We start from the raw sequence: 62,677 nt of genomic DNA on the forward strand, positions 1-62,677 counted from the left end.
CCCATAAAAGTGCGTCGGGCTTTCAAAGCCGCGCTCCGGGTTTACGGGGAGCCTGGGGCTTTTACAGGCCATTTCCAGTCTCCCTTCCCCTGCCCTAGGGATGCAGCTTGGTCCCCAGCTATGATGTGGGCATTTGTCACAGCCCCTGGATGGGGCCGGAGCCCGAGAGACCTGTGGACCCCGGGAGGCAAGGAGGACCCGGCAAAGCCAGGCTGAGAGCCACCCACCCTCTGTGGGCCCCCGGCAGTCTGCTAGGGCCCCCTCTGCTTTGCTCCTGTCCTTCAGGTGGGCACAGAACAGGCCCACCTATTTTTACTTGTCAACCTCTTGCTATGCAGCCACATAAACTAGAAGTCAGTCTTGGAAGGGGCCCAGCAACCACTTCTAAAGGGGTCGGAGAGTCCTGTCATAAGAGGTATGCAGGAGATGCAGATGTGGCTCAAGCAGCTGGGCACCTGCCCACCACATGGGAGGTCTCAGGCTCGGTTCCTGGTGCCTCCTAAAGAAGGTGAGCACGACACCAAGCTGATGCGACAAGCTCGCGCAGTGAGATGAGTCCATAAGATGACGCAACAAGGAGACACAATAAGCAGGGAACAGATGTGGCTACACAATAAGCAGGGAGCGGATGTGGCTCAAGCAGATGGGAACACCCCTCCTACATGGGAGGTCCTGGGTGTGGTTCCTGGTGCCTCCTAAAAAGAAGATGAACAGACACAGAGGGCACGCAGTGACCAGACACAGAGAGGAGACAGCACAAACAAGGGAAGCTGGGGAGAAATAAATAAAAGAAATCTTTGGTTAAAAAAAAAAAAAAGAGAAGTACGCAGGCCCATTCTGGAGGTGGCCAGGCAAGCAAGCTGTCTAGACTAGGAATCAAACAATGGGTCTTTAAAATTTAGCGCCCAAAGTCAATGAAGTCCTAGACTGCTACAGGTTTGGAGAAAAGAATTGTTAGGCTTCTCTTCCACGTAGGACTGGGACTTCCTGGGCCAGTAGCGCCCAGGGCGGCGCTCTGCCACTGGTGCTCTGAGCCCACCTGTCTGGACGCCTTGCCCAGGTCTGGACTGGAGGAGGGAGGGTGGCACAGCGCAGGCCTCCCCGCCTGGGAGCTGACGCGCCTTCCAGGGAGGGGGAGGGAGCGGGCAGGACCCCCCGCTGCTCGCCGCCGCCTCCCCCTGCAGCCCACTGCCAGGGAGAAGTCCAAGCCCACCTCCCGAGGCAGACGCCGAGGGCCCTCGCCAGGGTCCACCCGCTGCCCCTCTCTCCAGGCCCCTTCCTCACCTGGCCTCCTTGACTCTCCTCTCTGCTGCAGCTCTGTCGGGCTTTTGTTTTAAGTTTTCTCTCATCCTCATTCTTCCCTTTCCTACTCATTCTTTAGCCTCTTTCTTAGCCTCTGGTGTCCCCTTTCTGTCTCCCCTCTTCCCGTTCTTTTTATCTGATCTAATCATCTTCCCGCCACTCTTATGTTTTCTTTAGACAATGAAATCACACAGTTTTGTGTTTGGTTTTGGTTTTGAGGTACCAGAACTGGGGATTGAACGTGGGGCCTCATGTGAGAGAGGCTGGCACTCAACCACTGAGCCACATCGGCTCCCCCAAGTTGGCTCCCTCACCTGTCTGCTCGTTGTTTTGCTCGTTTGTTTTCACTTGGTGTCTGCTCATTGTTTGTTTTCCTTCAGGAGGCACTGGGAACCCAATCTGGGACCTCCCGCGTGGGAGGCAGGTGCTCAACCGCTCGAGCCACATCCATTCCCCCAAATCACACAGTTTTAGGATCCAATAAACTCACGCCGCACACAGTGGGAGAAGCCTCCGTGTTTAGTATTATATTTAAACCTCACAACCATGCTTTGTTTAAAAATTGAAATAATTTTTAAAAATGAACCATTCCGTGAGGTTGGGCTTGGTCCCATCCTACAAGCGCAGAAACGGAAGCCCAGAGAACAAGCAGGGTTTGCTTAAAAACCACACAGCTTTTGCACGATGGATCTCAGATTACCTCCATCGCCTTCAGTAATAACACTAACAATCGAGGCTCCCTAGGGCAGTAACATGGCTCAAGGTTGAGCACCAGCCTCCCACATATGAGGTTCTGGTACCTAAAAAAAAAATTTATTTCCGTGGCATTGTTGGTGAAAGTATCCTGGTGTTGACGTGGATTCATATTAAAGGTGAACTTTAAAAAATTTTTAAAAAACGATGCCGTATAAACTATGCCACACACACCAAAGAGAGAAAGAATATCTGGTACAGAACGCGGTCTAGTGCCACGTCCCCTTCTTTTTTTTTTTAAAGATTTATTTATTTATTTAGTTCCCCCCCTCCCCCGGTTGTCTGTTCTCTGTGTCTATTTGCTGCGTCTTGTTTCTTTGTCCGCTTCTGTTGTCGTCAGCAGCACAGGAAGTGCACGGGAAGTGTGGGCGGCGCCATTCCTGGGCAGGCTGCACTTTCTTTCGCACTGGGCGGCTTTCCTCACGGGCACACTCCTTGCGCGTGGGGCTCTCCTACGCGGGGACACCCCTGCGTGGCAGGGCACTCCTTGCGCGCATCAGCACTGCACATGGGCCAGCTCCACACGGGTCAAGGAGGCCCGGGGTTTGAACCGCGGACCTCCCATGTGGTAGATGGACGCCCTAACCACTGGGCCAAGGCGGTTCCCATGTCCCCTTCTTGGTATTTGTGTTCTAAGCACACAAATCTCCACACCGATTGCATGAGGTAGGGACCACCACGATACCCATTTCACAGATGACAAAACCGAGGTACCAAGAGATGGAGTGACTCACCCCCGGTAAGGGGCAGAGCCTGACTCTGGCCAGGCGCTCGGCCTCCGGCGTCCCCAGGCGCCACCGCTGGACTTGCCCCGTCCTCCGCACGCTGCGCCAGGCGGTCCTTTCCTTGGGAACTTCGGGGTGACGGAGGCACAGCCCCCGGTTCATGCGGTCATGGAGTTCTCAGGGGCGTGAGAGGCTGGCCCTCGAGAGGAGAAGGCGTCCACGGCGGGGGGCAGCGCCTGGGGGGCCCCCCGAGGCCAAGACTGAGAAGGGGTGTCACGGGAAGGGGCCAGCTGAGACAAGAAGATCCTGTCTGGCTTCCAGGCCAGAGAGAATGAAGGCCTGTATTGGGAGCCCCCCCGGCCGGCTGCCGCAGGACGGGCCGCTGCCTCCCCTTCCAGCAGGCCCTGGCAGCAGCCGAGGGTCCCCGGGGAGGGCCGCGTCCAGCCCGGGCAGACGGCGCCCCGCCCGGGAGAGCGCAGCGGCACCGGCTCTGTCCTTTCCCCCAGCCACGGCCGGGAATGTGCCTCTGTCATCCTATCCTCCCTCCCCAAGCCTGGCCAGCGCAGAATTGGATTAAGAACGAAAATAGGCGCTGTGTTTGTTTTAATCAGCTTCAAGACATGGGGGCTTTTCCAGGGAAGGCGCGCAGAGGGGAGCGGGGCCCCGGGGCAGGAGGCCGGGTGGGGAGGCCGGGTGGGGTGGCGGCTCGCTGGGCCAGGGGTGCATCTGCAGGTCAGATCCCCGGGCAGATAAGGGCTGCTGCGGAGTGGCTGGAGCGGCCGGGGCTGGAGCGCTGGTGCAGGGAAAGGGGGGGAGGCCCGAGCGGCCCCAATGAGGGAAGGGCCCTGCCGGGTGGCCACAGGGCCCGAGCGGAGCGCTCCGGGCTGGGACTGCAAACCCATGGGCGCCGGCACCTGGGGGACAGCTGCTGGCATGAAGGGCAACGGGCAGCACCCCATGGAAAAGGGAGGGGTCGGGGCGAGGACCAGGAGACAAATGACAGCCCTGGGCAGACGTCAGGCTCAGGGCAGGCCCTGAGGCTCTGGGGTGTGGAGGAAGGACTCGCAGCGCCAGCTGTGCCAGCTCACTGTGTGACCCCAGAGGCCACTGGGGACCTCCATCTCCTCGTCTGTAGGATGGCATGATGGGATGTGATCCGGGTGTTCTGGAATCCCGAGATTTAGCAACTACTTAAGGAGAAGATTCTGTGGCCGTACAACGGTGCGCTTGCTCTCTTAATGGCCATGCTCATTTTAGTCCTGGGAGCCAAGGAAGGGGGCTCAGAGAGGTGCCGGGACCCGGGCAAGCTCACACAGGCAATGAGCGAAGACGCTGGCGCAGGCGCCTGAGCGTCAGGAGCTCCAACCCTAACCCCAGCCTTGGGGGGGTCCAACAGCCTCAGGCTAGTTCTCAAGTTAAAGCAGCCAGACTGATGGAACCAACGATGCGGGAAAGTTGAGGCAGGGCTCGCAGAGGCGCCCTTCCCGGGACCCTCCTGCTTGGGTCCCAGGCACCAGGAGAAGGGCCTGAGTTGGCTCAGCTCATGCTGCAACCGGACTCCACCGCGGTGGGCCCCCTGTCCCACGGGAGACTGATGGCGGAAGTTCTGGGTCAGCCCCTGACCCACTTAGTCAAAGGGTGGGCTCCTTCGGGGCAGCTCGGGGGCCTCCAGTCCAGGTTCCCAGAGGGGCTCTGGCCCCTGATGACGCTTTGAGTAAAGCATCTGAGTAAAGGAGAAAGAGGGAATTCTTTATATGGTTACACTTCATATTAAAATCTGAGAAGATACCACTCCTTTTCTGGTTTAAGACGTTCTAGCTTGTTATGAAACATAAAAGCAAGACTTCTAGAAAATCTATTCTTGGCAAAATAGGAAACATCAAACCTGTGGCCATTCCTTCAATTGAAAGCAATTTTTGATTGGCCCACAAGTCTGGGAACAACTGTATTATTGTATTTGGAGCTTGAGGCACAGTCTGGGGCTTTGCGTGATATAAATATTTAATAAATGCTTACCCTAGATAATAGGGGGGCAGGGACTTAGAGTGGGAGATCTGGACCTCAAACTGCCGGGCATTTCTGAGCCAACTGCTCCATCTTCAGCTGTAGTTTCTTCTGCTGCTTAAGGAGAGGGGCCGGGCTACCTGGGACCACGGAGATGAATTCCAACAGCAGCAGCCACCGCTGGAAGGGCAACTCCGAAAACCAAGGCGCCGGCCTCAAGCGCAGAGCACACAACAGTGCCCAGGCATACGCAGCCAGCCCTTTGGAGGCAGGTTCCTACAACGACACGGCAACAAACGAGTGCGGCTTGATTGTGACGGGGAGGGTATTTCATAGATGGAATTGGAGCTAGAGGCAGTTGATTCCACCTTGCCTGACTGCATCTACAATCAACAAAGGAGATTACTCTCAGCAAGGCACTGGCCTCACCCAGCCAGGGGAGGTCTTAAAGTCAGAACTGAGGATTGCAGCAGGCAGAAAGGAGAATTTCTAGCTCCACCTCAGCCAGGCAGCTTCTCCCAGGGAATTCAACTTCACCTTGGTCAGAGTGTCCAGCTTGCCACCTGCCCTTCAATTTAGACTCTCCAAGCCCCAAAGTCTTGCAAGCCAATTCCTGTAACAAATATCGTTTTATATATACATATATATATTGGGAAGGGGATTGGGCTCAACGGATAGAGCATCCACCTGCCACACGGGAGGTCCAGGGTTCAAACCCAGGGCCTCCTGACCCATGTGATGAGCTGGCCCACGCGCAGTGCTGATGCGCGCAAGGAGTGCCGTGCCACGCAGGGGTGTCCCCGCGCAGGGAAGCCCCACGCGCAAGGAGTGCGCCCCGTAAGGAGAGCCGCCCTGCACCATGAAAATGCAGCCTGCCCGGAGTTGTGCTGCATACACATAGAGATGACGCAGCAAGATGACACAACAAAGAGAGACGCAGATTCCCGGTGCCACTGACAAGAATCCAAGCAGACACAGGAAAACACATAGCAAATGGACACAGAAAGCAGACAACAGGGCGGGGGGAGAGAAATAAATAAAAAATAAAAAATAAGTCTTCAAAAAAAACCAAATATATATATGCATATATATATCATATACATTATGTTAATGATGTAAGATATATTATTGTATTATAGAAATGTGAAATAAATTATGCATGTATATGTACTGCTAGTTGTTTCTCTGGAGAACCCTGACTTACAAACCTCCTCTCCAACCATGAGATCTCCCCATCTCTCCATCACGCTCTCTTTTTTACTGTGGTAACATATAAATAATACAAAATTGGTCATTTTAACCATTTTCATATGTACAATTCAGCGCATTCACAATGTTGTGCTACCATCACCACCATCCGTTCTCAACACATATTCACGACCTTAAATAGAAACTACACCCAGTGAGCAACAACGCCCCTTTCTCCTGGCCCCCTGGCCCCTGATAAGCTCGAATCTACTTTCCGTCTCACTGGCTTTGCTTATTCTAGTTATCTCACCTAAGCGGAGTCCTACATGCCTGTCCTTTTGAATCTGGCTTGTTCTAGGCATCGTGTCGTCTTCCAGGTTCATCCATGCAGTTGCACGGATCAGAGCCCCACTCTATTTTCACAGCTGAGTAAGATCCCATTGTATGGGTGTATGACATTTTTTTATCCGTTCACCGCTGATGGACACGTGGGTTGTCTGCCTTTGGGCCATTGTGAATCACGCAGCCATGAACGCTGATGCTCAGGTGTGGGTTCGAGTCCCTGCTTTCAGGTCTTTGGGGTGCAGCCCGGGAAGTAGGATTGCTGGATCATATTTAACTTCCTGAGCACCAGCCAAATGGTTTCCCACAGAGGCCGCAGCATTTTGCATTCCGGTAGCAGTGCACAGGGTTCCGATTTCTCCACACCTCACCAACATGTGCTATTTATTTATGTTTTTTAGACGGTCTCAGAGATCGAACCCAGGACCTCGTGCATGCGAAGCAGGTGCTCAGCCACGGAGTGCCAACTGCCCCAACGTGGGCTGTTTTCCATTTTTAATGAATAGCCGTCCTGGTGGGTAGGAGGCCACTCATCTTGTGGTCAAACGTCTAATGCCGTGCAGCAAGCCTTGGCTTAGCACCTGCTCTGTGCCAAGTGATTGAAACACTCACGTTGTCCGGGAAAACGTGCCTATGCAAATAATGCATAACTAAATTTAGAATATATATATTCGTAAGTGTCCACTGCCGCCTAGCCTGTTAAGAGGCAATCAGATTCATGCACCCTGCTAAGTGTGCCACTGGCAGATCTGCCAGGCTCTTGGCGCACGACCACGGGGTGAATGCTTGACCCAAAGCCCGCGTTCCCACCACTGCAGCCTGTACCTCCCTCTACAAGCTGTCTTCTCCTTTCTGTTCTGCTCACCACACTCTGGGTCCTCTGAGAACAGAGACGGTGCCCAGCATCCAGCACAGCGGGGGCCCGGGGTGCACCGTCAGCTGCCAAAGCAAAGAAAGGTGTTGGGAGGCGGAGGGCAGCAGAGCATGCCGGCGCCCAGTGCCCCCCCCCCCAAGCACCACGCCGTCCTTGGGAAGCAGCCCTGCTGCCCTGAAGCGGTACAGAGGCCACTGGAGGCCAGTCCTCCCCCTGGGGCGTTCTGGCCAGCGGAGAAGGTGGGTGCCCTCCACCCCAACAGCAGGTGAAGCCAGACACAGAGGTGTGACCCGCTGGCCGCTGGGGGGCCTGGGATGAAGATGCTTCCAAGCGCTGCAGCCAGAGTGGGGGGGGGGGCTAGGCTGTCATGCCCCTCCCCAAGGCAGGGCCCTCACACCGCTGTGGGGAGGGGCAGCTGTGCCTGAGTGGGAGCCCACGGGTCTCGCGGGCGTGGGTGACGTTTTCCAGGCTTGGACGCTTTGCCAGGGTTCTTGGGTGCAGGCGGAGTGGGCAGAGCAGCCTGGGTCTCGTGTGGACACGAGGGCGCGGTGGGGACGGGCCCCTCGGGCGCTTGGCTCTGCACAGTCTCAGCCCCGTCCCCGGGCCCCACGGGACACCCTCTGCTGACACCAGGGGTTGAGTTTCCCCTGGGCCGGCTCGGGGTCCTGTCACCAGGCCTGCCAGGAAATTGCTGCTGACACCTGGGGAAGGGCCCTGGAAGTCGGGCGGCCGGGGGATGTGCGTCGGTGAGTTCTGAGCGGGTTGTAGACGGGAGCGGGAGGCCGCTGCGGCGGCGAGGGCATCCTGGCCGTGCAGAGCGGGGCCCCTGAGTCTCCAAGCCGGGGAGCGGTGAGGCCCTTGGCTGCGGGGGGCGTGGTGGAGGGGAGTGGGCAGCACAGCCGAGGGTCGCACGTCCCCGCCACGGCCCACCCTCGGGCTGTACACATCTGCCCCTCCGCATCCCCCCCGGAGTAAAGCCAGGGCTGCCCCGAATCGCCTGGCCGTGCGCCCCCAGGAGCCTCCACCTGGAGAGGAGCACGGCCCCCTCCTCTGAGCCTTTCCCCGGCCCCTCTCTGTTCCACCCAGTGCTGGACAGCCAACGCCGCCTCCTCAAACTGTCCTCTCCCTCTCCCTCGCTCGCTCTCTCTCCCCTCCTATCTCTCTCTTCTATGCTGTAGTTATTAAAACAAAAACATGCCTTGGCCTCCAGGTGCTCCTGAGCATTTCAAAGGCTTGGGGAGGAGCTGGGGAGGGGGCTGGGGACTGTGGCAGGAGGGGGCTGGGCACTGAGATCCTCTCGGCTGTTACCGCCCCCTCCCAGGTCTCCGCTGGGAAGTGGTGAGTGATTCTGTGTCTGTGTGTGCAGAAGGTGAGAGGTGGACTGACCGGGGCCACGGAGCTCTCGGTCCTCAAGGTGGGACCCAGCCCGCTTGCCAAGAGTCCCCTGCGGCTTTCTCCCTCCCCCTCCCTGCGCCCTGCCCTGCCCGATGAACCGCCCGGCCCTGGAGTGCCACATCCTGGACCGGCCCACCCCAGTGCCACGGAGGAGGAGGAAGGTCAGAGGGACAGGCGGGCCAGAAAGAGGGGACACGTGGGGTGGGAGCAGGGAAGGCGGCCAGGCCTGGGCCTCAGGGTGAGGGTGGGGGTGGAGATGGGGTCATGGAGGGCGGTGAGCATCCATGGGAGTCGAGGTGGGTGCAGGGCGGGCCCAGCCCGGGACCCCCCGAAGGCGGTGGGCGGGTCCTGGCATCAGGCTGGCAGCAGGGGCACCTGCCTGACCGGCCAGCAGCTTGGCGTCTCTGCCCCGCACGGAGGAAGGCTTCTCTGCAGGTTCAAGGGCAGCTCGGCCTCCGCAGAGGTCCAGTCCATCACCCCGTGGGCCCACCAGCAGGTGCGCTAAACGCCGGCCAGGCCCAGCACTGTGACAAACATGCAGGATTGCCCCCAAGCAGCTCACTGTCCCCTCAGTCCAGAGGCTCGGGACGGCACTTCCGAGTGGGGTGGGGTAGAGCACGCTAAACTGCTGATTCCCAGATTTGTATTAGCAGACTCTGAAATTCTATTTCAGTGTCTTACTTTTCACCACGCAAGGGTATTAAAAAAAAAAAAATGAAAGTCCTTTTAATATGAAAAAGAAGAAGAAGAGATTAAAATAAAAGACAGTCCTTCCCCCAATCAACTGAGAGTGACAGAGGTGAGGAAAGGGTTCGCTTTGGGGGAACTAAGGACGGCACAAGGAGACCTGGGGGTGCTGCTCAAGTTCTAGTTCCAGATCGGGGCGTGTCAGGACATAGCAATCCCCTGAGCTGCACACTTGGGATTAGCTCTCCTTGCTTATGTAAATTATACCTCAATGGAAAAATAAATAGAGGCAGAACAGCCTGAAATTAAACCCATGAACTTGGGGCCACACGTCATGGATTCTAAAATGTGGATAATAATTATACTTATCTCAGTGAGCACTTGTGAGGATTAAGTGAGCTAATAGGTGCAAAGCCCACCAAACTGTATTTGGCATGGAGTCTTTACTCGATAAATGGTATTCATTATTGTTACTTGGAAGTTCAGCTGCCAATTTAATACTGACAGATAAGAAGAGATTAAATAACTTCAAAGAAAGAAAATAAAATTATATTTTATAGTATAGCTTCCATTGTTGTGCTACTGTTTTCTCAGACAAACTTATTATTCAGAGGCTCTATATTTTCCCATTCATTATTCAGTAATATTTATTGACTGCCACTTATTCCCAAGACTATTCTAGACTGTGGGAATAAGGTAATGGGGCCAAGTTAGACAAGGCCCCCATTCTTGTGAATTTACATTCTCATGCAGGGGACGGTCAGTGAACAAATAAGCAAACAAATATATAATAGAATGTCAATAGTGATGAGTGCTATGAAGAGAAATACAGCCGGGTGAGGGGCTAGAGAAGGACAGGGAAAGGGGTCTGTCCCAGGTAGGGAGGACACCTCTCTAAGGAGAGACCTGAATAAAGTGAAGGAGTGAGGATCAGGGGAGGGAGTGCTCCAGGTGGAGGGAGCAGCAGGTGCAAAGGCCCTGAGGCGGGATGCAGCGCTGGGGCAATAGAGAAGCCCCTGGGGCTGGAGCTCACCGGCAGAGTGTTTGCGAGGTAAAGGACAGGCGAGCGGGACCCAGGGAAGGCGTTTGGATTTTATTCTGAGTGTCGTGAGAAGCAATTAGAGGATTGGAGGGAAGGGGCAATCGGATCCGATGACAGCTGTAAATGGATACTGCGGCTTTGGTGGGTAGGATAACGGGACAGCGCACGGGGACCAGCCAGGGGGCGTTCGCGGTGGTCCAGACAGGTGCCCGCAGAGGTAGGGAGAAGTCCCTGGACTCTGGATGGCTTTGGGGGGTGCGGCCAAGGGTACTGACAGATGGACGGGACCTGGGCTGTGGGGAAAGGAGCCAAGTGGGCTTTCCCCCTGAGACCTGGAGCAAGGCGGGCCCTTACCGCGGGGAAACGTGGGAGAGAAGCGGCGCTGGGGGGAGATCAGGCGGGCTGCTCTGCTAGGACGCGTCAGGGCCGAGACGCGGTGAGACCCGCAGGCGGGAGGACCCACGGACAGCTGGACAGGCCACAACTGGGCGGTGCGCGCTGAGCGGAAGCCAGAGCCGGAGGAGCGGCGGCAGCAGGCGGGCAGCTCGGGCCTTCTCACGTCCTCGCGGACCACGCCCCGCCGCTCTGCTGAGGGAAGGGGGACGGATCCTTCCACGGTGATGCCTTGGGAGTCCGGCTCTTCTGGGCACATCCCAGAAGACGTGACGCCTCGTCTCCAGCCATTGGGTCTGTCTTCTCCCGGCAAGGCCGACGGATGCAGCCGCAGCAGGACATGCCTCCAGAAAGGCCCAGGAGGAAAGTGGGAAGGATGCGCTGGCCGGCGTCCTCCTGGACAGACCTCGGGCCCTCGGGGCTCCTGGTGGAGCCGAGAGATCAAATCAGGCGGGGCCACGACCCAGCCGAGAGAAATCGCTCCCCCCCCCATTCCCCCCTTTTTTTTTTTAAAGATTTATTTTTTAAAATTTATTTCTCTCCCCTTCCATCCCGCCCCCTCCCCCACCCCAGCTGTCTGTTCTCTGTGTCTATTTGCTGCATCTTCTTTGTCCGCTTCTGTTGTTGTCAGCGGCACGGGAATCTATGTTTCTCTTTGTTGCGTCATCTTGCTGTGTCAGCTCTCTGTGTGTGCGGTGCCATTCCTGGGCAGGCTGCACTTTCTTTCACGCTGGGTGGCTCTCCTTATAGGGTGCACTCCTTACGCGTGGGGCTCCCCTACGCGGGGGCCACCCCCGCGTGGCAGGGCCCTCCTTGCGCGCATCAGCACTGCGCATGGGCCAGCTCCACACGGGTCAAGGAGGCCCGGGGTTTGAACCGTGGACCTCCCATGTGGTAGACGGACGCCCGAACCACTGGGCCAAGTCCGCTTCCCTGAAACGCCTTCCTTGATGAGCAAAAAGATCACAGCGAGCGCTCAAAATAACAGCGGGGACCGACCACAATCTCACTCGTGGGGACGGAAGTTCTGGTCGGTGACTTGCTCGACGCCGAGGGGTGGGTCTGGGCTCCGCCTGGGGCAGCAGGTGGCGTGGGCCGACCCCAGAGTCTGCGAATATTAGGAGTGGGGGAAGCAGGTGGGCGTGGGGGCCACAGCTAGAGGAGGGAGGAGCGAGGGCAGAAGCAATTCAGGTGCGAGTCCGGGTGGCCTGCTCGGCAGAAGCCACCACGCCCCTTCTCTGGAGACCCTTTGGCCCCGGTGTTCGCCCCTGAGTAGGAAGTGTGGCCCCCGGTTCTCAGCACCCCCAGCTGCAGCTGGGCCGAGGGAGGCACAGCTGCCTGGCCCGGGGCTGTGTCTCTCGGGAAGGAGAAACATCCGGCCAATTCCATCAAGAGTGTCAGTCAAATTCCAGGGGAGGACACGGTCAGCCCGCGCAGCCCCAGGACAGGGGACCCAGGACCCGCGGCCCAGGAGGCCCATCTCCCCAGGCACGCTCTGTCCCCATGCCTCTCCCTCCTCAGACTGGTGGCCCACAGTCCGGGGGAGGCGCAGGGCTCTCAGGATGTGACCCAGGATGCGGGGACCCGCGGGCTCCGCGGAGAGATATGCGGGGGTGAAAGGGCAAACCTGTTTCGAGTCTCCTTATCAGGACCGGCCGGGCGAAAGGGAAGTGGGCAGCCCCGAAGGTCGGGCTGGGGGGGTCACGGCTGGGGCAGGGCTGGACCCCAGAGACCTGAGAGGAGGCCCTGCTGGCGGGGGAGAAAGAGAAGGGAGGAGGGCCGGGAGGGGAGGGCCCTGGAGGAACCAACTGCGCGGCCCTTCCCAGGGAGAGGAGCAGCCGGGTGACCCAGTTTGCCCGGGGCAGAGGGGCTTCCCAGGACTAGGGACTTTCTGCTTGAAACCTGGGCTGGGTGGTCTCCCTGGGGGCAGCCCCTACTAGAGGATGCCAGAGCCCACCCCCTCCACCCACCACCTCATCTTACCTCTCCTGCTGCCTTTATTCATCCCACAGATATTAACAGAACGTGGCCAAGACCAGGGAGTCAGCGGGGAAAGGCCAGCCGTGCCCCCCGCTGTCCCCGATGGCTCATCCTGCAAATCCCAGGTCAGAGCCCGCCTGCCCTGCCACCTGCCCACCCTGCGGGCCCCTGGGGCCGGCTGCTGGGGCCGCCCCGCCCAGGGTGGGGAGCGTGTCCACTCCACTGCCTTACCCGAGCAGGGCAGGTGCTTTAGACGAGTCTTTGCATTGAAGGGCTGGGGCACCCACGGCAGGCTGGAGGTGGGGGGCGCCCCTCGCCCACCCCACCACCCCACCCGCACACACACCTGCACGCGGGGACACGCCAGGTCCCTGAGTGCAGTCGCCCTGCCCTCTCAGCTAGGGAGTGGGAGTGGGGAGCACGGCAGACCCCAGCCCAGGCTGGGGCGAGATGGTCCCTGGGGAGGAAGCAGGAGCGGGCTTGTTCCCCCAGCTGAGGGGTCTTGGCCTGGCCCTTCGGCATCCTGTCCCCGCAGGGAGCCTGCAATGGCCAAGGAGCCCGTGTGTGCTGTTTCGGGGCATCTCGGGGAGGCAGGGCCAAGCCTGGGATCCTGGGGTGCTGAGCTGGAGAAGCCAGCGGGGGCTGGGGGGCTAGAAACACAGCGAGTGGTGGGCACAGGAAGGGGCTGGGGGCTCCAGCCATGACTCCGACAGACTCCTCTGCCCCCTGAAGGAGTGGCGATTATATCACCCTTGTGACCATGGGACTGTAAGCTTCCTGAAGGCAGGAGCTGTGTCTGCTTATCCCCGCACACCCGGCAGAGCGGCGCTCAGCGTGGATTCTCAGCTCATCCCCGGGCGGACAGCACAGTCCAGCCCCGGTCCGGGAGCGGAGCCCCGCGTCTCGGTCCTGCCCCCTGGTGGCGTTGCGTCACATTGCAGCTCAAGGAGTATAGCCGCGGTGGCGGAGGGATTCCGGACTGTGGCTCACTCAGCCCTCGGGACACCCATCTTTGGAAGATGGTTTTGGGGAACCACTAGGATGGGACCCTGAGTCTTCTGGGGATAGTGGAATACAGCCACTCCGAAAGCACTGGGTGGGGGAAGATGATGCCAGGGCAAACGGTGGCAGCCTGAGTGACCAGGCGGGAGCAGTGGCCTCAGCCTGCCCCACGTGGCCTGATGACACAGACAGACAGGGGAGCACAGCAGGGAACTTGGGATCCTTGAGGCCTGGGATGGTAAAAAAAAAAAAAAAAAAAAAAAAAAAGCTTGAAACTCAGGGTCTAGAATTGGTTTAGGGCCTAACCATCGTCTTTGCTTTGTGACACATTCTCCTGCTTTTATTTCATCAATTCATTAGTTAACTGTTTTTCGTAATGCATAAGCACCTGTAAACGGGGCATCTTACTTTTTTTTTTTTTGAGGTACCAGGGCTGGGGATGGAACCTGGGGTCTCGCATGCAGGAAGCCGGCGCTCAACCACTGAGCCACAGCCGCTCCCCTGAGTTGGTTTTTGTTTGTTTCTTTTGTTTTTAGGAGGCACCGGGAACCAAACCCCAGACCTCCCATGTGGGAACCAGGTGCTCAATCACTTGAGCCCCATCCGCTCCCCTCTTCCCCTCTTTTTAATCAGAAGAACCCCCATTTTCTTCCAAAGGAAACTTTACCTGGATCCCCAACACATTAAAAAGTAGACCGGGGCTGGCTGGAGCGGGCCGGGGAACCGACCCCTGCCTGCCTGGCCTCCCCTTTCACTGCTTCCGCAGCCCCGAGCCACCCCTGGGATTTCTGTTGACCAGGTCCCGTGAAAGCAGGAACCTGTCTCCTCCACTCCTGTGCACCCACACCCAGCACGTGACCCATGTGGGGCCCACGCCAACAGATGTTGGGTGCATTGACCCGGATGAGAAAACCTTGCTCCAACAACTACCTGGGTCTGAGTCAGGAGGAAGCACCAAAAAGTGCCTTTGCCCCCAAACATCTCTCCCATCAGCCTGCCAGCGTGCCGGACATTCCCCTCGGCATCGGGCACTCGAATTCCGTGCTTTCTTCAGAACCCAGAGGAAATGCTACCTCCTCCGTGAAGCTTTCCCAGATGGCCGCAGCCCGTCGTCTTGCCTGCCTTTGAACACCATCGCCACTTTATTACACCTCTCTCCTGCATTCCTCACACTCACTCAGCCTTCTGCCAAAGTTATTTGCACGCCCATCTCATTTCCTCAGCAGCGTGGACGCGGCGTGCTTTAAAGGCAGGTGTGGTGGGCTTGCACATCCCTCTCTGTAGATATTCAATAAACATCTGAGGAAGAGGGAAGGGTCTCTTGGTTCTTCTAAGAGGGCTGTGTCTCCAGAAGGGCCTGTTAAAATTCTCGAGGAAGGCCACCTGGAATCAATTTGACGACTAGAGTAGAGTAGTTTATCGATGACACAAACTGTCACCAAGCAGAGAGCATGGAAGTGGACTAGGGCAGGGGAGTTTGGGTGGGAAAGCGGCATCTAGGGGCCCTGTGGTGCCAGAGCTGCATGTGAAGGATGGGTCTCTGGCCCTGAGAAAGATTCAGAAAGTGGGGCTGGGAGGGGCTGTTAAAGAAGGCCCCCCCCCCCGCCCCACCCCACCCCACCCCGTCCTGCGGCATTTGAATTTGCCTCCCTGCGCCCATTCCCAGTTCCTGGCGGGCTGGGACAGAGGGGACTGCTTCCCTTTTTCTCCCCCAGAACATCTGGGGCCGCATTACACATAACGATCTGGTAAAGAAAATTGTTATGGAAATACGTACCCCTGAGATGTTATCAAAGACATCTTTAAAGTCCCTTTTCAATCCCCAGCGCAGTGGAGGGGATTGGAAATTAGGAAACTGAGAGGCGATTATAGGACCATCAAAGTGATCGAAATTCAATCCAATCTGCAGGTTTAAGGATGGCTAGCAGACCCCCGTCCCAGCCCAGAAGGCTGCAAGACCACTGTTTAAAAATCCAAATCAGCGGCATCACCAGATCCGGGGCTGGAGCAAACAAACGCGCCCGCAATGGCTTCCCTGGATTTCCCGGTGTTGGCGAAACCTGAGAAGCGAGGCGCCTGGCCCTGGGGAGGCTCGGCCCTGGGGAGGCGCCCAGCTTCCAAGGCTCCCACCCCCCACCCCACCCCCACCCCTCAGTCTCCGCTCAGGCTCTTTGTCTCTCCAACCCTCTTGATGCATTTCTCTTACATCTTTTTGTGTCAGCTCTTTCTCCTTCCTTCTATCTTGAGCTTCCGAAATCTCTCTTTACAGATTTCTTTTTTCTAATGGTTTTCCCATCTCCTCTCTCTCTCTCCTTTTTCTCTCTAGTTTCCCTTTCATAGGCTGTCTTTCGTCAATTTCCATCTCTTTTCTCCAGCGCTGTCATCTATTTACATTTTGTCTTCTTGCAACTTCTCTGCCCCTTTTCTGCTTCCTAACGTCCTGTAATTTCATACTGTAAGGTGAAGGTCCTCTTTGGCTGGTTTGGTTTGGTTTTTTACCAGTGAGTCCTGGGTATCCAAACAGAAATGACCCCCACGCACACCTCTCCTAACGTAAGCCTGTCACCACGAACGGTCCCCGTCAAGGCTCGACGTTGTGCAGTATAACTGTCAGCCGGCGTAGCCCACAGCAGACATTCGGGTTCACCCACGAGGCTCTGCAGACATGGAAATTTATGTCCGAGGGGTGGAATGCTTCAGCACATTAAACTGATACAGGCAGGGAACGCCTGTAATTTACAATTCTTTTTTATGTGGAGTGAGAGAATGAAACAATAATTTTGCTACCAATTAAGAGTTGGATATTTATTCTCAAGATGTGAGGGTTTATCTCCCTTCGCGGTTCTCTGGCCGTACCTTCCAAGGCTTTGTTCGATTGTAGGTTCATATTTAGAAAAAAAAAAGCCGCAGTCGCACGACTCTCTGGAAACAGGGACACGGAGACCTTTCACTCCGTCCCGCAAAACTCTACCGTGACCACGCGGGGGTCCACGAAATCTTCATTTCGAGTAATTCGCCTGAGAGGGATCGTTTCGGGAAGACAACGGGAAACGCCCAGGAATGTTCCATCCAAGAGTGACATTCAGCGAGGGCAGGAGAAAACGAAAGCAGCGCGCGCGGGGGCGGCGGGAAGGCGCGGGGTGGGCGCGCGGCCGGGCGCGGGCGGCCCGAGGAACCGGGCGCTCCGCGCTGAGCCCGTGGCCCGCGGCCCCGCCGTGTCCGCGCTGCCGGTTGCCGCGGCGGGCTCGGGGCCGCCGACACGGGCCCTCGCGACCCGCGGCCCGTCGGGCAGGGCCGGCCGTCGCGGGCTCCGCGCCCTGCGCCCCCGGCTCGCGCGTCGCCCCCTCGCCTCCCGCTCGCCTCCCCCGCAGCAGCGCCCCGCGGCTCGCGACCCGCCGGCGGCTGTCAGTTTCCCAGGCCCCAAGGTCACGGGCGCAGAGCTGCCCGTTCCCCTCGCGTGCGCCCGCGGCTGCGGCGTCCGAGTCCCCGGCCCGGCTGGAGAGAAGAGCGCGCCATCCGGGAAGAAACCAAACGCCCGTTCCCTTGGATCTGATTTTGTAGCGATTGGATGTTGACATGAAACGTTGAGTGCTTTTATCGATTTCAATCCCTACTTTCTATTTGCGGGGAGGGGGGGCCCTGTGGCCAGCGCCGCGAACAATCTCTGCGGGCCGGCGAGGGCGCGCGGGCGGGCGCTGGGCCCCGGGCGTCCGGCTGCCTGGCCTCGCGAGGACCGGCGGGTGCGGCGCGGAGCGCAGCAGCCTCGCCCCGGCCGCGCTCAGCTCCCGCTCCACGCGCGCCGCGGGCCTCCTTCTCCGCAAGGCCAGCGCGGAAGGCCGTGGCCCGGAGGGGTGCCCGCGCCGTCCCTCCGCAGCCCCAGAACCCAGGCCGCCGAGAGCCTCAATTACTTTCAGGTGTCGATTGCTTAACAAACTAAATCTTCCCAGACAGGCCAGTTTTCAGGGCCCAAACGCAAAACCGCAGATTCCCCGCTCATAAAGAGGGACTTCCCTAAAACACCTTACCGTTTTTTTGTTTTTTGTCTTTTGTTTGTTTTTTGGAGCTGGGGAAAGGGAGTTCAGGGACAGAGCTGTCTCTTCTCGGGGGATGCTATCATTCGCTGGTGGGGAGACCCAGAGAGACTCTTTTTTGTCTCTGACTCTTTCCATCTCTTTTCTTGGTCCATCAAAATGGAATCAATGGTCTCTGAGTTGAACCATCTTTTCATTGAAGTCCTAGAGCCAAATCCTGAGACCCAGTGGGAAAAGAAAGTCCTGTCTCTCCTCTCCTCTCCATTCTTTTTCTTCATTATTCATTGCCCATCGTTGTTCTCTTGATCTGAAATTCCCAAACCTGGTTTTGCAACACCCCAGGGAGACTCCAATGATCTCTAGGGCTTTATGAAGTGCTCAAAATGAAATGAACTTCAATTAACTCTAATGATTTAACTGCAGGTTATGGACCCGACTGGGGAGGGTAGCAGAGCAGGAGGTTAGCAAATCAAACAAACAATCCGGGTGTCACAGTCCCCCTCAGGTAAAGAATGCCGGCTTTGAACTTTTCAGGAAAAGAAACCTGGGCTCCAAAAAGAAAAATCAAGTTCCCTGGAAGTCAGGGGCTTAGTGTACTAAGGTTTGGGGCCAGGTCTGTGTGCGGCCCTGGACTTCCTCCCCTGCTCCCTTGCCGGCCATCCCCACCCATGCCTTTGGAGGAGGACACGAGTGGGTTTCTCCCTTCCCAGCCCACCCCACACCCATTTAAAATCCTTCTCAGTTTATATAGGACAAAGCGAACTGGTTTCCTCCCCGTTTGCTAGGAAATCCAGGCCACAACGGAATTTTGTCAGAATTTCCCCCAAATCGGGCTATCCATAGTGGCTCTGCTCTTTTAGGAGAGTTACTCACCTGAAAGTCTGGGAGGACCCTTCACTCCTCCTCTACAAAGGAGCTCTATGACACTGCCCCTCGCCCGACTCAGCCAGCAGAGCCCAAAGGGGTGCCCACGCCCCCTTGGTGGAGGGAAACTCACTCTCAAGGCTTGTGACAAGGGCCCACATGTTTCCCGTACCGAGAACAAATCTGCCCCATTAAAGCGTTACTCGGTCGGGAAAAACACTGCTGCAATATTGGAAACATGCTGGGCCCGCTGCGAGAGCCGGAAGGAGAGGCAGGTCTTCTCGGGAAGGCAGCGAAGGCCAGTGGGCGAAACTAATCCCACCACGTCCACCCTCGCTCGGCCTGGCAAAGGGAGGGAGGGCTTAGCGACCGAAACATCTGCACGGAGCGAGGCTGGAGGGCTGGTGGGTCGGTTTATTAGAGTCACAGAGAGAGCATCTGGGGACAGACAGGGAAAGATGGGGCCCATAACTTGGGGGGCTGGGGGAGGTCAGGGGACCGGGCTACCTCGGCTGAGGCCGAGCTGGATTGGGACTGGCAAGTCCACTTCCCAGAGTCCGGACTTGACAGCCAATAATTGCCCAGTTTGGCAGCAAGACGGCCCATCAAATAGCTTATTAACAAGTGGAAAATATATAAACACATAACAATCGCCTCTAAGAAAATATTTATTAAAATCCCCCCCGCCCCATGTCATTTTGCTAAAATAGTCGAGAACATATGGGTGAGGGGGAAGGTAGCTGCACCCCAATTAGATGTGTGTTCCTGGCAACAGTTCCCCGCTTCGGCCTCTGTTTCCTCCTTTCTGAAGGTGGGGCACTAGACCAGCGGTTCTCAAGCTAGAGAGTTTCAGGAACACCCGGAAACCTTCTTAAAACCACGATGGCTGGGCCCGGCCCCCAGGGTTTCTGACTTAGATCGAGCCGGGCCTGATCCCTCGCATTTCTAACAGGTTCCAGGGCGCTGTTGCTGCCCCCAGGACCACAGTCTGGGGACTAACTAGAGGATGCTCAGCATTCTGTTCTGTCTCCCTGCCCCATACCTCCCCTGCACCCCACCGAGTGCCTGCAGCCGAATACAGGCAGGCTGAGTTTTGACACCTGAGCTTGTAGCCCCTGTCATCGATGCAGAATAAATCTTTCAGCTGGCCAACCCTGCCCACCAAGGCACCCCTGGCCTCTCTGTGCAGGGAGGGCACGTACTCTAGTTGGAATTACTCCCCTGCCAGCTGGCCAAGGGCCTGAGTCCTCCAGCAGTGGCTACCGCTGTTTTCCCCGGGGCCGCGCAGGGCCGGGCCGCTCCCCGCACGATGCCAGGCAGGCCTGCGGCACGGAGGCCTCCTTCAAAGAGGCTGGCAGCAGCCCAGGCTGCGTCTCCAGGCCTCACGACGTGGCCTAGGATCTGCTGCCCGCTCTCCCCGGTGCACCCGTACACACGCCTGCGCACACCCACGTGGGCACACGCGCGCACACTTTGCCACGCATGGAGCCCCTGCTCGGGAGGAGAACCAGCTCTGCTTTGCTGTACCTCTCGCTGCACATGTGTTTCAGCTCTTCTCCGGGAGCCGCGGCCTTCCTGATCTTCTTGGCATGGGATCTTAGGACACTTCCATTCAGAGGCAGCGACATCACTTAGCTCCCCGGTTTTACGAAGTCTCTCCGACGGCAGAATATCCGGTGTCTCTGTCCTGGAGATCCGCTGTGAATGTGCCTGCCAAGCTGCTTTCCCAGGCCAGCCCCGTCTGTGTGTGGTTACAGAAATCTTCCCCTGGGGGGACCCCCGCACTATCCACGGCTGGCCTCCTGCTGCTGCCAGGCGCCCCCAAAGCAGACATGGGGCTGGGAGGCCGCTCCGGAATGGACACACACGCACTCCACATGAGCACACGCTGTGCCCCTGCCCCACCCACAGAGCCCCCAACTCCTACGAAGACTAGGCGCCCCCTACCCCCACCCTAATCCCCTGGCCCAGCAGAACTCCCACCCCAAAGGCAGGAGCCGCTTCTAAACTCATGGCTGTCACCTCAGTCCCAAAGTTTGCGCCTTGGTGGAGGGAGCCACCTCCCCTGCAGCTGGGGGTCTCAGGTGCTCCCCAGTCCTTTAAAGGGGCCCAGTGTTTCACAACCTCCAGGGGAGGATTTGGGCAGCCCGGGGCCTGCTCTCCTCCTGCCCTCCTCCCCAGGCATCGCGCTTCCCTGCAATCCCCAGCCCGGGGTCTTGGCTCCCCACCTGAGGCCCCTACATGAGGTCTCTCAGCCAGGGCTGGGGTGACCCACATGCCGGGAGGGGAAGAGGGGTCGGTAGCCAGGGCCTGTCTCCCTGCAGTAGACATGTCTCCACTCAGCACCCGGAAGACCCGTGACCTCCCAGGTGGCCCCAAGCACAAGGAGTCCCAAGCCCCCAAAAGTCCTCTCTGAGCCTTCCCCCCTCTTCCCTCTTAAGGAGGTCCTCAAAGTCCAGGAAGTAGCTGGGGCCGTGCAGATGCCCTGGGGTGTAGTTTACAATGTGTCCTTGGGTGACGGACCCCATTCTGGATGGAAATGGGGCTCAAAGGTCCAAGATGCCCCCTGAAGACACATCCCCGTGCCCTGTCTCCAGCCAGCCCTGCTACAGCTGCCAGGCACGGGGCCTCTGGGGCCCCATGACTCTGGGCTGCTAGCAGTCCATATCATACCAGTAAATCTGGTAATGTCTTTCTACCAAATACCTCTTCCCCCAGCCGTGCCTCTCCATTTCCTCTGCCACAGCCCCTTTCAGACGCTCCGTACTGAGAAAGCTCCCTAAGTGTATGTCTGCTGTGACAGTCCAACGCCCAGCCTACAGAGGAGACCAGGGCAACCTTGTCTTGTTCAGGGTCTCCCTGGAGACCTCAGGACAGCCCGTGTGCCTCTCTCAGCCCAGGGGGCTTGCCCGAGCCTGCCAGGTTCTCGTCACCTCCTTCAGGGCCTCTGGCAGGCCAGCCAGCCCCTCCACTGACCTGACATTCAGCTTTGGCGTCAAGCAAGGCGGGTTGGCATGCCAGCAGCACGTGGCAGCTGTGGGATGTGGGCGGGTTTTTGAAGCAGTCCACGGGTGCCAGGCTCCAAAACGGCCCCCAAGGAGCCTCACCTGTGTAATCCTCCCCTCCACCAACCCAGGGCTGACCTGCGTGGCCGTGGACTACGGCAGAAGCAACGGTGGGTGTATTCTAAGGGAAAGTCATCAACGGCACTGCAGCTTCCACCTGGGTCTTTTGGGATCATTTGCTCTGGGAGACACTAGCTGTCAGAGCGTGAGAACGCATAAGCAGTCCACATGCCGGACACCAACTTGCCAGGCATGTGAGTGAGCCCCCTGGGAAGTGACTCCTCCCACCCACATCAAACCTTCAGGATACTGTGGCCTCAACCAATATCTAACTTGACCTCGAGTCAAAAACACCTAGCCAAGCAGCTCCTGAATCCCTGACTCACGGTAACCAACGACTGCTGTTTTAAGCTGCTGAGTTGCAGGGTGATTTGTTATGCAGCATTAGGTGACTAATGCAAAGTCCAATCTCAGTGTCTTTTGTAGAATGGGAATATTAACACCAGTAACACTGTGCAGATTAAGTAGCTGGCATGTTACAGATGCTCTGGAAATGGTGGCCATTTCTCATTGCCCATCCCGACACCTCTCCTGGAGACTCGAGAGGAGGCTGGGAAAAAACCCCTCCACCCTGTTCACTTGGGGTTTTCCTTCGCCACTCGGAAAGTTCAGGTCCAGGTCTCTGCTTTCTCCTCTTCCAGTGCACGAGCAGACACTGGAATGGAGTGGCGCACCTGTCCTTGGCAGTGAGCTTCCTCTAGAACGTTTCTAAGGGTGTTCAGTGCTGGGTGTGCATTTCCTCTGAAAGGCTCCAAATGTGATCATTACATACTCATTAGCCCTGTAAAATAACCAATCTGGAATCTCCGCTCTGGAACCAATGGATTTCCTGCTGAAATGAGTTCAAGGGGTGCCCTGGCTGGCGTTCCCCACAAGAGCCAAAGCGCTGCTTCAAAAGCCCTCCCAGGTGACCCCCCCAGCCCAGCCCACGCATCTCCCCTGACCGGGCCATTAACCCCCCACCGCCTAGCTCCAGCACTGTTCTCCCTCTCCAGCGCCACTGTGGCTCCAGAGCGCAGGCATTCAATAAATCCTTCATGGAAAATAAAAATAAATAAATAAATGCGTGATGAATAAATGAATGCATAAAACTAATTAAGTGTTAAAATTGCCAAGAAGTCTAAACCTGCCTTCTTCTGATTTTCACCAAAGATACTAGCAGAGTTACTCAAAAACTCCTCCACAAAAAGACCTGGTCCAGAATCCGTTTATCTGTACCATAGGCAGACCTGAAGCCCAGTCGAAGCTCAAGGCAGACTCAGGCTCTCTGGACATGCCACGTCTGAGGCCTGGCCCCCGGTTTCAGGTGTCCCTCCCCATCCTAACCCAAACCCAGGGAGGTGAGCAGAGAGAAGGAGCAGAAAGGGACAGGTTCAGGGTGAATTCAAGCACAAGATAGATGTGTAAAAACATTATCTCATTCATTGCAGGAAAACTGGACTACTGGATCATTCCTTCCAATTTTCCCGTGGAGAAACTGAGGAATAGAGAGGTTAAGTAGCTTTCCCAATGAAACAGATCAAATAAACGGAAGAGGAAGAAAAAAAAAAAAAAAGAACTTTCTCACTTCCCAGAAATTTCAGCCCCAAGCACAGACTGTAGCCTGGATTGTTAGAACCGCAGCTAAGGATTCTGGGTATCCACACAGCACAAAGCTTTTTTCTTTTTCTTTCTTTTAAATATCATGGGTGAGGAGGAAGCACCGGATCTGAAGGTTTATTTACCATTCCTTAGCCTGACCTTCCAGGAAGAATGTCACTAATGAGAAACAATCTACTTGGGCTCCCAAACCCAGAATTTTCATAGGGATCAATTTGGGATTTCAGATTTCAGTGTCTAAACAGAAGAAGAGTAATTCCAACTATCTTTCCTTAGGAAAAAAAAAAAAAGCAAATGAATTATTCCTGTCTGGAAGGAAGTTTAATATATATATAGCAGATCTCAGATCTGAGGTTACATCTTCCCTGTGGTTCCCACCCCTTTCTGCTCTCCACTGGGAGAAAAAGGAGAGCATTGATCTTATGAGATGTAGGCTGAGGGCAGTGGAAAATGGAAGGGTGAGCTATAGTTAGGGCTGGTGTTTCCTTAATTAAAGAACTGACCTTCCAGAGGGGCTGGGAGCCAAGAGCTCTGCCCCAAGCCCAGAGTTCATTCTAATTCACATCCAGACAAGGCTCTTTTCATTGTGGGTGGGACATTTCCATTCCGGTGAAGTGTAAGCTCCATGAAGGCAGAGGCGAGGCTTGTGCGCTGCTGTATCCTGGTGTCAGCAAATGCTGTCACCTGTTCGGACCGTCCCATACATGACTGCATTGAACAATGAGCCAGTGTATAAAGCTGCCTATAAGTCAGCATCATTTCCATCTTAAAAGGAGCTTTTTCTCGGCAGCTGGGAAACAATTAATAAAGTTCTTTCACGGGAGGACTTAGCTGGAACTATCTAGATCCTGCCGCCGGCGCGTCCCTCCTGTTCTGTGGGCAATGCGCAGCGACCAGTGCTATTTTAATTCCACTGGTTATTAAACAAGGATGGGAAACCCTCACGTTCTCTTAGAACTCGGCCCCACATCTGGCAGCGCCAGTCGTAAAATCTCTCAGGTGTTAGACTCTGGTTTGGCGGAATCCGCCCTCCCCACTGACCGTGCCAGTCACCGCGGCTAGCCTCGGCAAACTGCTGTCGTCAGCACGAAGGTGACCCTGTGGCCCAGCCTCCAACCCACTCTGTCCCCGCACCGCTGTGGTCCCCACTTCCCCCTCAGGGAGAAGCCCCATCCTTCCTGCTGGAAGACAGGGGGTGTGGGCTGAAGGGCTTGGGCTCTCCTGTGTTGCCCGAGAAAGGACTGAAAGGCGGTCCACGTGGGGTGGGGTGGCCGTCAACTCTGGTTCTGTCACTAACTGGCCGTGTCATCCTGCAGATCATCCTGCAGAGAATAACGGGGGACTAAACGTGGGATGAAGTAAAGCAATGTAGGTAGACTGCAGTGGATAGTGCCTGGCACCCAGGAAAGGCCAGGAGTTGGCCAGCATTTTCATCTGTCAAACGGGGGCCTCTGCAGTACCCCACAATCTCCTAGCTCTGAATAAGGAAGAGTTAGAGACTCCGAAGTTACCCTTTTGGCGTTTCCTACATCCCTGAAGCCCATAAGGGCCCATCAAACTCTTCCCAGCCCATACATGGATAAAGATATGAATCTGCACAAATGGTTTACTTTTTTTTTTTTCATATTATGTTATTTTTTTTTTTAAGATTTATTTTTTATTTATTTAATTCCCCTCCCTTCCCCTGGTTGTCTGTTTTCTGTGTCTTTTTGCTGCGTCTTGTTTCTTTGTCTGCTTCTGTTGTCGTCAGCGGCACGGGAAGTGTGGGCGGCGCCATTCCTGGGCAGGCTGCTCTTTCTTTTCACGCTGGGCGGCTCTCCTCACGAGCGCACTCCTTGCGCGTGGGGCTCCCCCACGCGGGGGACACCCCTGTGTGGCACGGCACGCCTTGCGCGCATCAGCACTGCGCATGGGCCAGCTCCACACGGGTCAAGGAGGCCCGGGGTTTGAACCGCGGGCCTCCCATGTGGTAGACGGATGCCCTAACCACTGGGCCAAAGTCCGTTTCCCTACTTTTTTTTTAAGGAGGCATTGGGGATCGAACCCGGGACCTCATATGGGGAAGCAGGCACTCAACCACTGAGCTACATCTGCTCCCCTACAGGAGTGGTTTAAGAGGGGAGCAGGGAAGTCTCCTCTATGTGCCCCCCAAGGTGGGGCAACTCCATCTACCCGTCCAATTCGCATATGATCTGGGACTTCTTGGCATGGAAGTTCATCCTATTTGGAGGGTGGGAGGATGTCAGGAGGGGCTGGGGAAGGCGTGCCGGTGCCTGGGTCTCCCTGCTCAGACCCAGGCAGTCTGTGGTGAGCAGGTTTCCACAAATTCAACGATGGGACCCAGAAACCTGGAGATGGTAACAAAATGGCAACCATCTCTTAAATGAACCAAGTGCATGTGACCGTTCAAAACAGGAGTGCCTCCCAAATGCCCCACGGCCATGTGTGTCGCCCATTCTTACGATGAGGAAACTGAGGCTCAGAAAAGGTTATCACCGGAGGCAAAAGACTTTGCATTTAAACCAGGCCGCTGGCTTAAACTGCTGGCACCATTTTTCCGGCATCATCCTTGCATCCGTCCTCTAGAGTGAGCTGCCTGATCAATTTTGTGGGACACTAACAGCCTCCTAAAAAGTCGACATGCTCCAATCCACAACTACGGAAAGACTTTATCCAAGGGGAAAAGTGGTCCATGTAAGGTTGTTGGCCAGAGCTGGCATCCCCTGGCTCCGGGAGAATGTCTGCCCCTGGTGAGGGCAGAGAGGAGGCTTAACTCTGAGCTGAGCCTCCCTCTCGGCTGGAAATACCAGCTCCAGGTGCCCGCGTCTCTCAGCCGGGCCTGCAGTCTGCGATTAGGGGCCTAATGGCCATAATTCCTCCAATGTGGTGTTTAAACCAATAAGACTTCAGAGAAGTTAGGGTATGTTTAATAACGGCTTAATGACTCTTTGTGAGATGCAAGCCTTCTGGTTCCTGTTTGGCCTTGATTTACAGCCCAACTCGGGCTGAAGACAGGCAAGCACCCCCTTCTAAGCCCCCAGCGGAAGAGGGAGGTGTTCACACCAGGACTTTTGGATTCCCTTTTAAAAATGAGAATTCAAATGGAATACAAATGACGATGGACTCCCACCCCTTCCCCTGGTCTCTAGAGGCCTTGAAAATAAAAACGGTTTAACCCAGATCCAGGGTCCTAACTCCACGGGGTGCAGGATCCTAGGGCCCTCGGACTTTCTCCCTGATTCTAGGTAGCCTGGGCTTCCTCTCTCTTTCCAGAAGGCCTGAGCTACTGTCCTAGGCCTGCAGGGGGCTGGCAGGCCCCGCCCTTAGAGGATGCAGACCTACCCTTGCCCTTCCCCCGGGGCCGCAGAGCCCCTGCCTTCCGGGCACTTGCAGGTCATCTGCCCACGGAAAGGCGTTCAGTCCACACCTGCTGCTCAGACAGACGTAGCCCAGCCGTCAGCGACTCCTCCACCTGCTGCGGCCGTCACTGCTGGGCCTGCGCAGGCCTGCTCCCGGCCTTCCTCTGCTCCCGAAACCCACCCACCCCGCAATCCACAGCTCGGCTTGACTGGGCCAACCTCCGCCTTCACTGACCAGCGCGCAGGCGCCGGGGCCCCTCGCCCGCCGCTAGGGAACGAGAGCGCCAGCGGAAGAAGCGCAGCCCCCTGGTGCCTGCTGTGGGCGGTGTCCACACACCCAGCCGGGCGCCAGGGCCTCCTCTCCCTGTGGGAAACAGGAGCTCTCTAAGGGGGGGGGGGGTTCTGCGGGGGTGCAACATTTTCCCGCTCCCTCCCGAGGCCCGAAGAGTCACGGCCCAGCCCCTGCGAGCCCCCCCCCCCCCCATCGCTCCACTGCGCCTTACCCTATCTCCCTCCGCCCACCACCCTTCCTCACACTCTTCCCAGGCTGGTGTCAGGAGGCCAGGCCTCACAGTGCTAAGAGTTGGGGGTGGGTATTTCTGTCCCCACTCTCCCTCACCCCTCTAGGGACAAGAGAGCTCGAAGGTCCAACTCTGAGCACAGGAATCACGCCGCACCGGCAGACAAAAGAGTGCAGGCGCCTCCCCGAGGGCCCTCGAGAGGAGGTGGCTTCCTGCCTCTCACCCGGACTCCCTGGATGCGCGGCTGGGGTGAATCAGGGGGCTCCCGGGCGCCCAGGGGTTAACACGCGCGGGGCCCTACGTGACGTGGATGGTTCTAGCATTAAGTCAGAGGCGTGCCCCCTCCCCTGCCCTCCCCGCCCCCCCGCGGCGCGCGCGGCTCCCGGGGGCTCCGCGCCCCCGCGCCCAGGTCCCTCCCCCTCGGCAGGCGCGCACAGGCCGCGCCGGCAGCCGGAGCCCGGGAGCCCCCGGCCGGCCCGCGCGCCCCTTGCCGGCATGGACGCCGAGCGCTGTGCGCCCTTCGGGGTGGGGCCCAGCCCCTACGCGGCCGCTGGGGACGAGTCTCCAGGCTCCCAGGGCACCCCCGCCGCCGCGCCTCACCTGCACCCCGCACCGCCCCGCGGCCCGCGGCTGACCCGCTTTCCGGCCTGCGGGCCCCTGGAGCCCTACCTCCCCGAGCCGGCCAAGCCGCCCGCCAAGTACCTGCAGGACCTCGGGCCCGGCCCCGCGCTCAACGGCGGCCACTTCTACGAGGGTCCCGCCGAAGGTAACGCGCGGCGCGGGTCACACCGCAGCCTCGACCCTCAGTTATCCCGACCGGGGCGGGCCCTGGCCGCTCGGCTTCCCTACTCGCCCATTTTTCGACTTTTGGCCCTCTCGCCGGCCTCTCGGAAGCCGGACCGGTTTCGCGGACCGGCGCTGGCTGGGGCTGGTCAAAGGCCGGCGTGGGGCGCGAAGCGGGGCCGCCCGTGCCCCGGCGGGAGCGGGAGGCGGGAGGTCGAGGGCCGGTGGGGTAGCGAGGGCCGGTGGGGTAGGGAGGGCCCGGGCGCGGCCGGGGCCGGGAAGAAGAGCTCGTGCCCGGCCCACTTGAACTTGGAACTACTTGCCAGACCAGACGCCGCGAACCAGGCGCCCTGGGCCGCACCGAGCTCTTGGATGTGGCGCGGGGAGAGAAGCGCAGCTTTTGTCTCGCTCCCCTTGTGGGCCCTGAGACTGGGCCCCCGGGGCCTAGAGCCCCCAGGCCCGGCTCAGCCGAGGCTAAGGCCTTGCCTCCCGCCGGCCGCTCCTCCCGAGCCCCAGCCTCTGTGGGAGAGGCGAGCGGCCGCAGCTGGTCCCGCAGCGTGGGGGCCATCCTCCATCCCAAATAACCGCGTTCTTAGTTCTCAGACTAACCTGGCCTTCCCCGCGGTAGGTACGTTGTGGCCGCCCTTCTCTCGGCCTAGGCTCCCCGGCACTGGCTCGCAGCGGCGGGCGCTCCTGTGCGCAGGGTGGCCGAGTCGTCTCTCCAGAGTATGCGCGGTGCGGGGCCTTGGAGGCCCGGCCGCGGCACCGCTGACCCGCAGGAGCCTCGCATCACAGCCCGCTCCCTCTGCGATGCCACATCCCGCAGCCCCAGCCCAGAGGTGGATTGTCCAAGAACCGCTCCTGCGGCCCGCTGGCGCCTGCAGCCCCCACGGAGTGGCCCGGCCGGGTTGGTGGGAATGCGCAGGGGAGGGACGGGAGGTGTGTGGGGGTCAGCGGAGGAAACGAACGAGTCCGAGAGGTTTCGTGACTGTGCCCTTTGAGGGAGGCTTTCCTGATAAAAACCACAGTTGGGATTTAATGAGAAGCAGTTGGCCTGGCTCCTCTGATCCCAGCCAGACGGCGCACACGGCCAGGGACAGGTACGCAGCCCGGCTTAGCGATGGGCGTTGGGTGGGACCACCCCGCCGGCCCGCATCCCAGCCCGGCGCCCGAATCCGCACGAAACGCCGGGGTGCCAGGGCCCGCCCTCGCGCGGGGCGAGCTGCGGAGAGCACTGGGGCAGAACCGCGGGAGGGAGGAAACCACCGACCCTGGCTCTGTCTGTGAGGGCCTCGTAGATAACGAAATGCGGGGAAAGAAAACCAGAGAACGTGGACGACAGCAAGAAAAAGGGAAAAGAAAATCGAAAAAAACAGCCGACAAGAGCGGGCTGAACCAGAAGTAAACGACAGCTGCCGAGCCGGGTGGAGCAGAAAGAACTAAATGAAGGAACGATAACAAAAAAGGGAAGATCGAAGGAAGCGGGTAAATGAAGGAGAGAAAGATCAGAGAAAGGGAGGAGACGAAGCGAAAGGGAAAAAAAGGAATATGCTGAAAGTAGAAAAAGAGCAAAATGAATGCAAGTGGAAGAAGAAAAATAACGATTCAAGTTGAGCGGAGGCCAGGCCAAACGAAAAGGAGGCGCGGAGGCCCGAGCGGAGCCTGGGGTGGGGACGCCGGCCGCCTCCTGGTGCCCGGCCGGGGCTCGGCGGGCGGGCGGGCTGCGGGTCGCGGCGGGGCTGGCGTCGGCGGGGAGCACAGACGGCCGAGGCGGGCTGCTGCGGGGAGACAGCCCGGGAGCTCCGGCCACACAGTCTACTTGGTGGAAGGGCGAGCGAAGGGGGAACCCGCCGCGTTTCCCGACTTTTTAAATAACCGGATCGCAGCATTTCCAGTTCAGACCAGTGAGCGCGCAGCTGCGCCCCATCTGCGGCGCGATCTTTTGCAGAGACCCGGCAGTTGCGCGCACGAGAGCCTGACACACCGCGCTCTTGTCCCGCCCGTGGCCCGCACGGCCCGAGGCCCGCCCGTTGCCGAGAGCGCCCAGGCGGGCTCTGGGCCTGGGCCGCGCGTCCCGGCTCGCCAGGGACTCTTGACTCCTGGGTCTTCCGCGCGGTGCTGCCCGGAAGGCCGGCGCAGCGCTCGGCCGGTCCCTCCTCTCTCTCAGGCTCAGAGCCTGTCCCCCATCGTAGCTGCCCGGCCTCAGAACGCTCCAACAAGGAACCACTCCTGCTTGAGTTTTGCCTCCCTCTGCTGAAGCCCGGAGCCCGACAGCCATAGGAGACTTGATCCCGGAGCCCACCCTGGCCCTCCGAGGAGAGTCACGAGTCATCTGACCCGCTGGGGCCTTTAAGGCCAAGATTGGAGACCGCTAGGGAGAGCGCCGAGGCCCCGCTGATGACCCAGCCACAGCATTTATGTCCACTCCGGCCTCGGGCTCTCTGCCCCTGCACGGCTACGTCTGCACGGGGAGACTCAACAAGCATGGCCGCAGAGCAAGGCAGTAGCAGAAGCTGAAGGTTGGGTGTTGGGTTTGTGGGCTGGGTGGGTGCCTTCTGTGGGGGCAGTGGGGTGCTCTGCAGGCGGCCCTGAGCTGCGCACCCTGGACCCTGCCGTGGGGCTGTTCCCGGGACTCCGGCAGCTGTTGCGGGATGGGGCGCCATGCTGGGGATGGAGAGCTCTGCGGCTCTCCGGTCCTGTCTTCTGCACTGCTGTCATCCGGCAGGCTGTCGAGAGCCAGAGCTGAGCCCCAGGTTCCCAATCCCCAGTGTGGCCCAATGTGACTCCTCTTTCCAGCCTGTGCACCCCTGGAATGGGCCCCTGGCCTTACAGGGCAGCCTTCCCCCTGAAGTCCTAGACTCAGAACTGCCAACTACAATTCCTGCTCTGCTTCTCCATGTTTGCTGCCCTCCTTACAATCAACTTCTATCCCTTTTCTCTTCTGTGCCATGCTCCTCAGGGGGCTGCTCGGTGTTCTCCAAGGAGCAGCCCCCCCCACCCCCAATTCCCAGAAGAGGGAGGCTGGTGCCCACCCCAGGAGTTCTCTAGCAGATGAAGGAGACTTCGGGCCGTGGCCGTAGGGAGAGAAGAATCTCTGCTCCCTTGTGGGGGCTGGAGCGTGGGCAGGCCTGGGGGCCCAGCAGAAGCCTGTGGCTTGGCCCCTGTCCTTGGGGAGCTGTTCTGAGAAGTCCTGCTGTATTTTCATCTCTTAATGCCGTGTCGGGGTCAGGCCAGTCCCAGGGCCCCGGTTCTGGGCAGTGCCTCTGGGCAGGGCCTCCTGGGACAGATGCTTAGGGCCCAGGAGGTGGCTCTGCAAGCTCTGGGGACCCCTCTGGGCCACGTCTGTGCTCCCCGCACCTCGGTGCTGATCCCCTACCCCTGAAACTACACTCGCCCCTTTTCTTCTCCGGCCCAGCTAGGATCAGGGCGTCCCGGTGAGCCCGAAACTCCGAGACGCCTCCCTCGCAGTCACACGCTCTGAGGGCCTGCGCAGTGCCAGGCGGCCCGTTCCCAGCCCCCTGGAAATCCTCGGGTTCACCGTCCCTGGTTTTCCGTTCCTCAGCTCCTCCCAAATGGAGCTACTCCTACAACTAAAATGTGCATGCCCAGTCCGGGCTCGGAGCATTCCCTCCCCTTGCGCCGCTGAGCTGTGAGGGGCGCCCGGCGGCTGGGCACGGCCCCCGCGGCCAGGCCCTCCCCGCCTCTCCCAGGCCCCCGGCACACAACGTGGGGGCCCTGGGACCCCAGCCCGTCCTCCGCAGTGCAGAGGGGGCCTCACCAGACCCAGCTCCCAGGAGCCCAGCTCCCCCAGTGCAGCTGCGGTTCCGTCACCAAGTCCTGGGGAAGGAACCGCCTGCCTGTGCCAGCTGCTGGGCCTCCTGGGGCCCGCCCGGCTGGGGATGGGATGGGGCCAGGGAAGGGGCGTGGAGCCCGCCGGGTGTCTTTGTGGCGCCGCTCCTGACGTCCCAGTGGACTGCTGAGGACAGACTTCGTGGGGCCGCCGCTGGGGGGCCTCGCCCGAGGGAGAGGGCGGGGGCGATCAGAGCGGCCTGTTTTCCCCCCCCGTGCCCCCGTCTTGCCCGTCTTGGTGGGTCTCCGCCAAGCTTCCGGAGTGAGGGTTTTTTAGCACATCAGAGCGGGGCTGCTGGGAACGGTTTCCTGCCTGCAGTCAGGCGCCCCCCACCCACGGGATCAGCCAGGCCTCCTCAGGAAGGGGGAGGCGGACAACGAGAAGGAGGGGAGAGGCTGTGCCCCGCTGCAGCCCTGCTCCCCTGACTCTCCTCCTCGCCTCGCCGGCCCTCCACCTCTCCAGAGCTGGAGCTCGAGTCCCCACCCGGACATCACGATGTTAGGAGCTAGGGAGAGTCTCTCTGGAAGCTTCTTTGCCCCATCTCGCCCCTCGCGCTGCTTGGTTGGGGGATTTGACATTGACCTGAGACATGGGGTTCAGAGCACGGGGTGCAGCCAGACCAGGCCAAGGTGGGCTGAGCTTCCTGCCCATCTACCTCCCGATCCTGGGTGCCAAGGGTGGGCATCAAGGCCTGCCAGGCCTGGGACCAGGGAGCACTTCCTGATAACCTCCTATCAAGCACCCTGTCTTCGTCCCCACCCCTTAGCGCCGCCAGGGTGGCGGTCCCCGCTGTGGCGCCAATCCCGATACCTCCACATCCGGTGGGACGCGCCACCACGTGGCACTTCCCCGAAATGAGCCCGGCTCTGGCCCTAGCAGATCCGCCCGCCGCAGAGCATAGGACTCCCCAGGGCCCCCTTCCCAGCTGGAGGCTCAGCAGGCAGGCCTCCGAAGCCAGGCCCAGGAGGGTGGCTGCCGGGAGGAAGGGAAGGGAACGGAAGGGGGAGGCGGGGACGGAGGCGCAGCGTTCCCCCCTCGCCCTTCCACCCACAAAACCCCCCAGTTGGCTTTCCATCCTCCTCCTCGCATTTTCCATTGCAGCTGAAGAGAAGGCCTCCAAAGCTGCCAGCTTCCCCCAGCTGCCCCTGGACTGCCGAGGCGGCCCCAGGAACGGCCCCTCGAACCTGCGAGGCTCCCCGGGCCCCTGCCTGGCCAGCCTGCGTGTCCCCTTGTCCCCTGGACTCCCCAGCTCCATGGAGTTGGCCAAGAACAAGAGCAAGAAGCGCCGGAACCGCACGACCTTCAGCACGTTCCAGCTGGAGGAGCTGGAGAAGGTCTTCCAGAAAACCCACTACCCCGACGTGTACGCCCGGGAGCAGCTGGCTCTGCGCACGGACCTGACCGAGGCCCGGGTACAGGTGAGGGGACGGCGGGCACAGGGCTCTCCCTGCTGCCGGGGCCGGGCCGTGAAGGCTAAGGCTGGAAGCAGTGGGCGCTGGCACCGCACAGAGCTGCCTGCCGGAGGAGCCCGTGCCCAGCCCTCCCGTCCTGGGCTTATCTTCCACGCCCAGCTCCGCGGCAGCCACAGGCTCTTCCGGCCCAAGCTGACACTTCTCTGGGGACAGGGACATTATAGCTCTTGGAGTGAAAAAGGCCTGGGTGGGCGTCCCAGCTCTGCCACTTCCTAGCTGGCCAGGTGACTTTGGGCATGTTGTCGAATCTCTCTGCCTCAGTTTCCCAGTTTAGTTAAGGATGACCTACTTGGGGGGCCTCTTGAGGATTGCAGATGTGACTGCAGGGAAGAGCTCAGCACCTCTCAGGGCTGCTTCCGCGGCAGCCGCCCGGGGACGGGAGGGCCTGCTGGAGGGTCTCAGGGTCAGTGACCCCCAGAGTCATCCCGAGCCGGTGACCTTCAGCCTCTTGCAGCTCTCAGGCCTTGGCTGGGAGAGCCCGTCCCCACCCCAACAAAGGCTCCCTACCAGAGAGCAGGCCCCAGGGCTTCCTGGATGGGGCAGTGGAGCCCAGCCTGTGAGGGGGGGGGAGGTGGGGATTACTGGGAAGAGGAAGAGGGAAGGGGCAGGGGGCGCAAATCCACACCGGGGCGGCACGTTTGAAGTGAAGAAGAGCATGGAGGTGGCACGCGGGGGGATGGGGGTGGGAAGGAGGCTTCAGTGGACATTGGGCCCAAGAAGGCTGCTGTCTGGCTTTGAAACGGCCTGATGCCCGGCAGGCACCAGAGGGGATCAGCGCATCTGCGCTTCCAGGGAGAGGTGGAGGTGACGTCCCATGCAGAGGGGCGTCTGGGTGTCCCCGGCTGAGGGGACTTGGTAGGGCAAAGCTCTTGCTTCCCGCAGCCAGCAGGGAGGCCTGCCCGACACCCTTTGGGAAGGTGCTTGGGGGGGTGGCCAGCTCCGGCAGAAAGGACCAAGGGGCCGGCTCCCTTCAGCTGGGCCCAGCCGGGGTCCAGGCGGGCTCGGGCCATTTCCCCTCCTCTGCCAGGTCCTCCTGCTGACCTGGCCCCCCACGTGGCACCCAGAACAAGCTTCCAGGACTGTCCCCAGGACTCAGGTCTTCAGAGCGAGAGGTCCAGCAATTCAGACAAGCCCGGATTGCACAAGCCGAGCGAGTCCAGCAGCTTGTGCCGCCAGAACGCCGGGCCTCACGGGTGCTAACGGGCTGTCCCTGCTTTGGAATGGCCCCCCACTTTGGAATGGCCCCCCACTCCTCCCCTAGGCCTTTTCAACCCCAGAAGGGGGAGAGGGGTAGCCATGAGGCCCCCAGAGCTTGTCCAGAATCTTCCCAGATGGTTGAGGCTCTAGAGTAGGGACGGTTCTTTCTGAGAGAAGAAGAAATCCTTTTCCAAATCACACCACTCACGAAACAACGTGGAGGGCAGGTCTAGAGCCCCACAGAAGTCTGCAGTGGGGAGTCCCTGGGACAACAGGTGGTGACAGCAAGGTTGTTCCCAGCAGGTGACCCTCTGGGCCTAAAGGCGGGGAGGGAGAAGGAAGGAACTGCGGGCTTTGGGCAGGTGGGGGAGCTGTTCCCTGAACTCGCCCCAGGGCTGCTCTGGGTGGCTGGAGTGTGCTCCTTTTCATCACTCAGGATCTCTCACCCAGGTGTGGGAGTGAAAGGGGACAGGGGGGCTGGGGAGGAATTCTCATCCCAGCCGGGGCAGCTGGACTACACACTCAGACACGCACGTGTGCACGTGCACACGCAGCTGCTTCTGCTGTGATTCCCAGCTAAGTCAAGAGTCCCTGGAAAACAAGCGTTTTTGGGCGTATAGGTTGTTTTTGTTTTTGTTTGGTTTGCTTTGCTTTTGTGCTGTTGTTGCCGGATTTTCTCTAGGTCTTTGAAAAGCTACGAAAAAAAGAATTTTAAGAGCAAGCCAGTTTAGTTATGTCAGTAATTTATTAAGGAACTGAGAGAAGAGAAATGGGAGAAAATAACAGATTGTGGGTCCCACATCGAGAAGAAGGGGCTGAAGAGAGAGAAAGAGGGCAGATTACAAACCCCCAGGTTTACTTGCATGCTGATCCAGGCAAGGAGAGAAAAGGGCAAGAACAGGGGGAAAACATGACTAGAACAGAGACAGAATTCGGCAAGGGAAAAAAGGGAAGAGGGGCTGGTTTGGATTTTGTGTGTGCTTTCTAAACCATTAATTACTCCTCCCCTTTGCTAATGTAGGGGGAAGAATCCCAGTTATTTGCTCTGATTGATTACCCCACCCCTCAATCCCCCAGGAGCGCCCAAGGATAAGGCCCATTGAGAATATCCGTGGCTTTTCCTCGATTCTGGTGGCCGCCTGCTCGGAATGGCTCCTCCAGCAGCCGTCTTGTGGGGTGTCCACGGCCCCGTGTTTAATGACAGCGGGTTTTCTGCCTGGTCGCAGATTTGTCTCTTTATTCCCTAACTAGCCTGCTTTCCTACTGCCAATCTCTAGCCCAGAGCCTGTGACATAGATGTTTATTAAGTGATAGAAGTACAAAACACGTATATATAGAAGTTCAGCCGTAGGTCGTAATATAGAAAGCAACAAGTGCGGTGCAGGTACGTACACAGGTGGGCGCAAGCGCAGAGAGGCGGCCTCCACCTCAGGAGCTCACGAATGAATGGGGAGACCGATCTCCAAGCAGACCTTGGCAATCCAGCACGGAAATGCCCTGAGGGTGCTGCGGACGTCCGGTGGAGCACGCCCGGCTGAGATGTACCTGAGTGGGGTCAGGTAGCCCAGCCAGGTAGGGAAACCGTGATGAAGGCAAGAAGAGCAAGAGGGCAGTGTTTCCAAGGAGAGCTGAGGCGGGGGCTTGGAGGCAATTAGAAAGAACTGCGTGGGGCTGGCTGGACGGGGGGCAGTTCCAAGAGGCCTTTTAAAGGAGCTGGGCTCTGGGCCAAGGTCCCCAGGGGGCCCCCGTGGCTTGAAGAAGGGCTGTGGCCTGAACAGAAATGTGTTTTAAGATTCCCGATGCTGTGAGGTGGGTGGACTGGGAAAGGAGACTGGACAGCCCGCTCCACAAGCACTGGTCCTCCTCGGAAGGGGCCAGGGCCCCGAGGCCCATGGCACTGACAGCCCTGTCCCAGACAGGCCCGGGCTGGAGGCGAAGGGGGTAACGCAGCCTGGGGGCAGGGGCTGGGGGCCTGCGGGGCCAACAGATGTGCTGGGGGCCTCGGGCCTGCCCGGCCCATCCCAGGCTCTGGGCTCCGAGTGCTGTGTGGGTTTCCCAGACCCTGAGCCAGCTCCCCGCCCCACAGGAGGTCACAGCCACCCGCCCTCTCCAGAGGCTTCCCCAGCGGGCTCAGCCTTCCCATCCCTGCCCCCAGGTCTGGTTCCAGAACCGGAGAGCCAAGTGGCGGAAGCGCGAGCGTTATGGGAAGATCCAGGAGGGGCGGAACCCCTTCACCACAGCCTATGACATCTCCGTGCTGCCCCGTGCCGACAGCCACCCCCAGGTGAGGCCTGCCTCCAAGCGGGGCCCAGCCAGGTCCCCTGGGGTAGCCGGCCAGTGGCTGAGCGCTGGCCCCGGGAGACCTGGAGCAGCACTCAGGCTCTCTGACCCTGAGCAAATCACCTTGCTTTTTCTCTTACCGGCCTCGTGAACGATGCCGCACCCAGCACCCAGGAGTCACTGAGCGGGATCTTTTTAAGCAGTGTGGGGCTGGGGGTGACGCATTTGAGAGCCGGGCTGGGTGGAGGTTTCATCGAGACCCCCTAGTAGGGAGGCAGCCCCAAGGGCTGCTGGCCCGTGACCTCCTTTCTCCCTCTTTCCAGCTGCAGAACTCCCTGTGGCCCAGCCCCGGCTCTGGCAGCCCCCCGGGCGCCTGCCTCGCGCCTCCCGAGGGCCTCCCCTCCTCGTGTATGTCTCCGTACGCGCACTCCCACGGGAACGTGGCTGGCTTCGTGGGCGTGCCGGCCTCCCCCGGCACCCACCCGGGCGTCTACTCCATCCACGGCTTCTCCCCTGCCCTGGGGGGCCACAGCTTTGAGCCCTCCCCAGACGGCGACTACAAGTCTCCGGGCCTCGTCTCGCTCAGGGTGAAGCCCAAGGAGCCGCCCGGCCTGCTGAACTGGACCACGTGATCACCGCAGGGCCCGCAGCCTGAGCCCCCCCCCCCCCCGCCCCGTCCCTGGCTGCTCTCACCCCTGCCTGGACCCCCGACAGGACAGTGGCTTCCCAGACGACTGGGCAGAGCAGCTGGGGCTCTGAGCCCCAGGCAGGGAACAAGCGACAGGGTCTTTTCTCTTAGGATAAGGGGGCGTCAGAACCGGCGCTCGGGCCTTTTCCTGCTACAGACTGGGTCCCTTCGCCCAGGTCCTTCCTCATGAGTCTGTCCAAGTTGAAACACGCCTCGTTGGCTCCTCATTCGGGGAACCCAGGGAAATGGGGAGGCTGAGGAAGACTGAACCGGGAGGAGCTTCTTATGGGGTAGGGGGACCCAAACGAGCGGGGTCTCGAATGCCCACCTAGGGCAGGCCTGGCCACCCCCCCACCAGGAGCTGTGCACCCAGGGTCCTTGTGCCCAGAAGGCCTGGGGGCTGGAAGTCAGAGGGAAGGGTGCCCTGCCCCCCGGCTCCAGTCACCCCTACTCCTGACCTGTGTCTCCTCCCTCAACACACTGTGGAGTCATCTCTCCCCTCCAAAGGGGCAGAAATTCAACCAGAAACCACCAGAATGTTGGATTCTCTTCCATGGGATCAGGCCAGAGCTATGCCACGGAAACCATGGTCTCCTTGTTAGATGTTGGTGAGAATAAAACAGATATCCAGACTCTGAACCCCTACGATCCTGACCCCCATTTTTGTAAAGATACTTTTTGTAAAAAAAAAAAAAAAAAAAGTGCTGCCCAGCATAACAATAAAGGTGGCAGTATTTTTTATACCAGGCCGTTGTGTATCAGCCCTGGCTGCTTTAGGGCTGGTCTGTGCCCAGGATGCAGGCTGAGCCAGGCATTCCTGACGGGCGGGGAAGGTGGGCCTGCAGGGGAGCCCGTGCCAGGTGCTGTCACCTGCCCGAGTCTCTGTGGCTTTAGTTGATGCTGGGTGGCAGGTAGAAAGGCCAGCTCTTGGTGGGACTCGCTCGGCAGGGAGAGGAGAGAGAGCAGGGCTAAGCTTGTGGCTGAACTGACAGCAGAAAGGAGGTGGAATGGACTGGGGTGCCCATGGTGGGTTGAGCTCCCCATGCGTGGCCTGGGACCCCAGGGCAGTGTGTGGGGGGGCGGGCAGCTCCCTTCTCCCAGATGCCCCAGGAGCACATCTGAGCGGTGGGGCAGAGATGAAAGCCAGGACTCTTTCTTGTGGTTTCCGAGTCCTACCCCTTCTCTCCTGCACCCCTGCGCTCTGCCTTACCTCCCCAGGCTGGAAGGCACAAAGGAGGCAGGCCTGGCCTCCTACCATCCCGGTAAACGCAACCACATTGCTCAGAAGAGTTCACCTCACGGTGCTCCCTCTCCTCCACCCTCACCCTTCAGGCCCCAAGAAAGCACCGGCCCATCAGGGCTGTGCTGCTCCCCAGGGCAGCCCCACCCCCACCCCATCAGATCCCATTTCCCTGTGAGCTTTGACGAGGCCCAAGCCTCCAGACCTGGCTTCTTAGCTCTGGAACCATTGCTCGTTCCCTCCCTTCCTCCCCTTCCCTCAGTTTGAGGGCCTGGCTTTCAGCCGGTTCTGGTTCTCCCTGCACTGATGCAGGCTGAGGTTCGGGTGTGTGCCCTGACCAGGGGAAGGAGGGAAGGGCCAGGGTGCCAGACAGGCATCTGCGCCTACCTCTGCTCAACAGAACCTCCCTTGCCGGGCTGGGCAGTGAGGAAACGGGCTCAAACCCAGGTTTCTAACTCCAGGGCTAAGACCGCTGCTCTGGAAGTTTCTTCACCAAATGAGTAGCCAGCAGTTTTGGGCCTTCTGCCCTACAAATGTCAGAGGGATGCAAAGAAAGATTAGTTTGTTCTAGAACTATTTGAGCCCCTAGCTGAGCCTGGCATTGTGCTGGGTGTCAGAGACAGAGAAGGGTTAAGGAAGACGTGGCTCCCTCTCTCATACTTTGAGAAAGACAGAGGAAGAAGGGAAGGCTCTGTGGAAGCCTGGGCAAAGGGAGCAGAAATGGGGAGGAGACAAGAGCAGAAAATGAAGTCGAGCTGGAGGTCAGTGCAGCCAGGAGAGGCAGGCAAGGGACAGGCGCGGCCCCCGTGCGGGAGGGGCCCTGGGGGCGGAGGGCACAGGGAGGCCAGAGGCTGGCTACTGGCTCCCATCCAGGGGTGTCTGCCCACAGCTCATATTTTTCTGTCCAATGACAGCTAAATGAAGAGAAAGCTAACTTTACAACCGCCCACTTCACAATAATGAATATGAATGGGCACCCCGGAGCCTGTTCCAGGGGGATTATCTGTGAGCTGACGGGTCCTCCCACCACTGGGCCGTCCAGTGGGCCCGTCCCCTGGCCGGGGAGCGGGCAGCCCTTCACCTACTTACCATTAGCTCCACTTCCCCCCACCCGGGATATTTCACTCCTAAGGCAGCCCCGGGTCTCGAGAGACCCCTGTCCCCCAACCTCCCTTCAGAGGCCGCCTCGACCCACGCCCCTGTTTTCCCAAGGCAGGCTGGGGAAGGGCAAAAGGAAAGCGGCCCCACCTGGAATCCCAACCTTAAGAGTTTCCAGACTCCATCTCCCTTTGCTGAGGCTCCCTCTGCGCTGGACTTTTTTTTTACCCAGTGAGTGATCGGCAAAGTTTTGGACCTTCGACTCAGTGAGGCCCACCCAGAGACAATTCCAGAGCACTAAATCTTGGTCCTGGCAGGGATGTGGACATGAGGCTGGGATGGGAGGGCCCTAGCCAGGGGGCCCTTCAGCCCAGGCATCCCTGGCTCAGTTCAGCAGCGGGAAATGCTTCTCAGAGACATTCAATCTTCCTTCCCCACTGCCCCCAACCACTTACCCATCAGCCTGAATTATAACCGCGAAGTGCAGTTCCTCTGCAGTTCCAGACAGGAATAGAGCTCAGCCTCACCAGGAACTGGGCCGACAGTCACGTTTCCCTTATGCAGCACAGGAAGTACACACACCACCACTGCCCCACAGCTCCTCAAAGCTCATCCTAGTCATTTCCACCTGGACGGCAAAGAGCCGAAGGGTCCGCTCCCAGAGTCCACGTCCAGCTCAGCCTCTCCTCGGGGACGAGGGCACGGGCTGGGACCAACGTGGCCTGCATGGCCCCCTGCACACGTGTTTTGGAACCTGCCACATGGCTGCTGTCTTGCTTTTATGGCCACCTCCCCATCCAACTGTGAGCTGGGTGGAGGGAGGCACGGGTCCCTGTTCACCTGACACCCACAGCCCCTGGCCAAGGCTGGCCCCGAGGCTGAGCGACTGGCTGCCTCTTCCAAGAAAATTCTGTATCCAGAGTGGTGAGCTAGGTAAGGGGGACATAAGGAGGCCTAAGACATGGTCCTGGTCCTGGAGGGGGGGGTCTCTGTTTTCTAGGGGACACAGGAAATGGATGCAAATTCACAGAAGGTGAAGGTTGGCAGGGCCGTTAGCACACTTCCAACAGCTGTCGCTGCTGCTGCTCTTGGCGGCCAGGTACGGAGGTCCATTATCCATGATCTCTTTCAGCCTCACCACCACCTTGCTGGATTATTAAACCAGATTTTACAGATGAGTCATCTGAGGCTGAGCTTAGTAGCCCTGAGTAAATGTCAGAGCGTGTCTCACTCCCAGCACGGGTGTCCCCCTTATCTTATAGCCATCAGTCTGAGGCTGACTGTGCCAAGGCCTAATGGATGGCAACAGCTCCTGCTCTGAGCAGGCAGCTCATTAGGGATGGACGGGAAGCCAGTCTCCCGAGAGACATGCCCAAAGGTGTGACAGGGTATCCGCACAGGAGTCCTCTGGGACCCAGGAGGAAAAGTCAGGCTCGGGCTGAAAAGGAAAAAAGAAGAGGGTAGCAGCAACTGCCTCCACTTACCTTGAGAGGGGCACATTCAGGGCACACCAGAGACTAGGCCACGGCTGAGCTTGTTGGCTAAATTAGGGTCTAAAGCAACTGACATTTGCCAAGAATCTTCTGAGCCAGAGGCATGCTTGAGAATGGTGAAGAAGTGAATCGAGTAACCAAATGAGCAAGTGAAGGCACTGGTGGTACAGGTGCTGGGAACAGTGAGGACTAGAACAGAAGGATGTGGGAAGCACACCTTGCAAATAGAGCCAGGTGTGAATCCTGGCTCCAGCCCTCATTATTGTGTCATCTTGGTGAAATTCTTTGCCCTTTTTGTGCCAGTTTTTAATCTGCAAAATACAGTACCTATTTTTCAGGGGTATCCTAAGATATCGGATGCTACACAAAATGCTTAGAACAGTGGCTGGCACGTAGTAAACCATCACTATTTGCTGGCTACTGTGTGGAAAATGCAGCATCTAGTATCGCCCCTGGTAGCTACTTGGCACTCACTAAATTGACTCCTATGACTCACAAGAGACAGTTTCCATCCTCAGGATGACGCAGCTTCGGGGTCCTCAAGGAGTGAAGGAGCAATGGACCCAGAGCCTGGTGAGCAGCCCTCAACATTTTACGCAGCTCCACCCCTCCTGCCTCCTGACCCAGAGGACGTGGAAAGCCAGAGTCTGGTTGGCCATTTGCTCCAAAAAATACTTCTGTATAAAGACCTGGGTTCAAAAGGCCAGTGTGTCACCAACAATCGTGGTGGTTGTAAGGAGGGCCCTACCTCCCAGGGCCAGCTGCTAGAGGTGAAGGGTTCCACCTGCCTGTGCTTTAAAGCCCTATGGGGAAGGAGGACAAAACCTCAGGCCAGGCAAGTTCAGAGACCCAAGCTGCAAGGTGAAACAAGGATGTGAAAACCCACATGCAATGTGGACCATTGACCATGGGGTGCTGAGATGCCCAGAGATGTACTTACCAGGTGCAATGGATGTGTCATGATGATGGGAGTGAGGGTTGCTGGGCGGGGGAGTGGTGGGGTTGAATGGGACCTCATATTTTTTTAATGTAATATTTTTACAAAATCAATTTAAAAAAAAATCCACATGCACATGAATTGTACCAAATTCTTTTATCTCATGCAAGTTCCTTTTGGGGCCAAGGGCCAATCAGGTACAGGACTGCAGGTCTCAAGAGGCATGTGGCCACGACGCATACACTGCTTCCACCCACGCTGGAGGACATCATGGCCTGTCCTGGAAGTCCATCTGGGGTGTCTGGACCGAGGCTTGGCAGGACCCAGGCCAGGCATGCATGGAGCACAAGGACCAGCTAAGGGGAGTCTCCCCAGAATACATTTCCTTTATAGATCAACCCCCTTGGAGGATTCTGAAAAGACCTTTGAGCAATTCTGAAAAGGGCAGGCTCCTTTTACTGGCAGGAGGATGGTAAAATTCTCTGAGGCAGAGCTAAGACAGAGCTAAGCAGAGGCAGAAGTGCCAGGGGTCTGACGGTCAGGGTCGGGGTTCCCAAACCGGCCCCTACCGCAGCACTTTAGCTTGCTTCACCCTCAGTCACTGGGGCTCGTGGGCCTGCAATATTCTTTCCCACGAGGAAGCCGACTCTGGATGGGTGACTACCCTGGGCTCTGAGCGTGTAAGTTCCCTGTCCGTCCTGACCACCTGTCCCAGGGAGGGTCTAGAGCAGGTGACACCCCTTTGACCCATCACCCCCATCCCTAGTACTGAAACTGGTTTGGCTGATTTCAGCTCACGGGTGTGATCCAGAGAAATGTGGGGCTCCTACTGCATTATACCAGACTCAGGAGGTACGTGAAAACTTGCCCCTCCAGTAACCCAGAGCCCTGGAGCTGGGCTGGAGCGACCCCAGATTGATGAGCAGAGGTAACACTCTGGATCAATACCCACATATGCCATCAGACAGCTCCCCCCACCTCTTTCCCCTTAGCCGGAAAAGGCGGGCAGCCTGGCCAGGGCAAGCAGGTGACTTTGCCCACTTCTAGACCTGGAAAAGATATTCTGGGGCTATGTTCCCTGTGGACAAAGCAACAGGGATTGTTTTTACTTTTTAATGTAAACAGAATACATAATAAACACATTAAAAACCCCAACATGGCACGAGAATACATGCAAATTTATATATAGATATTTACAGACCTTTGCAAACCAAGAGGAAAAACGGCACCTCTGGTTAAAGAAAGCTTCTCCTCCTACCCCAGCTCTGCCTAAAAATGCCTAGGCAGCTGCAGGAGCCTCTGCAATTGCTTCTGGATGAAACTTAGCAGGAGGCTGGAATGACACCAGAAACCCTCCAGAGCAAAACCAAGCTGCTCACTTTTTGGTCCTGGCCTTACTCCTAACTCCTCCTCCTCGGCAAGCTGACATGCCAAGGATCTGCAAACCTCTGAAGGAGTCAGCTCGTGACCCCTGAAGTTCAGATGCATGAGAAAAGTTTCCCAGCCCATCCCAGGTTTTCCCAGCCCTGGGCTGACTGAGAAATGAGCTGCAACCAACCATGTCCGAGAGAGGAGGGGGTTAGTGGAGGAAGAGAGGATCCCAAACTGAGAGATGCCTGCTCCTGAGCAGGATGCTAGGAACCAAGGCGGGAGGCCAAATCTGGACTCCCCACAGGCCCAGCGCTGGCTAGGGAGGACACAGTGGGGCTGTGCTGCCACCTGGAGGGGGGTGGGAGCAATGCAGCAACCAACCAGGACAGTACCTCGAGAGTCCCTTCTTCCCTTCATTGGAGCAGCTCTTCCCAGGAAATGGGCTTGGAGAAGACCTCTCTTTCTAACCAGAGGTCATAGTTCATCTGAAAGTCCTCAGGGAGGTCCACCCGCTGGCCCAGGACACTCTGCAGGCAATTATCCACTGGCAAGAAGTCGGGGTTGCTGTGGGCCCGGTCGTAGCGCCGGGTGTTGAAGCGCTCAATATTGGCACGGAGGGCACACTCCTCTGCCTGGAAGTCCCAAGGCCGGGCATCGAGATCTGGGACAAAGCAGGAAGACCTGGTTAGGAGCCAAGCCCTCATGGCACTCCCCATGGGTTCACCATAGGAGCTGAGGGGGCCAGAGGTCAGCCAGCCAGGGCCTGCGAGGCTGACTGTCAACCTGGACCAGGACACCACCAAGCCCCATCCTTCTGGTGAGAGGTAAGGGGAAAAGGATCTGACGAAAGACTGACAGGAACTCCTCCCAGATACACAGGAGGGGCAGCACAAAGAAAAACAGCCACATCTCCAGAGAAAAGAGGCTTGTTCTGCAGAGTTTGTGTCTGTCATGACCCAGAGAGGGAGAGCCACAGTACAACAACCTTCTCCAAGGCTCAAGTTCTCCCTGGTGCTCTGCGCTCAGAGGCAGGAACCTGGAGATTCCTTCATTTGTTCAGTCATTCACAGTCCCTGGGAAAGGCCATCTGTCTGCTGGGGTTAAAGAGATGAAACTGCCACTAACAGCCCTGCGCAAATTCACAGGGCACTGGAAGTGCAGACACACATGGAATCCACTGGTCACGGTGCCACATGCCAGGAACTGTAACAACGGTGCAGCACATGCCCGCAGGCAACTCTGCCCCAGAGAAGGAAAGAACACGTATGCAGGCAGAGACTGGCTGGGGAAGGAGAACACGTGCTGGCAGAGGGAAGAGTGTGGCAGAGACCCAGGTGGGGAAACAGGGCCAGTGGCTGAGGACTGAGTACGCCAGTGAGCCTGGAGCCCTGAGTGATGGAGGCTGGGCCGTGGCAGGCAGTGGGTCTGAAGAGGAAGCTGGGTCCAATCATGCCTTGCTTAAGAGTTTCACTCTAATTCTAAGGGAAACTGGAAGATAATGAAGGATTTTGCTTAAGGAACAACACCACACCTTCTGCATTTTAAAGAGATCACTAGGGTAAAGTTGGAGACACTGAAAGAAGGGGGAGAAACTGGAGGCAGGAAAACGACTTGGGAGATGTAGGCGTTTAGTGGCTAAAACTAAGGCAGCCACGGTGGGGACGGCAAAGAAGGGACAGAGAAAATAGGGCATGACCACAGGTGCCAAGTCTGGGTAGCTTCTCCAAGTCCTTCACTGAGCTCCCACCCTGATGCTACAAGAGCCGGGCTTAGCTGCTCCTCAATGGAAGCTCAGGCAGAGGCCTCGGAGGTACCATGGCAGGGACTGAAAGAAGCCACCCGCCACCCCCGCCCCGTGCCAAAGCCTCACCGTTGCCGTAGGCCCAGTCGTCGTTGAGCCGATGCCGCACCTTCTGGTAGATGGCAGACATTGTCTTCATGTTGCTCTTTCGCCACTGCCGGCCCAGGTACTTGGTCTGCACCTTGAGCAGCTTCAGCACGTAGAGCTGCATCATGGCTTGCTTCACCTTCAGGGCCCGCTTCAAGATGGGGGCTGACTTGAACACCACCAGCATCTGTGGCGGGCACGGGAGAGCGCTCGGGTTGAGGGCAGAAATAAACGTACGGCCCACCACGCTGCGCTCACCCTGACCTGGGCTTTGGAAAGGGTGACCAACCGTCCCAGTCTTCCCCAGATGGAGGGGTCTCCTGGGACATGGAACTCGGTGCTAAAATGGGGAGAGTCCCAGGCCAACTGGGAGGGTTGGTCATCCTCATAACGGGTTGTTTTGGAACTTAAGGAAAGTTATGAATTCCTTCACCAGAAACATTCCTATGTGCATATATGTACAAATCGAGAGGCTTCATGGAGCTCCCCACTCCAGAGGCATCCCTGAGACTCAGGATCGGGAGAGATTAGGAGGATGCAATAAAAGCTCTAAGCATGGTTTTGTCAATTCGTGACTGAGCCTTCCCCAGCCTTCAGTCCACCCCATCAAGAAACCAGGAATCAGCCCTTAAGAGGCAAAGATGTGGCTGCAGGAAACCGAAGTGAGAAGGATGAGGCCTCCCTGCTCAGAGTGAAGGGGCGGTGCGGGGCACAGCACTCTTCTGTGGGCTCCAAGTCTCGTGCCTGCCGACCGCACTACTCACCATCGTCCTTGAATGCTTCCATTTTGTCAGCTTGTTCAAGATCCGAAGCAGATTGATACAAGAAAAGAGGTTCCTCCAGCAAAACTGGTTATTGTCACCAGCTTCCTACAGGGTAAACCCAGAAGTCACAACCTTCTCGGCTGCAGGGTGCTCTGCAGTTTCCCCAAGGCCCTCCGGTACACGACCTCAGAGCAGGAGAGGCCTGGGGGCGGGGGAGTTAGTCCCACTCCCTCTTCTCAGAGCTGCAGCCTAGGGGGTGGGGGATTGAGGCAGAGGGGGCTCTATCTCAGAAGTTGGAGGGGGTGTGGGTTCCCTAAGATTTTCCTGCCAGAAGCCTGGACCATGACTTTAGGAGCTGTGGTCTCAGCATGTGGCCTAGGAGCTATGCCCCACAGGGTTCCGGTGCGGGGAGATGGAAAGCAGCTCTCCAGGGCGAGCTCTGAGTCAGTGGGCCCTGAAAACCAAGTTTTTCCAATGGACAAATCCTATTTCCAAACCTTGCAGCTCTGCAGGACCCTCCCTCTGGCCCGCCTGCCATTACAGCGACCTCCTCTGGGAAGACACCTCGACCCCCGTGCCAGGGGCTGGCTCTCCTCCTGCTGGCCCTTGTGCTGAAGCACGGCTGGCAAGGGCCCAGCCACTCACCAGACTCTCCGCAGTCAGCTCTGGCAGCTCATGCACCACGCAGTGAGGGTAATCCAAGACAGAGATGCTGCCGGGGGCAAGAGAATCGAGACGCCCAGCGTGAGCACAGGCTGAGGCCTGGAGGAGCAGCGGGGACAGGCTGGCTCCTTGTCTCCTCCCTCACTCCTCCCTGGTCTGCGCCACCCATCTCCCCCGCCAGAGGACGAGGAAATCCCTGCTACAAGAGAACTGGTAGGTCCTGCTCTGTCCTGAGGTTTGCTACAGCTTTCTCCATAGCAATGAATCTGGGGTTGGGGGAGGAGACTGATTTATGCCAAGCCTTTACTCCAGTGTCTGCTTGACAGCCCACCACGTGGCATGCCACTGACGAGCAGGTACCAGCTGGCACCACGCAAGGGAGGGAGGGGTGAGTCAGCAGACAGGGCAGCCAGTGCATGTGGCTGAGCTCCTTAGAACAGACCAGCTGTCCCCTCAAAAACAGCTTCAGGAAGGACAGTGAGGGCAGGGCTGTAGCCCGGGATCAGAACACTCCTGCTGAGGCACAGGCTGCGTCACGGTCACTAGACTACGTGTGACTCAGATGTGACACACTGGAGCTCTCCAGAGGCAGGGACTGCATCTCGTTCATCTTTGGGTCCTGCTGCCTAGCAGAGTGCTGCCAGCTTGTGGGTGCTCAGTGAATGTCAGCTGAACGGACTCAGGGCGAGGCACAAGCTGGGAGCCCCACTGTGTGGCCACTCCCACCCCGTCCTTGGTCCTCATCACCTGTTCTTGGCAGTGATGTAGGACATGATATTTTGATTGAAGAACTTTAGGATCAAAGGGATGCAGTTGGCAAACACGAGGTGCTGGGCCATGTATTCGAACTGAAATTAAGAGGAAAAAAAATAAGCGCGCCCCTTGGGCCCTTACCTTTTTCCGTCCAGTCATAAAGGCCTTGGTTGCAGGGACGTGTCTCAGAACTTTCACGCAGGGCTCAGGGGAGGGGTGGAAGGCCAAGGCCTCCGTTCCTCCGGGCTGGAGGAGCAGAGCTGCCTGAGGCCACAGGCCCCGGCCCGGGGACAGGAAGGGAGGCCCCACAGGTACCTGGTAGATGTGATTCAGCTTAAAATGCTTGAGCAGCAGCAGCAGGACTGCAGAGATGGCCTTGACGATGACTTCTTTGTGGCGGTTGACGTCCACCCCCAGCTTCATGCTCTGCAGCACCGTGGTGCTGGAAGCACAGCCAGCCGGTGAGCCGCGGGGGTGCGGCCCCTCCTCCAGGCGCTGGGAGAGGACGGGCCTCCCGCCACCCACAGCTCGGCTCAGGCCCCCGCCCCACCCTCCCCAGGGTAATTCAGGTTGGCGCAGTTTATTTATCGCTCATAATGCCCCCGCCACATTCTCAGCCTGTTTCCCTGCTTTTGCTCCAAAAAATCAAATTCCTCTTTTCAAGATCTTGTCTAAGCTTCTGCCACCTTGTGCAATTACATTCCCCAAAGTGTGTTCCATGGAGTATCAGTACCTTGGGGTGTTTCAAGTTATGTTAAAAAAGGTTTATAATCAGGTAAATTAAGTAATCACCAAATTAAGTTTAGCGTGTTTTCTTAATTGAAGACTTCTCACTGTAAACCTTTAAAAGAGGAGGTGTGACATTTGACTCCAGAGCCCTCTTTACAAGAACATCTTGAGGGCTGAGGGTTCTGCGGAAGCCCTTGTTCCTAACTGACTCCAGCCCCTCCGCTCCCTCACTACCTGCCAGCCCCCGGGCCGGGCAGAGCCCTGCTCCAGGAGAAGCCCAGCAGGGCGTGTGGCTCTGAGCAGGGCCGCCACTGGCAGGCAGGAGCTCAGGTGCAGGCTGAGGTCCTTCACAAGGTGGAATACGACCTCGGCCTGCACCCTCACTTCAAAGAGGTGGGGTCAGAGCCCCAGGGACGAGGGGCCCCTGAAGCTTTCACACGATCACCGAGACATCACAGATACTCCGCCAGCCGGCGCACTGGCCAGCAGGAAGGAGTCCAAGCTCAGCTCGGGGTCAGCTGGTGTTGGCAAACTGCCCAGAAGCTAACCCGACACGTCCTGGATGTCCTAGGCACACAGCTTCAGAGGAACGGATTTAGGCAATGTCTAATGTGGCTCCTCATTGTAAAGACTGAAAGGCTTCCCTCGACTCACTTGGGAATTAATGGCAGGGTCTACACTAGAATCTAGGCCGACTGGATTAAACACCTCTCCAACCAGCAAAACTATTTAATCCAGGACATTTTCCTTTTTGTGAGCCAAGAACACCTGAACTTAACATACAGAGAAGTAGGGCCAAATAAACCAAACTAGCAAAGAGTGGGGCCAAAAAGAAAACAATTCCCAGTGCCCCTCCACCTGCTGCCCGACCCGCTCCATCCGCAGGAATGATACTCACGGCATCTCCTCGGGCAGCACATCCGCCAGGATGTTGATGGAGTCTGTTTTGGCTTTGGAGGTGGGTGCTGCGGCCAGGAGGATCTTCAGCAGGGCGATCTGGGGAGGGGCAGACCACTCAGACCTGTGCAGGAGTGCCCACGACCAGAGCCAGGCCGAGGCGGGCCTACTGCAGGCCAATGGCGGGTAGGAGGAGGGGACGAAGGGACCAGCAGGACATGCTTGAGGCCAAGGAGGTCGGGGCTGACCCTACTGCAGGTGCATATTGATGGCCATGGAGGGGCCCCGGGCACCAAGCAGCCCTGAGGAAGGAGCATGACACTTACCATATACTGAGGCAGGCTCGGGAGCAAGCCTTGGTAGAGGGTTTCTGCAGGGACTTGCTCGACTTCCTCTTCTCCCTTTAACACAATGGGTACAAATGCAAATGCCCACTCTAGACTACATTCTCCTGAGCCGGCCTGGAGAAGATTCTGGACATACAATGTGCCAGGCACTGCTCTAAGCGCTGTACCCTCATTAATAGTTAATACCTAACCACAACCTCATGAAGAAGGTATCATCATCACCCCTTTTACAGACGAGGAAACTAAAGCAGAGAGATGTCGGGTAACTTGCCACTAGGTGGCAGAGCCACAGGTGACGGCCTCAAGCCTGTGCTCTTCGCTTCTGCACTAGATCTATGCCACCCCGTCTGAGGGCTAGCCCGGGAGCCTTTTGAGGGCAGGGCTGAGGGGAGCAGGGTGGCCGAGGCTGAGCACGGTGCCTGAGGAACAGCTGGGGGTTCCAACTCACCCCTGAGAGGGGAGAGCGAAGGTACTCCTCCTCCATCTGTGCCTGGACCTCGGCGATTGATGTGTACTTATGCTGGGGAGAGAGGAAGGAGAAGAGGTGTTGGGGCCACAGGAGGGCAAACTCCCTGACCCTGGCAAGGACTCCACATTTTTCTTCTAACACCATCCTCTGAAGGAGGGCTACGTCACCATGAGGATTCCTACCTAAAATCCCACACCCAAAATATTGTCTAGTTGGGCACTTCTCAATTGTCTCCCTCTTACAACCAGTGGGAAAAGCCCACAGCAGATCAGAAAAAGCAAATTAAAGGAGGGAAAAGGCTTTCAAATAGATACAGTGATAGGAGAGAAAAACTATTAAAAGTCAATGTAAGGAAACGGACTTTGGCCCAGTGGTTAGGGCGTCCGTCTACCACATGGGAGGTCCGCGGTTCAAGCCCCGGGCCTTCTTGACCCGTGTGGAGCTGGCCAGGCGCAGCGCTGATGCGCGCAAGGAGTGCCGTGCTACACAGGGGTGTCCCCCGCGTAGGGGAGCCCCACGCGCAAGGAGTACACCCATAAGGAGCCGCCCAGCGCGAAGGAGGGAGCAGCCTGCCGAAGAATGGCACCGCCCACACTTCCCGTGCCGCTGACGACAACAGAAGCGGACAAAGAAACAAGACACAGCAAAAAGACACAGAAAACAGACAACCGGGGGAGGGGAGGGGAATTAAATAAATGAAAAATAAATCTTAAAAAAAAAAAAAAAAAAAAAAAAAGCCAATGTAAGTACTCAAAAAGTCTAGCTGTACAGGAACCACTTAGTGCTGCAAATTCCAAAAACATATTTTGAAAACACACCAACAGTTAGGCTCCAGGTATCTACTGTTAGTGGAGACACCTACTCCCCACTCCTGCTGCCTTCTGGAGAGAAACGCCCCACCACACACTCACGCCATCCCTCCTTGACTGGTAAGTATGGGAGCAGGGACAGGGCATTCTCAACTCAGCGCCCTTCCCTTTCTCTTTAGAACTTGCCTGCCCACCGAGATCCTCTACTCTCTTCTTCTTGACCAGGCTTAGCAGGGTTCCAGCACTGCCTGGGCCTAGGGAGGCGAGTCCACCTAATTGTGGGAGTCTCATATGGTACTTTTAGGGCACCCATTTTGTTGGGTTCCTAAACTTACCCTCAAATAGCTCTATCAGCAATAAAGCTGGCATTTTAATCTCTACCAGCATACTCCTCTAATTGCCTCGGGACTTGGGAAAGGTAAAGGGAGTACTATTTATTGGGTCCCTTAAAACTCTAACGACTGTCATGTGGTTGGTCTTTAATGAATCCCAGTCAGTCCCAACCAAAAGCTCCACGACAAGTAAAACTTAAGAAGAACTGCTCTGAACACCATCCACACTCCTCTACCCCGGTTCTTCCAGGTGGATGACAATCTAAGAACAGATGACGAGGCTTCTCCCAAAGGGCTGGTCGCACTTCACTCACTTGGGACCAAATGAGGCCAAAAGCTCCCTCAAAGACACTGACCTGTTTCAGAGTCTTGATGCTTTCGTGGATTGGCCTGGGCAGCCCCACCACAGTATTCGTGTCACTGGGAAGAAAGAAGGGCCTGTGTTGAGCCTAGCCATCAATTCACCTGGCTCCCCAAATGCCAAAGGCCAGAGAGCAAGCCTCCTGCCACCTTCTCTAGAGGACCTCGGGTCACACTCACCTGCCTAGAGTATACCCAATGAACTTGCTGCGGCTGGACTCGAGGAATATCTCAATGTCTTTTTCTCTGTCAAAGAAAGAGGTTTGTGCTAAGCAGGTTTTCAGAGTTAAAAAACACGGAACTTCCAGAAATTGTGAAACCAGGAGAAGAAAACATCTCCCAAAATTGTTTCTCTTAAGAAGAAAAAAAAAGGTAGTAGAATAAAATGCTTTCTTCATAATTTTGTGGATTACCTGGAAATATAACTACTTTATTTGTATAAATAAATTGATACACCAAACTTACAAGCATATTTTACCCAGACAGCAATAACAAATAAGCCAAAAGAATTAAATATTTAGAACTTTTACAACAATTGGAGGTATAAGCTACTGATTTTGAATATGGGTTGTTTTTCTGTTCCAAACAGTCAGCTACCTGTGTTTTCTGATGACCTGTTTTGCATCTTCTTCACTAGTCTCAATACAGAGGCTATATGGGGATCATGAAAATGACTTCTACACCTTTCATGTGCTCATCTATTTCTTAAATTGGTGCGTTTATATATTTATATATTTCCAGGTCCCACTCCATCCATCTACTACCCCACATCTTAAATATCTTAACTACTGTTCTACAGAAACATACTGTCTGTCCTTAAACCATTCCACCCCAGGTAGGCAGGGGGATGATTTCTCTTATGTCCTTGCTTTTATTTTTTTCCTACCCCCTTCACTAGTGTCAGGACTAATCAATAGCTAACTGAACTTACTGACCTCAAAGCCATACATGTGCCCCCTTGGGCAGGGCCAGCTCCTGAGACCCCTGGGCCAGGACAAAGCACTTTTAGAGAGCCTCAAGCCAAGGCCTGCCTGGCCTCAGGGCTCCTTGTCTGGTGACTCAGGCCAAGTGCCAGGCCTTGGAAGTGCGACGGTTGTGGCATCAGGAGCAAAGAATTTTCCAGAGGTCTGAGACTCACCTGACCTTAGGAGCCCATGGGAGCCCCTTTGGGCAGGTAAGTCGGTCGGTCTGGGGGTGCTGCAGTGGGGGAGGCATCACCTCATCTCGCTCAAGGGGGAACGGCTCCCCCTCCAGACTGTTGTCATCATCATTCTCTTCTTCCTCTTCTCGAGAGTCATCGGCCTTGTAGGGATCCCGCTCATTGAAGGCATCTAAGTTGTCCTGCTTTATCAGAGCCTGGAAATGGAGGGCAGGGAGAACAGACAGCAAGAGCCAGCTCAAGAAATGGGAAAGGGAAGTGAGGCTAACGTGTTCCCAGGAACAAGGGAAATGGAAAAACCCAAGAGGAAGTCGTGATTGGGACCAAACAACAAATCATTTATTGTCCCGGTTCCTCAGAAGTGCTGTGTCCTGAGTGCCCACTATAAACCGGGCGGGCTGGGGACCAAGCGCCCCTGTCCTAGAGACGGTCATTCACGCTAGCTCAGGGATGACTTCCAGCAACCCCGCTCCTCCCTGGCTGCTCCATCTGTCGACAATGAAAACCCCAGGGCCTCCGCCAGCCGCACCTTGTGCTCTCGCCGGCCCCGTTTCTGCTGCTGCTCGATCAGGTCGGAGGCAGACGCTGGGGGCGAGGCGGCCCTCATGTTGCGGATCACTTTGATGCTGTCCTCAGGCAGCGGCGGCAGGCCCAGCATGGTGCGCTTCTCCGCCTTCATGCTCTGCAGCTCCTCGAAGCCGCCCAGCGTGCACTGCATCACAGGCAGGGGCGCAGGGCCGCGTCAGTGTGCCCACCAAGAGGAGCGAGACACCTGGGTCCCTCGTCACTGTGTTAGACTTGAAGGCACCCATGAGCCACGTCTTTACAGAGATCCACACCACCTCTGGGCTAGGGATTACATTCACCCCAAAGGAGAAGGCAGGGACATCAGCAAGGGAGAGCAGAAGGTATTCAAAAGGATACAGAGTGACAACTTGCCCCCATGCCCCAGCACTGGAGCTTCCCTCAGGCAGGCGCTCACCAATACTGTCTTCCAGAGCAGCAAGAGGACTTTCTTCATGGGGAAGTGAGGGGCATGGCCACTGCAAAATTTGGTCACCATCCCGAACAGCATGATGGCAAATGGCTCATTGTTGTACAGTGGGGAGCCTGGTGGCGACAAGAGGGCTCAGGACCACGGGCAGGAACTGGGCCCGTCTGAAGCCCCTGCGCCGCCAGCTGCCCTCCCGGGCAGGGCCTCTACACAGGCCGCCCAGGTCCTACCCAGTTCGGCCCTGAAGGTCTGCCGCATCGTCCTCCACTCTGCCTTATCGCCCTCACACTCCTGATGAATGGCCTCCACAATCAGGTACATGATATTGAGCAGAACCCTGAGAACAAGAGCCAGCAGGAAGAGGGGTCAAGGGAGTGCCACCGGCTTCCTCCATCTCCACTGCCACGAGAAAAGCCTGCGCACAAGGGTAGCTGGATGGGGGAGGGCTGTAACGGAGAGAAAACTGAGAGAAGGGAAGTCGGAATCTGAGAGTAACCCAGATCAAAGGAACGATTGAGTCATCCCCTCTTGGTGCTTCCTTCTGTTTTCTACTGCTATGGCTGGGGCCACATCTCACTCGGTTGCATAGGTACAGTGCCTAGAAAGGTGCTGACACAAAGCAGGCTGCTGAACGAATGAATATTAACAAGAATGGTCAAGAGCATTTCCTCCCAAAATTTCCTGGAACGAAGAGGAGCTAGTGGTGGAAGAGGGTATCCGATCAGACAAAGAACAGGGGCAGAGTGAGAAGAATGAAAGAGGATGAGGGTGGGGTTTACCATGATGGAGAGAAGTCAGGAGGTGGGGTATCATCCAGGAATCCTAACTATGGGGGGAGTTCCACAAACACCCAGAGTCGGGAAAACCTCCAAATTCACAAAAGGAGACACATCAGTCATCATGAAATGGAAAGAAGATCTTGTTTTTTAGCAGTTACCATTACTTCCTCTGCAGCCACAAAACATTATGAAGTTGTCAAGTCTAATCTAATGGAGATGAAGATCAAGCTGCGCATCCACAAGGAGCCACAGCGTTATGTCCTGCCCACAAATAAAATACCACATGACCGTGTCCTCAGCAGCAGCTTGGGCAGGAGGCCCACACCTAACTGTGGCTCCATGAAGTGGCTAGATCCTGGAGTTTCCTTTGGGGGTCTCAGCCCAGAGCCCCACTGAGGCAGAGCCCCAGCAGGGCGTAGAATCCTTCACAATGGGCCTGATGTACCTGCGGATTAGTGTGGTACACTGCGGTACATAGAAGGGTGCACATCACGGCGAGGAAGCCCAAAGGCACCTTTCCACGCCCTGTCCTGATCGGATTCTCCAACACTTGCTAAAGCGCAGGAAGCCCAGGCTAGCCGCCTTCTCACCTCAGGTCTGTGCTGTCAGCCAGGGAGATGGCGGGCTTCCTCACTGCACTGCTGCAGGCGGCACTGTTGCTGCAGGAAAGAGTCGAGAGTCAGTGCCTTCCCCAGGAAGGAGGAAAGTGATCCACCTGACACGTGCTGCCCAGCAGAGGAACAAAACACCATGGCACACGCTCAGACTGTACAACAGGCCTTAGGACACAGTGGTTAGGAGCCCAGGCTCTGCACCAAACTGCCAAGGTTTGAATCCTGGCTCTGCGTTTACTAGCTGTATGCCCGTGGGCAAGGCACTTCTCACTTACCTCACCTGAAAAATGGGGATAATAGTACCTAAATCACTAACACGAATTAGTACATATCCCGTCCTTAGAACAATGCCTGGCACATGGCAGGCACTCGGTGGGGTTCACAGCTGTTAACATGGCCGCTGTCATCCTAGCTGAGCAGCGGCTGGCCCGTCCACTGGACACAGGACCAGTGGTGACACAGGCTAGAGCAGGCTTTGGTTCAGCCCATGGGTCAGGCCTGTGTGTGGCTTCCTGCTGAGGGAAAACTGCAGCACAAACACAGAGGAGTCCGCTGGTTCAAAGGAGAGTTTAAACGAGAGGCCTCCTTTTGAGGGGTACCTTAGGCCTGGGCAGGACCTGCCATGTCTGGTGTAAGTAAAGTCTGTGGCATTAGGGAGCTGCAGGAACTGCCCCTTGGAAGCTATCTGGGTGAGCAACTCCCCGCTATCTGACTCAGGTGGTGAGAACAGAGCCTGGGACCAGAGCCGGCCCCGTGGGCCCATGTAATCCTCTCCAACTCTGCCCTCCCTTCCACCCCTGCTTCCCCTTCCCCTCCTCTCAAGCCCCTCAGAAGAAGTGCTCACTCTATCTCCATGTTCAGGAGCTCCACCAGAGCATTGAAGGTGCCCACCTCCAGGAGCAGAAAGATGTTGTAGCGCATCCAGGACTGCACTTCTGCCTCCGAACCGCACTCCCCGAAGGTGCCTGCAACACAGGGCAGCGCTCGCCAAGACCCCCGGGCTCCTGGGCAATGTGCCTGGGGAGGGCCTCTCAGTACCTTGGGCAACGTAGAGAATGGCTCGGGCCACCCTGAGTCTCTTCTCCCTGGCGGTGACTTCCAAGCCGTCCAGGAGCCTCATGGCATGGGTACGGTGCTGATTGGTGTCCAGCTCGGTCCACTTCTTGTCTGTTACTGCAGGGTAAGGAGTTACAACTGAGCCCAGAAACACCCTCACACTGGAATGGACATGGTGAAAACCCACCAAATTCAGGATTGCCACAGGGCTAGGAAACTCAGAGACAAGATATTCCCCGTGTAAAGGATAATGTCATAGTACTTCCATGAATCTGAATTTCCAGACAGAAACAGTGGTATTTTTGTGAACTTTAAAGCACATGAAGTATTTCCCCCTGCCCCAATACTCAGGTTCTGAAACACGAGACTCTAAATGCCACATCTCGCCTTGCAGGCTCATGGCTCAGCAGGCTTCTTAGGTCGCTCTAGGAGACACAGGTCATTCAGATGGCCGAGAGAAATGCTGCAACTCTCATGCAGCGTGAAGGGAACCAAGATGGGGAGAACGCCTCTCACCATGGAGCCGGAAGTCCTCCTCAAAGCATTTCCGATTCATCAGGAACTCTGGCCCTTCTGTGTAGCTATAAAGTTCTGTAAAGAAGACAGACTCATTACCGTCGGCTCCACGTCCACATTCCATGCCCACGACTCACAGGTAGCACAGAAGGTAAGGTATGTGCTTCGAGTCCCAACTCTGTCCCCAAGTCACCATGACTCCTGGATTATGCTAAGTATGAAGGGGTCGTGGGGCCCTGCTGTGCACGACGGAGAGGATGCCCACTTGCTTTGCAGCTGATAACCAGAATGCCAGCAAGCGTAAGTATGGGCACTTCCAGTCTGGTGCACATAAACCTCAAAATGCCACACCAGAGGCTGACCATCAACCTGAACATGTCTGTGTCTCTCGAGTGGCCACCACCTCCTACGTAGGGCCTGTACTATGGAGGCCTGAGAAGCAGCTCAGGTGGGCCTCACATTACACACGCACAGTAGCTGCAGTGACAGATGTCCGCAGATGCAACCACACTCGCGGCGTCCCTTGGGACCCACTGCTCTAGGAGTGACGACTTCAGGGGCTAGTGTGTGGCCAAAGGACATCACTAACTGACCCACTTTGGGGTGGGTCTTGGCCAACTGAGCTGACCACATAGAGATGCTTCATAAAAGGAAAGGGCGGAAACGGACTTTGGCCCAGTGGTTAGGGCGTCCGTCTACCATATGGGAGGTCCGCGGTTCAAACCCCGGGCCTCCTTGACCCGTGTGGAGCTGGCCAGGCGCAGCGCTGATGCGCGCAAGGAGTGCCCTGCCACGCAGGGGTGTCCCCCGCGTAGGGGAGCCCCACGCGCAAGGAGTGCGCCCGTGAGGAGAGCCGCCCAGCGTGAAAAGAAAGTGCAGCCTGCCCAGGAATGGCGCCGCCCACACTTCCCGCGCTGCTGACGACAACAGAAGCGGACAAAGAAACAAGACGCAGCAAATAGACACCAAGAACAGACAACCGGGGGAGGGGGGGAAATTAAATAAATAAATAAATCTTTAAAAAAAAAAAAAAAAAAAAAAAGGAAAGGGCGACCCAAAGTCAGGAGATATTCAACACTTGAACCAAATAACTAACGTGTTTAAAATGTACCATAAGTAGGGCTAACTAAGGAAAAATTAACTTCGAAATGATACTCATTCAGCACTTTGGGCAACATAGAGAATGACTCCCAATTTTCTTAAAGATTAGTACAGAAAGAAAAAAAAAAACCATCCCCCCATCCCCAAACAGTCGGAAGGTCTGTGCTTTACCAGAGAGCTCCGCAGCCCACTTGTCTGTGTCAGCATACTCAAACTCCAGGTCTGGCGACTCGGAATAGCCCTGTTGAGATACGAGAGCCTATGCAAAAGACGATTCGGAGTGTTTTCCAAAGGAAAAAAACACATGCTTCCAGAGCCACCTTTGTGTTCCAGGACACCACTGCCCCACTTTTTTGATGTTTTATCACAATATTTTAACAGGTTCCCCTATTAAACCCTCTCCAGAACATCTTATACTTTTCCTTCAGAGCATTTATCATAACTTGTAATTATACATTGGCATATTCATTTGTTTAGTGTCTGTTCTCCATAAGACTGCAAGTTCCTTCAGAGTAGGAACTTCATCCATTTGCTCACCAATGATTTCAGAACGCCCAGCACAGAACCTGGCATGAATGAGTGAATGCATGAATGGTTTATGTTAAAAAAAAAATGTTGAATGAATGAACACAGAGCTTCTCTGTATTTTGTGCAGTGAATGACCAATCCACATGGTGCTAAGATTTCGGAAGCCTCATTTCTTTCTGGCTAGTAGACTCTTAACTGCTCAGGACAAAGTGGGTACAGAAAGCCCTTCAGCCTTCCTGCCCCTCTCTCAAATTTCAACAAGAAATAACAAGCAGGAGAAGGCAGCAGTGGCACAGAATGGCTTCCCACCCTGCTTCCTCCCACACACCGGGGAGAATATAGCAAAGGGAATTTTTTCACTGCTGGGGATAGGTGATAACTGAGGACACACCATCTTGGAAGTCTTGTACTGGGAAGAAAGAAAAAGTGAAGGAACAGGTTAAGTCCTTAGGCGTCACTGCAGTCTACTTGGGAAGATAAAGTCACCCATGCGTGCCCAAGAGCAGACCCACAAGTACCGAAGAGCACCAAGAACTCTCCTTATTTGACCTGTTTTGACCTATTCAGAGGCAGCACAATGTACACTTTCGTAATTTACTGAGCTTCAGCTATCTTGAAGGGTTTTAAGGAAAAATCAAAATTATGTAGCACCCAGAGGGCTCTCATCAAATGTAAGCCTCCCCGACTTCCAGGCGTTGCTCTGGTTGTACTGATTTCAATTATGACTAAAGAAAGAACAGAGAGCAGCAGCGGCATCTAATTAGAAACTGGATTTAAACAGTCCTCTCAACTTAAAAGTGTCCATTTGACTGACCTTTCATGTGCTGAATTTATATGAAATTAAAGGGTATAAAGGGAAATTAAAAATGCATTAACCACCATTCATAACTACATAGGAATATTTTAAACTATTTTTAAACTACACTCCTCTCACCATGAAGGGGTGGGTTCACCCCCACCGTTCCACAACCCTCCTCACTTCAAAAGGTATTGAGAACACACCACTGCTGTCCCCATCACGCCACCAGGCTAGTTAGGGCTCCGGGAGGATTGGTTTCTTTCCTTTTTACAAATAATTCATTTCAAGCTCATGGTACATCTCCTTTAGACCGGCCAAATTTTGATGTTTTACTATGTTTGTTGAGCTTGCCAAAAACAACAACAAAGAAGTCTCAGAAGAGCTGATTTCACAGGCCTAAAGATCGTCTCCTCACTCTCTAGTACGATCTGGTACATTCACTGAATGAAGAATTCCTTCCAATCAGTAAGTGCCTGACTGCGGCTCAGCCTCTGGGTTGCCTCAGGTAAGGAGACCTCCTGGTAAGTGCTGTGGAAACGTGCTGATTAAGAAGCCCTAACATTCTGCGATGTGTGTGTGTCTTCATTCATGAATTCTACAAAAGGAGGTAGTGGGAGGAATTCTTTAACTCGGGACGAGGTGCAGTCAGCTCCAGACTACAGAACTACGGTGTCTCCGGGACGAGAGGAACAGCCCACTAGCAAAAGAGGGAATGCTGGCCCTAAAGCACGTTTCAAATGTGCACTTCTGCTTCTTACCAGGCCAGCTTCAGGCACACCGGGCACAACCCAGCCACCAAACACCGTCACAACATCAGAGGCAACTGGGGCGGCGCCCCCCTCCCAGGCGCGCAGCCTCTGCGCGCGTAGTATTATTAGTGACAATTAGCGCCGTTCGGCCTCAAAGCGCCTTCCAGACCCCTCGCCAGTCCCTTCTCGGCCCACACTCGCCGCCCACCGCGCGCCGCGGGAGCGACACGCCCGAGACCCCGAGATCAGGGAGTTGGGGTACAGCCGCCCCGGCCCCCTGGAGCTCAAGCAGACCAATGACTCCTCACCCCCGAAATGGTCTGCGGGGCGGCTTCCCCAGAGGCGGGGGCCCCGAGGCTGCCCTCAGTTCCGGCCCCAGAGGAGCAAACGAGCGGCCACCCGGCTCCGGACGGTCCTCGGGGGCGGCGGGGCTCGGGGGCGGACCCCGGCTCCACGCTCCTGGCGCCGGGCGGTGCCAGCCTTGCTTCCTGCTCCTCTCCCTGTAAAATAACAGCTTCCCGGCAGGGACCTGCCGACTTCCCCGGGCAGCCCAGTGTGGACCCGGGAGCGGCCCCGAGCCCGGGCGCCCCGCCGCCGCCCGCGGGGCCAGCCTCGCCCCCCGAGGTCCTGACCTCCGAGTCTTTGCGCTGGTTGCGGTTGAACTCCCGGGCTTTGCCCCCAGGCAGGAGGCCCCCGCCGGCTCGCGGCGCCCCGGGTGGAGGCTGCGCGGAGGCCGGCGGCGGCGGTGGCGGCGGCTGGGGCTGCTTGTTGTTCGCGACCAGCGGGCCAGGACCGCCGGCTGCCGGCTCCATCTTGGCTGCTCCACACCCCCGGCTCAATTCTCGGAGACTCGCCGTGATGCGACTCTCGCGTGATTTCAGCCAGGAAATTTCCTTGGTCGCCATATTAAGTGTGGCGGCGCGTCCTGGAAGCCATCTTGGCTGCCCAAGAGCTTTCTTGGTTTCCTCTGCTTCAAATATGTGTACTTCTTTCCCTTCTCTGCATCTGTAGTTTCCACCCCTTCCTCCCAGTTTAAATGACATTTCATCTAGGAGACCTTCTTTGGCAACTCAATCGATTTAGTTGATCCCTCCTTCACTCAAAGTACTAATCAGCAATTAATGAACATCTCCTAAGCTTCAGGCGATGGAATAGAATGGGAAACAAGTTCCTGCACTCTTGGTGCATTCTTACTGTCTAGTAGGAAAGACAAACAAAAGTAAATAAATGTAATATTAGAGAAATTAGTGCTGTGAAGAAATAAAAAGAAGTTTAAGAGATTAGAGGTGATGGGGATGGGGGCCAAGGGGCGCTTGGCTCTTTTCAGTGGCCTGGCAGGGAGCAGAGGCAGGAGGCGACCAGGTTTGTTGGAAGAATGACAAGGTGAGTGCACAGCCCCTGGGTCAGTGCAGGCGGAGCTGAGCCAGCCAGGGGAAGTCTGGCTGAAGAATGAGTGTGTCCGTTTTGAAGGGGGAATGTGGGCAGCGTGCCGCAAAGCCTCTGCATACCTGCATGAGTTTCTATTTCTCTGTAACAAATTGTCCTAAAACCTAGGAGTTCCAAACAACGAGCATTTATCATCTCAGTGTCTGGGGGTCCTGAATCTAGGATGGCTTAACTGGGTGCCTCAGGCGCACGGTCTCTCGTGAGGTTGCAGGGAAGCTGGTGGCCAGGGCTGCGGGCTCATCTGAAGGCTCGACTTGGGGGAGGGAGGAGACAATGGGACAGACTCAAATGATATTTAAGAGGTAAAATGGTAGAAGTCACAGCATATTAATGTTCATATCATTTAGTGCTGTTTTAATATTGTTCCTTTCATGTTTTCTATTAGAGACGTTGTGGGTTTGCAGAAAAATCATGCATAAAATACAGGGTTCCCGTATACCAACCTATTATTAATACCTTGCGTTAGGGTTGGTACCTTTGTTACAACTGATGAAAGCACATTTTATCATTGTACTCTTCACTATAGTCCATGGTTTGATTTTGGGGGGAAAAGTGGAAAAGAAGAAAAGAGCTCGTTTATTAGACAATAGCAAACCCACAGCCCGGCTAGGAAAAAGCAACAAATGCTGCCTTCCCCATCGTAAGTGTGAAAAGACAATTCCCTCCTTATCAAATCTTCCCTTTAGACTTGAGCTAAAGCAGGCTTTGCTTTAAAAAAACATTACACAAACACATCCCTTCTGTTGACACATTTGCATCAAAGCAAGCAGCAGGAGCCCTAGTGCTTCTCAGAGAGGACTCTGCTCAGCTGACCTCTGGAAGCAAGTATGCTCGTGCATATTTATCCATTCCTTGGCCCAAGCTCCTCCCCATGCTCTCCCTGAGTAGAGAACACCTCTAAGTTGCACTTCAGAATTTAGTCCAGATAGAAATGCAAAAGAGAAGATTATCATCGAAGTGATTGGACCTTTTGTTTGTTTTTCATGCACAGAAATAGTGGAATTGGTAGTTAATGTATGTGAGTCCTTTTGGAGTTTAAAAGCAACCAAGTTGGGAAGTGGATGTGGCTCAAGTGATAGCGTCTGCCTACCATATGGGAGGACCCGAGTTTGATCTCTGGAGCCTCTTGGTGAAAAGGAAGAAGAGAAAGCGTGCCAGCATGGCAAGCCAGGGCCTGCGTGAGTGAGTCACGCAGCAAGATGGTGATGCATCGAAAAGAGACAAGGGAGAGTCAAGGTGAAGCGCAGCAGAAACCAGGAACTGAGGTGGTGCAATTGACAGGGACCCTCTCTCCACATCAGGGGTTTCCAGGATCGAATCCTGGTGAATC

General features: G+C 56.7%; 2 protein-coding genes across 3 annotated transcripts; one reads left to right on the forward strand and one right to left on the reverse strand.

The window, feature by feature from the left end:
• The first annotated feature begins 27,678 nt into the window (after positions 1–27,678).
• Positions 27,679–38,175, forward strand: ALX3 (ALX homeobox 3). Its single transcript, XM_058304803.1, has 4 exons — positions 27,679–27,952; positions 32,921–33,237; positions 36,644–36,772; positions 37,092–38,175. The coding sequence occupies exons 1-4, from the start codon at positions 27,682–27,684 to the stop codon at positions 37,398–37,400; spliced, it is 1,026 nt and encodes a 341-aa protein (XP_058160786.1). The 5' UTR covers positions 27,679–27,681; the 3' UTR covers positions 37,401–38,175.
• Positions 38,176–42,363: 4,188 nt separating this feature from the next.
• Positions 42,364–60,747, reverse strand: STRIP1 (striatin interacting protein 1). Of its 2 annotated transcripts, none has more exons than XM_004457654.4 (21): positions 60,534–60,747; positions 57,997–58,066; positions 56,725–56,799; positions 56,191–56,325; positions 55,997–56,117; positions 55,129–55,197; positions 53,990–54,096; positions 53,748–53,875; positions 53,295–53,477; positions 52,745–52,962; positions 51,787–51,852; positions 51,603–51,666; positions 50,085–50,156; positions 49,616–49,690; positions 49,291–49,388; positions 47,979–48,105; positions 47,658–47,758; positions 46,893–46,959; positions 46,248–46,352; positions 45,466–45,670; positions 42,364–44,256 (listed from the first exon to the last, which is right to left on the reverse strand). In XM_004457654.4, the coding sequence occupies exons 1-21, from the start codon at positions 60,711–60,713 to the stop codon at positions 44,009–44,011; spliced, it is 2,514 nt and encodes an 837-aa protein (XP_004457711.1). In that variant the 5' UTR covers positions 60,714–60,747; the 3' UTR covers positions 42,364–44,008. The 2 variants fall into 2 exon arrangements, with proteins under 2 accessions (XP_004457711.1, XP_058159053.1); XM_058303070.2 differs by lacking the exon at positions 60,534–60,747 and adding an exon at positions 60,210–60,395.
• Positions 60,748–62,677: the final 1,930 nt, after the last annotated feature.

Source organism: Dasypus novemcinctus, chromosome 9, assembly GCF_030445035.2.
Source record: "Dasypus novemcinctus isolate mDasNov1 chromosome 9, mDasNov1.1.hap2, whole genome shotgun sequence".
Lineage (NCBI taxonomy): Eukaryota > Metazoa > Chordata > Mammalia > Cingulata > Dasypodidae > Dasypus > Dasypus novemcinctus.

Excerpts from the sequence above, each read along its gene's own strand:
- ALX3 (XM_058304803.1), top strand. The coding sequence starts at position 27,682 with ATGGACGCCGAGCGCTGTGCGCCCTTCGGGGTGGGGCCCAGCCCCTAC. Across the intron at positions 27,953-32,920 it reads CTACGAGGGTCCCGCCGAAG|CTGAAGAGAAGGCCTCCAAA; the intron begins GTAACGCGCGGC and ends TTTCCATTGCAG. Across the intron at positions 36,773-37,091 it reads GTGCCGACAGCCACCCCCAG|CTGCAGAACTCCCTGTGGCC; the intron begins GTGAGGCCTGCC and ends CCCTCTTTCCAG.
- STRIP1 (XM_004457654.4), bottom strand. The coding sequence starts at position 60,713 with ATGGAGCCGGCAGCCGGCGGTCCTGGCCCGCTGGTCGCGAACAACAAG. Across the intron at positions 56,118-56,190 it reads CATTCTCTACGTTGCCCAAG|GCACCTTCGGGGAGTGCGGT; the intron begins GTACTGAGAGGC and ends CCTGTGTTGCAG. Across the intron at positions 54,097-55,128 it reads GCTGACAGCACAGACCTGAG|GGTTCTGCTCAATATCATGT; the intron begins GTGAGAAGGCGG and ends TCTTGTTCTCAG.